Source organism: Lolium perenne, chromosome 1, assembly GCF_019359855.2.
Source record: "Lolium perenne isolate Kyuss_39 chromosome 1, Kyuss_2.0, whole genome shotgun sequence".
Classification (NCBI taxonomy): domain Eukaryota; kingdom Viridiplantae; phylum Streptophyta; class Magnoliopsida; order Poales; family Poaceae; genus Lolium; species Lolium perenne.
Window position 1 is genome coordinate 173,142,477 of NC_067244.2, and position 72,089 is coordinate 173,214,565.

Genomic DNA, 72,089 nt, shown 5'->3' on the forward strand with positions numbered 1-72,089 from the left:
CTCTCCCATAAGACAAACAGCATGTTGGGTGAACAAATTACAGTTGGGCAATTGACAAATAAAGAGAGCATGACCATGCACATACATATCATGATGAGTATAGTGAGATTTAATTGGGTATTACGACAAAGTACATAGACCGCCATCCAACTGCATCTATGCCTAAAAAGTCCACCTTCAGGTTATCATCCGAACCCCCTCCAGTATTAAGTTGCAAAGCAACAGACAATTGCATTAAGTATGGTGCGTAATGTAATCAACAACTACATCCTTAGACATAGCATCAATGTTTTATCCCTAGTGGCAACAGCACAACACAACCTTAGAACTTTCTCACATCGTCCTGTGTCAATGCAGGCATGAACCCACTATCGAGCATAAATACTCCCTCTTGGAGTTACAAGCATCTACTTGGCCAGAGCATCTACTAGTAACGGAGAGCATGCAAGATCATAAACAACACATAGATATAACTTTGATAATCAACATAACAAGTATTCTCTATTCATCGGATCCCAACAAACGCAACATATAGAATTACAGATAGATGATCTTGATCATGTTAGGCAGCTCACAAGATCCGACAATGATAGCACAATGGGGAGAAGACAACCATCTAGCTACTGCTATGGACCCATAGTCCAGGGGTAGACTACTCACTCATCACACCGGAGGCGACCATGGCGGCGTAGAGTCCTCCTGGAGATGATTCCCCTCTCCGGCAGGGTGCCGGAGGCGATCTCCTGGATCCCCCGAGATGGGATCGGCGTTGGCGGCGTCTCTGGAAGGTTTTCCGTATCGTGGCTCTCGGTACTGGGGGTTTCGTCACGGAGGCTTTAAGTAGGCGGAAGGGCAAGTCAGGAGGGCACACGAGGGCCCCAGATGACAGGGCCGCGCGGCCAAACCCTAGGCCGCGCCGCCCTGTAGTCTGGGCGCCTCGTGGCCCCACTTCGTTTCGTCTTCGGACTTCTGGAAGCTTCGTGGAAAAATAGGCCCCTGGGCGTTGATTTCGTCCAATTCCGAGAATATTTCCTTACTAGGATTTCTGAAACCAAAAACAGCAGAAAACAGCAACTGGCACTTCGGCATCTTGTTAATAGGTTAGTTCTAGAAAATGCACGAATATGACATAAAGTGTGCATAAAACATGTAGATAACATCAATAATGTGGCATGAAACATAAGAAATTATCGATACGTCGGAGACGTATCAGAGGCACAAAGGTAGAGCAAGGATCCTATCATGGAGCGGTATACCTTTATGTCCACATCCTTCTCACCGTCACATGAACCAAGTTGCCCCTTTACGGGCATGGGTGTCTTCATTGGACTCGCATTGGTCATGTTGAATTTCTTGAGCATGTCCTTCACATACTTTTCTTGAGAGATGAAGGTGCCTTTTGCAAGTTGCCTCACTTGGAAGCCTAGAAAGAACTTCAACTCTCCCATCATGGACATCTCAAATTTCCTAGTCATCAATAGCTCAAAAGCTTTGTTATGATTGGGGTTAGTTCCACCAAAGATAATATCATCAACATATATTTGACATATAAAGAGGCCACCCCCTTTAACCCGCTTGGTGAAAAGGGTGGAATCGACCGTACCCATGCAAAACCCATCATGTAGTAAGAAATCCCTAAGGAACTCATACCAAGCACGTGGAGCTTGCTTGAGACCGTAGAGTGCCTTATGGAGTAAATACACGTGGTTGGGTCGGCATGGGTCTTCGAAACCCGGGGGTTGAGCCACATATGCGGTTTCTTTTAGGGGACCATTCAAAAATGCAATTTTCACATCCATTTGATATAATTTGAAATTGTGGAAAGATGCAAATGCAAGCAAAAGACGAATAGCTTCAAGACGGGCTACCGGCGCAAAGGTATCCTCAAAATCCATACCTTCTATTTGGGCAAACCCTTGCGCCACTAACCTTGCTTTGTTTCGTATAACAATGCCATTCTCATCTTGCTTGTTCTTGAATACCCATTTGGTCCCAATGACATTGATGCGATGATCCTTGGGTCTCTCAACTAGAGACCATACTTCATTACGAGTGAAACACTCCAATTCTTCTTGCATGGCAATTACCCAATCCGGATCGACCAAGGCTTCATGTACCTTAAGTGGTTCAAAACTAGACACAAAAGCATGATGTTGACAATAGGTGATAAGTAATGCATGGTGTCTACGAGTTACCACTCCTCTTGAGATGCTACCAAGGACTTGATCCACTTTCATGTCACTTGCCCTTGTAGCGGCCTTGATCTTCCGAACGGTTCCTTCATGATCAATGAATTCATCTCTTGCTAGTACTTGATCATGAGGGACCACTTGAGCTTGATCATGAGTTGAGGATGTTTCTTGATCGTCATCATGATCTTGCTCCATGGAATGAGGATCTTCTTCTTGTTCTTCGGATTTAGACTCATCTTGAGTAGAGGATGGTTCTTGAGTTGCACTTGATGGTTCGGCTTGAGTTGAGCTAGGCTCCACTTGTGGCGTGCTTGAAACATCTACTCCATCATCTTGATCATCATTATGAACCTCCATGGGCCGGATGTGTCCAATGCCCATATGCTTGATGGCACTAGATGGATCATCATCATTACCTGCAACACATGGAACAACTTGCTCCACTTGGGAGCCATTATCCTCCAAGAACACCACGTCACAAGATACTTCAATAGTCCCGGAGGACCGGTTGTAGTATCTATAGGCGTGAGAGTTCTCCGCATATCCAACAAATATACCCTCTATGGTTCTAGTTTCAAATTTACCGAGCTTTCCTTTGTTGTTCTTAACAAGGCATTTGCATCCAAAGACACGAATATACAAGACATTAGGCTTGTTACCGGTAAGGAGCTCGTATGGGGTTTTGTTGTGGAGGGGACGGAGGAAGAGCCGGTTGGAGTAGTGGACGGCCGTAGAGATGGCTTCTCCCCAAAAGTTGTGGGGTGAGTTGAATTCACTCAACATGGTTCTTGCCATCTCAATGATAGTCCAGTTCTTCCTTTCAGCAACACCGTTTTGTTGAGGGGTGTATGGCGCCGAAAACTCATGCTTGATGCCCTCATCATCAACAAACTCTTGCATAGTGTAGTTCTTGAACTCGGTGCCATTGTCGGTCCTAATTGCCTTGATCTCGGATTCATACATACGTTGAGCTTTCTTGGCGAAGGTGATGAACTCTCTATGGGTCTCGTCCTTAGACTTAAGGAGAAAGACCCAAGAGTATCTTGAGTAATCATCAACAATGACAAGTCCATACTTGCTCCCACCAAGAGTATCATAATGTGATGGCCCAAAGAGATCCAAATGAAGGAGCTCCAAAGGCCTAGATGTGGTAACAATACTCTTGATGGGATGCTTCTTCTTGAGTTGCCTTCCGGCTACACATGCACTACAAACACGATCTTTCTCAAAAGAAACGCCGGTTAGTCCCACAATATGCTCACCCTTTAGGAGTTGTTTAAGATTCCTCATGTTAACATGACCAAGGTGGCGATGCCACAACCAACCTTCGTCATGCTTGGCCGCCATTAGACATGTGGAGAAGGAGGGGCTCTCTTTCGAGAGGTCAACCACGTAAAGGTTGTTCTCCACATATCCAACAAGGACCAATTTGAGATTGTCACTCCTAAAGACTTGCACATAATATTTAGTGAAATATGAATTGTAACCGGCATCGGCAAGATGATATATAGAAAGTAAGTTATAGCCAAGGTGTTCAACAAGCATAACCGTCTCAAGGCACAAGTCCTTAGAGATTGCTACCTTGCCATACCCAAGTACCTTTCCCTTTGAGTTGTCACCAAAGGTAATGCTTGACTTCTTGTTGATATCTTCAATGAATTGATCAAGCACACCTTTTCCTCCAGTCATATGATTGGTGCATCCACTATCAAACACCCATTTTGGACCACCGGAGGAATACCCCTACAAAATCAAGTAGAGGATTTAGGAACCCATCGATTAATGGGTTCCTTTGCAATGGCAACAATATCTTTTGGTACCCAAATTGAGTACTCTCTATAAGCATAGCCATTAGGAGGGCCAACATAGTTAGCATAGACATCACCATAATAATCAACAAATAATGCATAGTGATCGTTTGGCCCCGTGCGGTCACCACTAGTGGCTTTGCCCTTTGAGGCTTTGCCATTGTTAGTGACCTTCTTGTTCTTATCTTGAGCGGGTTTCTCCTTCTTGTAGTTGTTCTTCTTGTGGGACTTGGGAGCATATCCAAGTCCATACTTTTGATTGTTTGACCTTTGCTTACTCAAGAGGTCATCCAATCCCATGTTGTTCTTGGCGGTGGTGAACTTTGCAAGTTCCTTTGTTAGCCTAACATTTTCCTCAAGAATAGATGCTTGCTCACAAGAAGATTCATTAGGATGATAGTCAAGACCATATTTGGTCACCAAGGACTCAAGATATGCATTGGTCTCAACATGCAAAGAAAGTTCCTCTTGTAAACGAATATGTTCCTCAACAAGTTTAGCATGCTCACTAGTAAAGGAAATGGAGGAACAAGCAAGCTTTTCAACATCAATGGGATCCTTCATTGATCCAAGAGCCTTTTTGTAGGATTCTTGAAGTAGATCATGGTTCTCTCCAAGTTTCTTGAGCTCATCCTTGACAAGCTTGTTAGCTCTTTCAAGGTGGTCAAGATCCCTAGTGAGAGAAGCATGAGCAACTTCAAGCTCCTCCTTTGAGGCATTGAGCTCTTGGGTCAATAATTGAGCCCTATCAATAGTTTCTAGGTCCTTACCTTTATCAAGTTCATAAGTTTCAATTTGTTGCTTAAGGCCTTGAGGTATGCACCTTTCGGTTTTTAGCTCTTGTCTTAGGAGATTGAATCTCCGTTCCTTCTCATTCAATTGATATTCTAATTCCTCAATGGACTCATCCTTTTCTTTGAGTGAGTCCATCAAGAAATCAAACTTGACAAGAGCTTCACCACGAAGGGTGCATCTAACATCATAGAGTTCCTTAAGCACAATTAATTCATCTTGATTTTCGTTCTCATCATCTAGAACACTAGATAGGGAAGGTGGAGGTTCCATTACCTTGGTTTCCCTTGCCATAAGACAAGAGCCAATGGTTGTAGATGAGGTAGAGTCATCGGAGTCATCATCTTGAGTTATCCTTGCCATGAAGGAGGATCCAACATCATTCTCCGTGGAGTAGTCCTTGGAGTAGTCATATGTAAAGAGTGACCTGGGCTTAGAGAAAGCCAAACCGGCCACCCCGGCCTCCTTCTCCTCATCTTTCTCTTCATCATCGGACAAGTACTCGGCCCCAACAAAGGCTCTTCCCTTGTTCTTCTTGTATCGGTCATTGATTGGGTTTGGCTTCAATCTTGGCTTGACCCCTTTGATGAATCTTGGCTTGTCCACCCTTTTCTCATAAGGGCACTCATTTGCAAAGTGGCTATCTTCATCACAATTGTAGCAAATTCTCTTCTTCTTCTTGTCATTGAGGAGCATAGGGAACTTAGCCTTGTACTTCTTGGCAAAGAAAGCAAAGTCGGTAGCCATGTCACTAGTTGAGGTCATCTCTTCCTCTTCTTCAATCTCATAGTCTTCCTCTCCTCCATGATCGGCCCTAGCCTTGAGAGCAAGATTGCGTGGCGCTTCATGGTTGTATGAGGCTTCATCAACACGGTTCATTGCCATGAGCCTCTTTCCCGCTTTGGCCATGTTTTCATTGGCGGCCACATAGGAGACTAGATCATCGGAGTTGAGGTCGGCACTCTTGGTCATGATTTGTAAGTTGAGTGCAAGGTTGGTGTCTTCTTGTTTGACGGCAATCATAGCAATGACCTTGGACTTTATGAATTGTTCATTCATCTCGAAGCCATCATTGTACTTCTCAACACCGAGTCCCTTGATCCTTACTCTAAGAGCACCAAGTCTTGCATAAGCATCGGCCATGGACTCTCCTTCTCGAATCATGAATTGATGAGCCTCTTGCTTTGCGGTCTCATAAAGAGCGGATTGGATCAAATCGGTTCCCTCTTGGAGTACTACGATTCGATCCCACAACTCTTTAGCGGACTCTATGTCATTGACTTGATCAAGGAGCTTGCGGTTGATGCCACTCCTAATCTTGTCACGGGCGGAGGCGTTGAGTTGACGGTTGTAGAATTCGGTGGAGGTCAACCGAATGGGATCTTGTGGCTCCCGGTATCCATGAACAATGATCTCCCACAACTCCACGCTGCAGCTGCGAATATGAGACTCCATAGAAGATTTCCAAAAAGGAAAGTGAGTTCCATCAAAATGGGGAACATTCCCACTATGGTTTATATGAGGCATGGGTGAAGTGTTTTTGGGATATTCATGGTTGACTTCGCGATAGCTCTCTAGTGAGGCCGAAGCTTTACTAGGAGGCCCACTAGTCAATTTCTTAAGCATGGTAGACATTTCTGCCATTTGGCTTTGTAGCTCATCCTCCTTTTTCTTCTTCTCGGCATCATATGCCAAGAATCTAGATTTCATCTCTTTAACCGAAAGGTTAGAGTTTTCATCTAGACCCTCGAATAGTTTTTCCATCTCACTCTTAAGGTGGTGAAGCCCTTAATAAGAGTCCAGGCTCTGATACCAATTGAAAGTATAGAGATGGTAAACCTAGAGGGGGGGGTGAATAGGTTTCTACAAATTTTAATTCTTTCTTTGCAATATTAGGCTTTGCGGAATATAAAGATGAGCCTAATGCAAACTAGGTGAAGCAACCTATATGAAGATACAACTATCTCGAGCACGAAGGCTCTCTCGTGCGATTTAAATCACAAGTAAGGAGTTCGGTTAGAGATAACCGATAGCACGCGGAGACGAGGATGTATTCCCGTGTTCCCTTGCTTTGCAACAAGGTACGTCACGTTTGGAGGGGTGGAGGTCCCACGAAGGATTCCCCACGCCACGAAGGCTCACCCTATTCTCCGGAGCCTATCCCACGAAGGAATAGCTCACTCACTTGTGGTAGACTTTGAGGTAGCCTCCAAACCTTCACAATCTTGCCCGGAGCAAATCCACAGCCCGGATGCTTCCGGACTCCTCTTGCCCACCTAGGGTTTCCAAGGAACCCTAGGAAGCAAGCTTCTCGATGAATACAAGGGGGAATGAGATTTGGCTTGGTAGAACAGTAGATCGGGTCCTCCTCTAGTGATTCCCCGGAGGGATTTGAGTTTGGGTGGAGGAGGAGGGAGATCGGAGGCTTTTGGTGTTTCTAACAATGGAGTAAGAGAGAGAGAGAGCTCAAGAACAGCTTGTAGTATGTTGCCTAATCCTTCCAAGGTAGAAGAAGGGGTATTTATAGTGTTCTTCAAAATTTGGCCGTTGCCACTTGCCACCTCAGCATTTTTCCTCGACAAACCCGGTTGACCGGGCCACAGACCGGACAGCCCGGTCGAGAGGCCGGTCAGACCGGATCATTGACCGGAGCTCCTTTGCATCATCCTGGCGCTTCTCCGGTTGGTGGCCGGTTGCCGCCCGGTTGCCGCCCGGTCGACCGGACGGAGCGCCGGACCCGCCGGTCAGGAGCCCGGTTGACCGGGCGCAAACCGGATCTGCTGGCTCCTCCTTTGGAGCCCGGTTGCCGCCTTGATTGGCCAAGCGCACGCCGGATCGGCAGTTGCTGGCCCGGTTGGACCGGGCTGGTGACCGGATTTCTCCTGTAACCCCTTTTTGATTGTTGTTGAAATGGGGGGTCTCCTTTAGCCTTCTTGTTCCTTTGATACACCATTTACGCCTCATTGCCTAATACCTGAGATTATCCTTATAAACATATTAGGCCAAATACTTTAGCACGGTGTCATCGTTACCAAAATAATGGATAAGGGTGAAATACCCTTACATAAGGGCTACAACACCGGCAACTTACTATTGCGTGTATGCGTCACAGCAAAAGCGGCAATTCTCTTCACCATGAAGAAATAGCAACATCAATGTAGGGCGCGTTTGGTTGCCTGGACCGATTTGCTGCATGACTGCACCAACGAGATGGAAGGCATTGCGTGTTGCGAACGGGCCATGGGCCACTTTTGGCGGGTCGTTTGGTAGCCTGTGCGGCCTTTTGCGCGTCGGAGAAGGAACCCAAGCCCCATCGTTTGGTTGCCCGTTTCCAGCCCATTCTTCCCAGGTCGTGCAGCCCACAACCTGTTTGGTTGCACATAGCTCAGTGGTGTGGTAACCCCTTCACTTTGAGTGGTTAGGTTACGCAGTACTGAATAACAACACACATCAGATTCAGTTCATCAGAAAAGATGCTGATACTACACAACAACTAGTACTTAGTGGGCGATGCATCACGAACGAAGCAACTACTTCGTGATGCATCACAGGTTCATCACGAGGGGTTAGTATATACCACCTCGAACAAGTTCATCATTACAAACCGGGGATCAGGTTGTAGCAAGTCCTAACTAATGGAGGGATACAAGATCACCTCCCAAAATCAGTGGATCATGAGAAGGAAGCAGACGCACTAAGCAGGAAACTGGTTGCGGAGACAGGTCCTAAGCCAGCTCCTCCTCTCCGGTGGCTACAGCTTACGGTAGGCGGCTTACTCGGCTTCATTGTCTGCAATGAAGTCGATAGCCCTGACCAGCAAGTTAGGTTGGAACAGTTGCGCCTTGTAGACGAACCGGGGAGTGAAGATCGTCTTCATCTAAGCATAGTTGGTGATCGGGGTGCCGACGTACTGACGGTTCTTCGGGTACCGCTGCAATCGACAAGGAACACTTGTTAGTGCGGACGACATTGACATGTATATACTTTCAGATCGATGAGGATTCGTACCTGGATGTACTCGTCCGCCGCCCCTTCGTCACCGCCGTAGAAGCAGCAACCATCTTCACTCCAGTCGAGAATGCGATCGGATTTTATCTTCGTGACGACGCTTCACTTCGTCCTCCAGTTTCTGATGTGGTTGTACAACTGAAGAGTGGCGACATGTACGCCGACGAATGCAAGAACATCCGCAGCTACCTTCTTCATCTTCTGCTCCTTGAATCCCATGTTGAAGCAGACGCCGCTATGGACGAGCTGAACCAACCTATTCAGCACAAACTCTGATAGCTCAGGTTTCCAAACCATGGCTGGTTTGCTTGCTATCAAAGATGGCTGAACATTCACACTTGCCGCAGATAGATCAGGGGAGCCCAAAGATATGATAGCCTACATGACAAACACTATCAGATCAATGAACTACCACATGGAAATCCTTAAGCACTATCAGATCAATGAACTACCACATGGAAATCCTTAAGCGCTAGCAGATCTATGAACTACCAGTACCACATGAAAGAACATCGAGGTAGATAAGATCGGCCTTACAGTCAAAGAATCCACACGCAGCACCGATGTAGGGGAAGCTGGGGACCCTGGCGGAGATGCAGCAAGCACCACCGTCCCAGTGGAAGATGCAGGCAGCACCACCGTCCCCGTCGTAGAGTCAGATGGAACCTGGAAAACCTCCACAACCTCCACCGGCGACGAAGGAATGTGCTAGAATGGATTCGTTCAGACCCCGGATGTGTACACATATGATCTAGATCTAAGGCTAGGGTTTGCAGAAGCTTACCACAACCGAAGTCATCGACGCACACGAAGAAGACGACCATCCTCGGCGGCTAGTAGCCGCCGCCACAGCCGCTGTCGCCACCGCAAGCCTCGCCGACCGTGCGGGTGAGGTAGAGTCGGCCATGTCGCTAGATCGGGGATGTTGGATGAGCTCGAAATGGGGGATTTGGATTTGCCGGTGAGAGAGCCGCCCCTATATACGGTGGCGAAAATTCAAGCGCGGTGACCAAATTCATGGCGCCGAGATTTTGCCGTTCCGCGCGAGCTCCCGCCATGTCCCGCGTTGGCTCTGCGAGGACGCCGCGTTCTTCACTTCTACAGAAACAGGGTGGCTCGCTAGAAACGGTCGAACCGGGCGTTCCTCCAGGACCTAACCCGAGAGTGCTTTAAGAACCGGTTCCTGCAACAACGCGGCGTGGACCAGAAAACCAAACGGGCTAAAAAAAAAGTTAGACCAATGCGAGCCAAGGAGCATGCAGCTTACGTAAGTGCTGGTAGCCTGCTACACGGTGAGCGGCATGCAAGAGCAATTTCTACGCACATCTCAATGTGCATGTTGTCTCTCTCACCCATACTTCTTGGCAGCGTACTCTGAACCTGAACGTACGCACTCCTGGCAGCCACTTTCTCGCGTTGCCCTCTCAGGTTCAAGTAACCAGGGACCGCTTGTGATATATAGAAAAAGAAAAGGTGGCCAGGAAGGCTTGGGTAACCAGGATCACTGGAAGCGCGCTGCTACTATTTATCGTTGCTTTTCAGGCAAATAAGTACCCTGCTTTTCACCTCTGCACCTGTGAAATGCTTTGTTTTGCTGCAAAAAACTGTGCATCTAGGCGGCGACGTTGGAGACATGACAATTTCCGCTATGACATCAATCAATTATAATTTTGATTTGAGTCGTTGAGGACATGGTGGTTGGAGTATAATGTGTTTCGACTTATGACATGGACTTGTCTAGAGGGGACAGATCACTACTAATGGCGGGTCCTCCTCTTCACGTGGCAGTGCTGATGCGACAACGATGGAGGGACCTGCTGCTGTTTGTTCACACATGGAGCCATCGGGGCAATCATAAGGAAATGAAGGACACACAATTAATCACGAACAAAGTCGAGTTTTTCAAGCTTGATCTGCTGTGATGTGAGCACGTACGTAGCACGGTGTTCCCAACTTCCCCTGTGTCCATCTATGTTGTGGGATTTACAAAGTTTTTTACTCAAACTGTTACTGAGTATACATCATAGAGAGATCGAACATATTTGCATTACTAGCGACCGGCAAAACAAGATCTCACGAGATGCTTATCCAGGCAACGTGTGTGATGACTGATGCGTGCATATCATAAGTTGCTGTCGGTGCTACATTGCTGTCAATTACAGACTTCGTACGGTGCTTGGCTCAGACACAGTTACTACTAGTGTGGCGCTAGCTCTCGTGATCCACGAGAAGCTTTGCCAGCTAGCTAACTATTCAGCTGTGTACGGACACAAATCGGTATCTACAGGTACCCATACTTGTGGGTAAAATTACCTCCCTTAACGGTTGCTATATATACTTCACTGACATCGACCGTGACAAGCGTGCATAGCTTGAGCACGTCGGTTTCAACTTTGAAGACCCGGCCTGCTGGCCAGTGGGTAAATGGAGTAGTAGAGGCTAATCGATCGACTTTAACAGAGGGGCCAAATTGGGCATAGCAAAAATATAGTACTGCATGCACAAGTGATATGGTAGTTATTTTGATTGAGCAGAGATGCATAAATTGGTACATGCATGTGTTTATTCAGTGAGCAACAACTCGCGAAAAAAAATGAATAACAAGCGTGACAACTAATGACTACAGCAACAACGGCGTGTTATTGTTGCACGAACAAGCTCGACTGTTCTGCTCATCTCATCTCAGCTCAGCTTTTATTTTTAGGGGAACATCTCACGATAGTAGTATAGATAAGAATGATCACTACTTGTTGCAGGGCGGGCATGGCGAGCCGTCGTCGCCGCGCGCGTCCGCGCACCGGAACGTCATCGGAGGGGTCGCCTGCACCACGCGGCAGTTCACGCAGCCTTCGCGGCACTGGGGACCTGCGTCGTCACAGACTACCGCCCCGGAGAAGAACCTGCAGTTGTCGCAGCACTTGGGGAATTGGGCTGCTCGCAGGAAATAAGCGTGGAATCAGATCAGTCAATCGTCACTGGTAACCATAGGGCGATCGTACGTACTTTGTAGCGGAACAGAGATGATTAAGACGGCGATAACCATCGGCTAGCTACGTACCGTTCACGTGGGAGAGGATTCCCATGACCAGGACGGCCTGGAGAACAAGGATCGCCACGAGCTTGGTGTTCTTCATCACTGCTTCTGAACAACTTCTCGAGCAAAGCTTCTCGCTAGTCTCCTATACTGGTAGACCGCTGATGATTTCTTCTGTGGTTATTGCTGGCCAAAGCTACAATCGACTCTATTTATAGATGTCGATTCTGAAAAACCATGGAGATTTGCTGCGTCAGAGGCCAATTGTTATTGTGGTGGGTGTATGCTGGGGATAATCTTGTTTGACTCCTGGCTAACATGGACATGTTTTCCTTGGAGGCGGCTTGGACTTTTACGCTTGCATCTCTATCTTCCATGTCCAGCACATCAGCGCCTCTATTTTCTCCTGATTATGCCGATATGTATGACTGGAAATCTTCCTGCTACTGGCGGTGGAGCGCGAATTGAATCGTCAAAGGTGTGTCAGCACGTTCAAACACTTCAGTTTACCAAGCGGCTAGCTAAAACCTGTTTTTTTTGCAGATAAGGACGAAGATCACACGGTTCACCACGTGCGACGGCCGGAGGCAGGGCAGAGCTGGGACAAATGACGGTGGTCGGTGGATCTGTCACTTGATGTGCTCCGATGCAGGTTTGTTGCTCCTTCAATGTGCGATAAAAAAAATTCGTGCAGAGGCCCAAAAGGAGTAAAACTTTCCTCTTGTATACTCCCTCCGTTTGTAAATATATAAGATTTTAAAAGGTAGCTCCTCCCCGCAATGCGGCACGTGTTTAATTTTTGCCAAAATCCTGAATTTGTTTTGCCCCACATTTGCTTTAGAAGCAAAAAATGGTTAGCCTAGAAATAAAATAGAAAGACCCGTTGTACACAAAGAGATTCGCCGGAGACCTCGTAGCAAAATTTTGCACTAAAATAGCAAAACCGCTAAAGATTTGCAGCCCCTAAGCTCCATGGCTCCCCCAGGCGAACCTCAAGGTAAGGCAGCGACGGAGGAAGAGAAGAGGAATGGGGGCATACGAGCGGCTGCAGGCGCTTCACAGGAGGCGGTCAGGCCGGCCACAAGAGAGGCTCGATGGAGGACATGTGTGCGAGCAGTGACGACATAAAGAGATGAGATATGGGGTTGGTGATGAGCAAGGAGAACTTAAGGTTTGAGTGTTGAATATAATTACCTAACCCTCCTCTATGAGATCGGCCTTTTCGTTGAACTGGCTAGCGCATGCAATTCAACAAGGTATTAGAGCACAAGCCACAAGGTCATGTGTTTAAATCCTAGCCAATGTAGTATTTAAAATTAGACCCATGCGAGATTAAAAATAAATCCAAGAATACACATCTAAGGCTCGTGCGAGACTAAAAAAAGGCCCACCATCTTAGACGTGAGAGCGAGAGTCGGTAAAGTATATGTCAAGAACAGTAACAACCAAATAACACATGCATGTTATCAACCCGTCTACACTGCATGCAAGCAACCAAACAAAATTTACAAGATTTTTTTTGCATGTGGGGACTTGACTAAGCACCTCCAAATTCTAGGCCCATGCAGGCTGGCTACCTGAGATGGTGTGGTCAGAGCATCTCCAGCCGTCTTCCCGACGAGGCTCCCGGTAGCCCTTTTTTCATCCGAACGGCGTTATTCGGTCCAGCCGTGCCTCCGGAATAGGGCATTAATCCATCCGGAGAGCCCAGGCTATCCCCGGCCTCCCGAGGCGTGGTTGAAGACTTCAGACGAAACAAAAACGCGCGAAACGTCAAGCGGGCCAGGGGTGTTGGCCACAGAAAGGGTAGTTCCCTCCATTTATTCCGTTCTCCCTCCAAAATGCGCCGCATATACCCATTTTCCCCGCCGAATTTCGGAGGAGCTACCGTCATTCCCCCACAGTTGCAGCTCCTCCTCTTCGTTTCCACCATCGTGCCGCCGAAGAAGATCGCCGACGACGACGTGCCGAAGGCGAGGAAGCTGCGGGCGCCAAAAGAGAGGCCGCTGGGTTGGACAAACGCAAGGTGGGTGGCGGATGTAGAGCGGCGGGAAACCGAAACTCACGGCAGGGCGCAGAGGGAGAAGAAGCTCGCGGTGAAGAGGCGGTGGACGAACAAGCGAGGCTGGTCTCCATGTCCATGAATATGGGCCAGCCGCGCGTCGGCCAATTCCTCGGTCCATGGCCAACCCAAGGTACGATTGGCTCTCCTTCCACCTTCTCGTCGGCGTCACCAGCCATGTTCCACGATAGCTACGTCACCGACATGTCGAGGTTTACGCCGTCGTCGTCGGAGTACGACGGTGCGATGAACAAGGGCATCTCGCCTACCCTGCGTCGTGGGACACTCTCCTTCTCCAACCCCGGGATGCCGCCGCCGAATGACATCGTGATGCACGAGATGATCACGTCGGGCTCCATGGCCGCCGCGTCGAGCCCAGGTTTCTTCACACAAGAGGAGGCAAGGGTGACGGAAGCCGTCGCGCCGCGGGGTGCCGTCGACGATCAGAATGACGGGTTTGGAGACGGCACCCAAGATGTCGATGAAGAAGAAGAGGAGCAGTGTAACATCCCAAAAATTTCAAAACAAAAACAAATGAATTTCTCTAGTTCCAAATTTTGGAACCAACAAAAACTTTTATTAAATTAAGTTTGATACATAGTGATCTTGCTTAATTCTTGTGCTATTGCCATGATTGCTTGTTTAATTAGTTTTTGAAATAATCTTAAACCCTAAACCTCACCCCCTTTTTACCATCCAAGTTAAAATAAAATAAAAAGAATTTAAATAAGGAAAAGGCATATGTGCCTATGGCTATTCTTATAAAACTTTACCCTAGGCCTTTCCACTTTATTTAGAGGTTTGTAAAACCTTCATAAACCTTATCTAGTACTTCTCAAACCCAATCCAAAGTGAAACAAAAGATTTTTAAGAAGAAAGTAATAATGCCATAGAGGCATATGAGAGCAAATAGCAAATTTGTGAATTTGAGGATCTTGACCCTAGGACTTGATTTGAATGGTTGGATCACTCCTCTATACCATTTCCAACACTCAACAACATCAAATGGGCCAAGAACAATCAAATTAAAAATCAAATGCAACATATGCATAGAGGCATATGTGACACATAGCCATTTCACCAATTCTTGTCCTATACACTTTTACCTTGACCAAATGGTGTGAAACCATATATAAACCTAATCTAACACTAAATTGACCCTCAACCTTGCCCAAGTAAAGCAAGGGGAGCAAATTACAAGATTAAGAAAAATTGACACATCACCTCTTATGTGTTATGGCCATTTTTGCAAATCTTTGAGCTAGACCTTTTGGAATGGTTTCAATGGTTGGGAAATGTTCCTAAACTAGTAAGAATCACTTTGGAGTCAAGAAAAATCAAATCAAAAAGAGAGAAAACAAATAGGGAGAAAATCCCATTTTCACTCACATACACATTTAGCCATTTTTGCAAATCTTCAACCAAGGCTGATTTTGTTTGCTCCTTTGGTTGTAAAACACTTATATATCAATTACAAATCCAAATGCATCAAAGAAACCAGAATCAAATCAAAGAAATTTGCAAATGCAACTTACATATGATAATGGTCATGTGACCCTTTTATATTATCTTCACCACTTTGCACCCCTGATTTTGACTTTTCCTAAACTAAACTTGGTCAACACTTGCCATGTCATCCAAGAAAATGTCAAGGTGAACCACTTTGTTGTTGACCACCAGAGCTAACTTTGACCAGGTTGACCAGAATAGATGAGGCAAGTAGAGACTTTGAAACAAAGAGAAGATTCACCCACATTTTGAAACTTTGCAAATCAACACCAAATTGACCACCACCACCACCATTCTACTTCAAATATTATAAGATTACAATCCCCCAAAAATCTTTCCAAAATTTGAAAACATTTTTCATGCGGCCATTTTTACAAGCACCTTGCAGGCAGGATAGAATCTCATGCCCATGCTGGATTTTTGGGTTGGACCAAGTCCACCTCTGGCCTCCACTGCCTCCCTCTGCACCCCTGCTAGCCTCTCCATGCCTCTTCCTCACTGTTGCTTGGTCACCACGACCATGACCAGGCATGCCGTGGCATGACAAGTCCCCACCATGCCATCACTCCCTCCTCTCACATCCATCTCCCCTCACCATGTCAGCTGCCTCCCTCTCACTCCCATGCATCTGATCGTGCAAGCCATTGACCGAGAAAACGCTGGCACTGGCTAGGAACCAACGCGCCCAGAGACGCCCACGCGCGACAGGACGCGCATGGTGACGCCCCGGAGCGCGCCAGAGCATCGCCTGCCCCCATCGCCTCACGCCTCCCCTCGCTCTCCCCATGCACCCGTCGACTCGCCACGGTCCCCTCTACCTCCCAGACAACGCCATTTGGCCACGGACTAGCTGTAGACGATGCCATCATCAGCGTTTGTCCGCCACCGTACTGCCATGACGCGAGGAAGATGACGACGCGACCGTTCCTCCCCCTGCCTCGCCACGACGCCCGTCAGCCTCGCCTGGATGTCGCCAATACGCCACGCCCATTCCTTGCCCCTTCACCGCCCTGGACCGCCATCACCGTCGTCGACCCTCCACGGCACCCCGCAGCACCCCCTTCATCCTATAAATACGGCTCCCCCTTGATGATTTCTTCACACCAACCAGCTCGCCTCACCTCTCTGATTCTCCTCGTCCACTCCCCTCACTCAATTAGCCACTGGAGCTGTTCAATTTGTCGCCGGAGCCCGCGGAGGAGCTGAGATCACCGCCGCCGATTGCGACCACCATTGGAGACGCCGTCTGCACCATCTTCTTCCCCTTCCTCGACAACATCGCCTAACACCAGCGCCGCCCCTCGCCGGAGCTCCAGCACGCCGCCGACCCCCTACCTCCGCCGCTCCAGCACACTCTTCTCCCTGACGGTGATGACGACGAACCACCGTCAGATCTTCATCTGATCACACGGTCGAGGTTAGCCCATACCGCTTCGGCAGTTATAAGTCACTGAGCACTGGGCCCCACGCTGTCAGCAGCCCGAAACGTTACTGGGCTGGTTTCCTCTGTTTCAAACCATTTCGGCCCAAGAGTTTTCCCGCGCTGGCCCATCTGTTTAAATGTGAATTAAATCAATTCCATCAAATGCAATACTGGTGCCAACTTCAAATTTAATTTTCTCCAAATCTACTTGGCCAAATTTTACAAATTTTATATATTTGGAAAGCTTAGATTTTTCTCTACACAATGCCACTAGATTGAACCCTAGATCTGTTATAGAATTAAAGTAGAAAAATAAACAAGACAGGGACTTTTGTGACTTAGAATAATTATTAAAAATCAACCAAAAATGCTTTTGAGTTGATTCCAACTCCTATAAATCACATTTTACTTGCACTAATTGTTTCTGCAAAAATATGTCATGCTTACTTTGAATGATCATGGCTTAGTTTAATTAAAGGACTATATGGCTATTTCTAGTCAAAGATATTGTCCAAAACTATTTAAAAATCACATGGGAGTTTCTCTCTCATTTAAATCTTGTCATGAACATTTCAAAATGAGATAGAGACCCTAGTCTATAGGTTCTCATATGAATTGTTGATAATATTAAATCTTTACCATGTTAGGATTAAATTGTATGAGGTGCTCACCTCATTTAAATCATTTTTCTTAAATGATAAGTGTGAAGAGGTTGACTTTGGTCAACCTAGGTCACATATTATTCATGAGAGAAATTAAATCTTAACAAGATAATGAGAGGAAATTATTTCTCTAAGTAATTAAAAATAACACCTAAGTTAGTATGAGAGGAAATTATTTTTCTTAAATAAGAAAACACATCCACCAACTTAATAGTAATATGTGATGCTAGTTTAAGTTGTGTGAATCATGTGTGTGCTTAGTTTAGTAAATAAGTTTGGTATGATGATTGTGTACCCCGTATTCGTATTTTAGACGCTAGTACCGAGGAGTATCAAGAGGAGGAGGAGGCCTACTTCCAAGGAGAAGAAGACCACTTTGACCAATTCCCCAACCAAGGCAAGCTAATATTCTTGCTAAGTGCAAAGCTCTACAAGAGCAAGGCATCACCACATTTTACTTTATGCTTAATGGTCCTATCCCAAGTTTTTACTTTACAAGTTTTATTGAATTTGAATTATCAAAGTTACTTTTTGATTCATGATTCACTTGGTCTAGATATAGAGTAGAACAAGAGCACCAAACTTAGCCTAGAAAGCTATAAGCTAGTTAGCACCCCTCATGACTAGTTGCTAGTGCTAACAAATAAAAGTGACTACTCTAGATGGGAACTGGTGAAATGAAATGACTTTGAAAACCTTGGAATGATGAGTCATTCTATTGAAAGATTTTGAAGGTGAATATGACTTGTGAATGACATGGTGAACTTTACAAAAACTAATGGTTGGGTTCGGATGCGATACCATTCCAATTTTACAAGTACCCCCACAATACCTGATATGGGTAGGGCTTAACTAGAAGTTTATGCATCTTAGTATGGGTTCCCTCTAAACAAGCATCATCGGGTTTATGCCAAGGGCTGCCTCCAAAGAAATATGAAATGATGTGAAATGATGTGAAATGAGGTGAATGTTCGGCCCAAGCCCTGTGCAGTTCCCAGGCTGACTGTCTGTCTTCACTGGGAGGCCAAGCTCATGGGGAGAGGTGCCTATACTAGGGTATGTAAGTGAAAGGTTATGGTTGGTAGTCCGCACACAGAGTGTGATAAATCAGGGCCAGTTAACCCTGACGGATTATTGCAAATGTTGTGGCACAAGTGTACGACCTCTGCAGAGTGTAGAACTATTCGAATAGCCACGTCCACGGTTATGGACGGTTGGAAAGGCCATACTGTTCCGTCATCAGACCACTTTCAAAAATGTGACATGTGAAGGGTGACTTGTGATTTGAACTTGAAATGGTGAATTTGAATTGAATCATAACAGAGTTGTGGGAATGACACTAATGTTCCCACTTGAGTTAGTTAGCAAATGAAGAGGCTTTTACTAAATGTTTGTGAACTAAAATTGGCTTTATGCAAATAAACTTAGAGCTTAGCACCCCCTTACTATAGTTGATAGTACTTACATTAGTATTAGTTTGCGAGTACTTTAAAGTAATCATGGCTTTGTCCCTGGCTATTCAAATGGCCAGACTATGTAGAGGAACAGCAGTACGAGGAAGATGGACAGCAGGACGTCTACGACAACTAGGATCGCTCCTGACGTCAACAGTTGCCTGTGGAACAGATGGACCACAACCGCTACTACTTCGCTTCCGCTATATGTGTTTTGTATTTGGATCTCTAGATCCCCTATGTTGTATTAAGACTGGATCATGTGATCCTTTGTTGTAAGACGATTATGTGTTGTAATGAATGATGTGTTGTGATATCAATCTATTATGTCTCGCAAAAACAATATTCCTGGGATTGCGAGGAATGGCATAATAGGCATCTGGACTTAAAAATCCGGGTGTTGACAAGCAGGCCGACCTCGACGAGGAGGAGGACGCGCCTGAGCCCATGGCTACGTCGAAGGGGAGGAAGAAAAGGAAGAAGAACTCGCCGCTGACCGAGCTGCGGATAAAAGTAACCGGCAGAGAAGAGGAGTGCCTCGCTGAAGCTTGGAAGACCGTTTCCATGAACGGCATTACCGATGCCAATCAAAACTATGAGACGTATTGGCAGCGGGTCAAGTTGGCGTTCGACGAGCGCAAAATCGTCGATCCCTACTTCAACAAGATGGTGATGATACGCGGTAACAAGGCCATGGACACCCAATGGGGGATCATGCAGGCGGCGTGCAGCAAGTGGCACGGCATACATGAGGAGATCGAAGCTCGCCCGGTGAGCGGCGCCGACTTTGAGGCCAAGGTATGCTCACTCGCCGTGTCGTCCGTCGACCCTGGATCACCGAGGTTTCATTTTGATTCGTCGGCCTGTCTTTTGCAGATGCGGTGGGCATTCGACATGTACAGCGATGACACCGACAGCCAGACGTTCAAGTACCTCAACGTGTTCGCCCACATCGAGAATTGCGAGAAGTGGGCAGACGTACGCTGGAACCTCGCGAAGAAAAAGGACGAGTAGCATAACCACGACGCTCCAGCCCCTACCGTTTTGGCGGGCCGTCCCGAGCTCGACCAGAAGAAGTTGAAAGAACTGAAGAAGGTGGGCCATCCAGCCGAAAGGCTGCAGGCGTCCTTCGACAAGTGTTGCGCCGATGCGAGGGCGCACGCTGCTGGGAGGGACGACAAGTACGACATGCGGTGAAAGGAGATGCTCGCCAACCACGGCGTCTAGATCACCTTGTTGAAGGAAACCTCCGCGGCGAAGAAGAGGAACACCGACCTGGCGTTCCTGATCGGCGGCAACGACGGCAAGATGGACAAGGAGACGAGGGCTTGGTACGACGCCCATCGCCAAGACATCATCCAGCCTCCGTCGACTGCTTCGTCCTCCCCTTCGACGTCTACTCCCTCCGCTGCGACAGCGGAGGCTGACGATCCATCGGCGCCCGATTCCGCGCCAGACAAGGCGCAGGAAGGGACCGCCGATGTGCGTGTTATCGTCTAGTTTCTGTTTCAATCGACGAAATGTGGTTGATCCGATCGATGAACTATTGGGCTATGCTTTTGTGTAGCGGGAAGACAATTTTTTAAAACTATCCCCGCTGATGGGCGAATGACGGGGTGCGGCTGGGAAAATATTGCCCCCACACCCTTTTTTCATCTAATCCGGCGTTTGTTAAGTCCGGATTTCCGCCCGGGGGCCTCAAACGGCTGGAGATGCTCTCACCTTTTGCAATAGTATTTGGCACGTAAACTAGTTTTCATATTATTAAGTAGATACGCACATACCACATAACATGTGTTTATTAACGGAACACAAGCATACTTATAGGTAAGCTTCAACATAATTTCTCGAGAGGAGAGTGTTGTGCCCACTGGTGATGACAATGATAACTTATTGGGAGAAGAACTAGAAGATCAGGGTAAGAAAGATGATGAGGGGAGTAACCAAGGTGGACAAGACAATGGAGGGACTTCTGGACCTCCTACAAGATCACAATCTTTCTTGGTAACAGCAATCAAGCTTCTGCAAATGAACAGTATAATCAGAAGGACCAAGACATGGAGGCTCCTCCTGGGGATGGTTGTTCTCCTGAGGGTGCAAAAGCATCTGGTGTCTACAAGCTCCTCCTACAAAATGGTTTGGTGGACAAAAATGGTGCTTTTGTTTGGGATAAGACCCCAGTTTTTGTGGCTATGAATGATGAGGTGAAGAAATTCTGGTATAGCGAGAAAATGCTCAAGAACAACTTAAACCAAATGATTGAAGAGGCTGGTGAACAAGAGGTGGAGCTGCCAGATGATATCATACTAGACTTTGAAATTCCCTCCAGGATTCCTATGCAAGAGACAAATGTACCTGAAAGAAGAAATCTAAGTACGTGGAGCCCTGTGCAGCCTGTCAGACAAAGTAGCAGAATTGATAGATCCAAGAATATCATGGAGAAAACTCAGGAGATGAAGAAAATCAACAATCTAGAGATACCAAGGATGAAAGGTATAATGTCTAGTAATCCCTTTAATGTGTTACGGTATGATGATTTAGATAATGTTGCCAAGATAGTTGGTGTAAATATAGATGATGATACTGATAGTATGCACTCTGCTTGCTCTTCCCCTAGAGTTGTTTCCTTGTCGGATAAGGGTCAACATGATGAGCTAGCTGAGGGATGGATAGATGTGATTAGGAAATCTCACAGCAAGCACCCCAAGAAATTTTATCCATGATTTGTAGTTTCTGGAACAGCAGGAGTATTTCCGCTCCCGGTAGGAAACTTTTCGTAGATGATAATCTAGTGCCTTTGAATCTAGATTACATTAGCTTCCAAGAAACTAAAAAGGAAGAATTTACGAATTCTTTCTTTAAGAATCTTTTAGGGAATAGGAATTTGTTTGGAATCAGTTGCTAGCCATAGGTATTGCTGGTGGTATTCTGGTAGGAACCAATGCTGATCCCCTGAAGGTTTTATCCTGGGAGATCAAAGCTTTTTCTGTTAGTGCTATTGTTAAGAATAGGAGGAATGATTTAATTTGTAGAATTACTACTGTCTATGGTTCTTCCTATGAGGAGAAAAAACAGGAGTTCATTTCTGAACTTCATGAGCTTTTCCTTAACTGGGAGGGCCCTGCTCTTATTGGTGGTGACTTTAATTTAGTTAGATTCATTGAAGATAAAAATAATGGTAATGTAGATTTTAAATGGGCAGATAAATTCAATTCCTGGATAGAATTATGGTCTCTTATAAAACTAGGGGTCTGATACGTCTCAAACGTATCTATAATTTCTGATGTTCCATGCTAGTTATATGACAATACTCACATGTTTTATATACACTTTATATCATTTTTATGCATTTTCCGGCACTAACCTATTAACAAGATGCCGAAGCGACAGTTCCTGTTTTCTGCTGTTTTTGGTTTCAGAAATCCTACACAAGAAATATTTTTGGAATTGGACGAAACAAAAGCCCACGGTCTTATTTTGCATGGAGCCTTCCAGAAGTCCGAAGAGGAGACGAAGAGGGACGACGAGGCGGCCACACCCTAGGGTGGCGCGGCCCCACCCTTGGGCGCGCCGCCCTATGGGGTGGGCCCCTCGGGCGCCTCCCGACTCTGCCCCTTCGCCTATATAATCTCTCTGTCGCGAAAACCCTATCACCGAGAGCCACGATACGAGAAAAGTTCTAGAGACGCCGCTGCCGCCAATCCCATCTCGGGGGATTCAGGAGATTGCCTCCGGCACCCTGCCAGAGAGGGGAATCATCACCGGAGGGCTCTACATCACCATGCCCGCCTCCGGATTGATGCGTGAGTAGTTCATCCTTGGATTATGGGTCCATACCAGTAGCTAGATGATTGTCTTCTCCTCTTGTGCTATCATGTTTAGATCTTGTGAGCTGCCTATGATGATCAAGATCGTCTATTTGTAATGTTACATGTTGCGTTTGTTGGGATCCGATGAATATTGAATACTATGTCAAGTTGATTATCAATCTATCATATATGTGTTGTTTATGTTCTTGCATGCTCTCCGTTGCTAGTAGAGGCTCTGGCCAAGTTGATACTTGTAACTCCAAGAGGGAGTATTTATGCTCGATAGTGGGTTCATGCCTCCATTGAATGCAGGACAGGTGTGAGAAAGTTCTAAGGTTGTGGATGTGCTGTTGCCACTAGGGATAAAACATCGATGCTTTGTCTAAGGATATTTGTGTTGATTACAGTACGCACAATACTTAATGCAATTGTCTGTTGTTTGCAACTTAATACTGGAAGGGGTGCGGATGCTAACCCGAAGGTGGACTTTTTAGGCATAGATGCATGCTGGATAGCGGTCTATGTTATTTGTCGTAATGCCCTAATTAAATCTCATAGTAGTCATCATGATATATGTATGTGCATCTCTATTTGTCAATTGCCCAACTGTAATTTGTTCACCCAACATGCTATTTATCTTATTGGAGAGACACCACTAGTGAACTGTGGACCCCGGTCCATTCTTTTACATCTGAAATACAATCTACTGCAAACTCTGTTCTTTGTTGTTCATCACAAACAAACATCATTCTCCATACCATACTTTTAATCCTTTGTTTTCAGCAAGCCGGTGAGATTGACAACCTCACTGTTAAGTTGGGGCAAAGTATTGTGATTGTGTTGTGCAGGTTCCACATTGGCGCCGGAATCCCTGGTGTTGCGCCGCACTACACTCTTCACCAACAACCTTCACGTGGCCTTCATCTCCTACTGGTTCGATAACCTTGGTTTCTTACTGAGGGAAACTTGCTGCTGTACGCATCACACCTTCCTCTTGGGGTTCCCAACGGACGTGTGCTTCACGCGCCATCAAGCATTTTTCTGGCGCCGTTGCCGGGGAGATCAAGACATGCTGCAAGGGGAGTCTCTCACATCCAATCTCTTTACTTTGTTTATTGTCTTACTTTATTTAGTTTGCTTTACTTGTCTTTATTACTGTTAAAATGAATACTCCTGAGAACACTAAGTTGTGTGACTTCACTAGCACCAATAATAATGATTTTATATGCACTCCTATTGCTCCACCTGCTACTACAGCAGAATTTTATGAAATTAAACCTGCTTTACTAAATCTTGTTATGAAAGAGCAATTTTCTGGTGTTAGTACTAATGATGCTGCTGCCCATCTTAATAATTTTGTTGAACTTTGTGAAATGCAAAAGTATAAGGATGTAGATGGGGATATTATAAAACTGAAATTGTTTCCTTTCTCCTTAAGAGGAAGAGCTAAAGATTGGTTGCTATCTTTGCCTAAGAATAGTATTGATTCATGGACTAAATGTAAAGATGCTTTCATTGGTAGATATTATCCTCCTGCTAAAATTATATCTTTGAGAAGTAGCATTATGAATTTTAAGCAATTGGATAATGAACATGTTGCCCAAGCATGGGAAAGAATGAAATCTTTGGTAAAGAATTGCCCAACCCATGGACTAACTACTTGGATGATCATCCAAACCTTCTATGCAGGATTAATTTTTCTTCGAGGAACCTATTGGATTCAGATGCTGGAGGTACTTTTATGTCCATCACTTTGGGTGCCGCAACAAAACTTCTTGATGATATGATGATCAACTACTCTGAATGGCACACCGAAAGGACTCCGCAAGGTAAGAAGGTAAATTCTGTTGAAGAAACCTCCTCTTTGAGTGATAAGATTGATGTTATTATGTCTATGCTTGTTAATGGTAGAACTAATGTTGATCCTAATAATGTTCCTTTAGCTTCATTGGTTGCTCAAGAAGAGCATGTTGATGTGAACTTCATTAAAATAATAATTTCAACAACAATGCTTATAGGAATAATTTTGGTAACAACTATAGGCCATATCCTTCTAATAATGGTAATGGTTATGGTAATTCTTACAACAATAGTAGGAGTGCACCCTCTGGTCTTGAAGCCATGCTTAAAGAATTTATTAGTACACAAACTGCTTTTAATAAATCTGTTGAAGAAAAGCTTGGTAAAATTGATGTTCTTGCTTCTAAGGTTGCTAGTCTTGCTGCTGATGTTGATCTTTTAAAACTGAAAGTTATGTCTAATGAAGATAAAGATATTAAGTCATTTTCTACAGCAAACTCCATACAAGTTCGAATTAATGACAATATTAGATTGATGGCTGAATTGCATGCTAGGTGGGAAAGAGAAGAAAAAGAAGAAAAACTTGCTAAAGAAAATAATGTAGCTAAAGTTTGGACTATTACCACCACTAGTAATCTTAATGCTTCACATGTTGCTAAACCTCCTACTATCAATGGTAAAATAATTGGTGTTGGCAATGTTTCTACTCCTAGTACAAAGCGTGCAAAATTGCCTGAAACTGCTGAAACTGTTTGTGATAAAAGTGCTGAAATTTTTCAGAATGTTGTAGATTATAATGTTTTAGATTTTGATAGTTGTCATATCTCTGAAGTTATTAAGTTCTTGCAAAAAATTGCTAGAAGTCCTAATGCTAGTGCTATAAATTTGGCATTTACAAAACATATTACAAATGCTCTCATTAAAGCTAGAGAAGAGAAATTAAAACTTGAAGCTTCTATTCCTAGGAAGTTGGAAGATAGTTGGGAGCCCATCATTAAGATGAAAGTCAATGATTTTGATTGTAATGCTTTATGTGATCTTGGTGCAAGTATTTCTGTCATGCCTAAGAAACTCTATGATATGCTTGACTTGCCACCATTGAAAAATTGTTATTTGGATGTTAATCTTGCTGATCATTCTATAAAGAAACCTTTGGGGAGGATTGATAATGTTCACATTACGGTTAACAATAACCTTGTCCCCGTTGATTTTGTTGTCTTGGATATCGAATGCAATGCATCTTGTCCTATTATTTTGGGAAGACCCTTTCTTCGAACTGTTGGTGCTATTATTGATATGAAGGAAGGAAATATTAAGTATCAATTCCCTCTCAAAAAAGGTATGGAACACTTTCCTAGAAAGAGAATGAAGTTGCCTTTTGATTCTATTATTAGAACAAATTATGATGTTGATGCTTCTTCTTTTGATAATACTTGATTTGCACTTTCTGCGCCTAGCTGAATGGCGTTAAAGAAAAGAACTTCTTGGGAGGTAACCCATGTATGTTTTTACTACTGTTGTTGTGTCTTGGAAGTTGTTACTACTGTAGCAACCTCTCCTTATCATATTGTTGTGCCAAGTAAAGTCTCTGATAGTAAAGTTGATACTAGATTTGGATTCCTGCGCAGAAATAGATTTTTATCTGTCACGAATTTGAGTAGATCTCTCTGTAGAAAAATCAAAAAAATCTGCGAAAATTCATGCGTGATCCTCAGATATGTACGCAACTTTCATTAGTTTTGAGCTTTTTCATCTGAGCCTGTTAAGTGCCTATAAAAAATTCATCTTTACGGACTGTTCTGTTTTGACAGATTCTGCCTTTTATTTCACATTGCCTCTTTTACTGTGTTGAGTGGATTTCTTTGTTCCATTAACTTTCAGTAGCTTTGGGTAATGTCCAGAAGTGTTAAGAATGATTGTGTCCCCTCTGAACATGTGAATTTTTGATTATGCACTGACCCTCTAATGAGTTTGTTTTGAGTTTGGTGTGGAGGAAGTTTTCAAGGGTCAAGAGAGGAGGATGATATACTATGATCAAGAAGAGTGAAAAGTCTAAGCTTGGGGATGCCCCCGTGGTTCATCCCTGCATATTTCAAGAAGACTCAAGCATCTAAGCTTGGGGATGCCCAAGGCATCCCCTTCTTCATCGACAACTTATCAGGTCACCACTAGTGAAACTATATTTTTATTCTGTCACATCTTATGTGCTTTACTTGGAGCGTCTGTTTGTTTTTGTTTTTGTTTTTGTTTGAATAAAATCGGATCCTAGCATTCCTTGTATTGGAGAAAGACACGCTCCGCTTTTTCATATGAACACTGGTGTTCTTAGCTCTATCTTTAATGTTCATGGCGGAGTTGAAAACCGCTTCGTTGATTGCTATTTGGTTGGAAACAGAAAATGCTTCATGTGGTAGATGGTATATGGTCTTGAATAATTTGATACTTGGCAATTGTTTTGAGCTCTCATAGATCATGTTTAAGCTCTTGCATCATGTAGTTTAAACCTATTAGTGGAGAACTACTGTAGAGCTTGTTGAATTTGGATTGCATGATTGATCTCTCTATGGTCTAGATATTTTCTGGTAAAAGTGTTTGAGCAACAAGGAGACAGTGTAGAGTCTTATAATGCTTGCAATATGTTCTTATGTAAGTTTTGCTGTACCGGTTCATACTTGTGTTTGCTTCAAACAACCTTGCTAGCCAAAGCCTTGTACTGAGAGGAAATGCTTCTCGTGCATCCAAAAACCTTGAGCCAAAACTCATGCCATTTGTGTCCACCATAACTACCTACTATGTGGTATTTCTCTGCTATTCCAAAGTAAATTGCCTGTGTGCTACCTTTAAAATTTCATTCCTTGTCTTTGCAATACATAGCTCATGGGAAAATAGCTTAAAAACTATTGTGGTATTGAATATGTTGCTTATGTATCTCATTTCTTATAAGTTGCTTGTTGAGCGGTAACCATGTTTCTGGGGACGCCATCAACTTTTTACACCTTTGTTGAATATCATGTGAGTTGCTATGCATATTCGTCTTGTCTGAAGTAAGGGTGATTTATCATGATTAAATGGTTTGAGTATGCATATTGTTAGAGAAGAACATTGGGCCGCCAACCAAAACCATGTATCATGGTGGAAGTTTCAGTTGGACATTAATCCTCAATCTCTTATGAGAATATTATCTGTTGTTGAATGCTTAAGCATTAAAAAGAGGAGTCCATTATCTGTTTTCTATGTTGTCCCGGTATGGATGTCCTGAAGTTGAGATCTATCAAAACTGAGAAATCAAATGTGATCTATCTCCTTGGACCTTTGTACAGGCGGCATAGAGGTACCCCTTTGTGACACTTGGTAGAAACATATGTAATGCAATGATAATCCATGGAAATCCGAGCTAATTAGGACAAGGTGCTGGCACTATTGGTATTCGATGCATGAGGCTTGCAACTTATAAGAGGTTTTATGCATAACACATATGAATTATTACTACCGTTGACAAAATTGTTTCCATGTTTTCAAAATAAAAAGCTCTAGCACATGAGTAATCCATGCTTCCCTCTGCGAAGGGCCTTTCTTTTACTTTATGTTGAGTCAGTTTACCTACTTCTTTCTATCTTAGAAGCAAACACTTGTGTCAACTGTGTACATTGATTCTTACATGTTTACCTATTGCACTTGTTATATTGCTTTATGTTGACAACTATCCATGAGATATACATGTTACAAGTTGAAAGCAACTGCTGAAACTTAATCATCCTTTGTGTTGCTTCAAAACCTTCTATTAAGAATCTATTGCTTTATGAGTTAACTCTTATGCAAGACTTTTTGATGCTTGTCTTGAAAGTACTATTTATGAAAAGTCTTTGCTATATGATTCAGTTGTTTAGTCATTATCTTTACTATTGCTTCGAATCACTTCATTCACTTCATATGCTTTACAATAGTATTGATCAAGATTATGATAGTAGCATGTCACTTCAGAAATTATCCTTGTTATCGTTTACCTACTCGAGGGCGAGTAGGAACTAAGCTTGGGGATGCTTGATACGTCTCAAACGTATCTATAATTTCTTATGTTCCATGCTAGTTATATGACAATACTCACATGTTTTATATACACTTTATATCATTTTTATGCATTTTCCGGCACTAACCTATTAACAAGATGCCGAAGCGCCAGTTCCTGTTTTCTGCTGTTTTTGGTTTCAGAAATCCTACACAGGAAATATTTTCGGAATTGGACGAAACAAAAGCCCACGGTCTTATTTTGCACGGAGCCTTCCAGAAGTCCGAAGAGGAGACGAAGAGGGGCGACAAGGCGGCCACACCCTAGGGGGCGCAGCCCCACCCTTGGGCACGCCGCCCTATGGGGTGGGCCCCACGAGCGCCTCCTGACTCTGCCCCTTCGCCTATATAATCTCTCCGTCGCGAAAACCCTGTCACCGAGAAAAGTTCCAGAGACGCCGCTGCCGCCAATCCCATCTCGGGGGATTCAGGAGATCGCCTCCGGCACCCTGCCAGAGAGGGGAATCATCACCGGAGGGCTCTACATCACCATGCCCGCCTCCGGATTGATGCGTGAGTAGTTCATCCTTGGACTATGGGTCCATAGCAGTAGTTAGATGGTTGTCTTCTCCTCTTGTGCTATCATGTTTAGATCTTGTGAGCTGCCTATCATGATCAAGATCGTCTATTTGTAATGCTACATGTTGCGTTTGTTGGGATCCGATGAATATTGAATACTATGTCAAGTTGATTATCAATCTATCATATATGTGTTGTTTATGTTCTTGCATGCTCTCCGTTGCTAGTAGAGGCTCTGGCCAAGTTGATAGTTGTAACTCCAAGAGGGAGTATTTATGCTCGATAGTGGGTTCATGCCTCCATTGAATGCAGGACGATGGACGAGAAAGTTCTAAGGTTGTGGATGTGCTGTTGCCACTAGGGATAAAACATCGATGCTTTGTCTAAGGATATTTGTGTTGATTACATTACGCACAGTACTTAATGCAATTGTCTGTTGTTTGCAACTTAATACTGGAAGGGGTGCGGATGCTAACCCGAAGGTGGAATTTTTAGGCATAGATGCATGCTGGATAGCGGTCTATGTTATTTGTCGTAATGCCCTAATTAAATCTCATAGTAGTCATCATGATATATGTATGTGCATCTCTATTTGTCAATTGCCCAACTGTAATTTGTTCACCCAACATGCTATTTATCTTATTGGAGAGACACCACTAGTGAACTGTGGACCCCGGTCCATTCTTTTACATCTGAAATACAATCTACTGCAAACTCTGTTCTTTGTTGTTCATCACAAACAAACATCATTCTCCATACCATACTTTTAATCCTTTGTTTTCAGCAAGCCGGTGAGATTGACAACCTCACTGTTAAGTTGGGGCAAAGTATTGTGATTGTGTTGTGCAGGTTCCACGTTGGCGCCGGAATCCCTGGTGTTGCGCCGCACTACACTCCTTCACCAACAACCTTCACGTGGCCTTCATCTCCTACTGGTTCGATAACCTTGGTTTCTTACTGAGGGAAACTTGCTGCTGTACGCATCACACCTTCCTCTTGGGGTTCCCAATGGACGTGTGCTTCACGCGCCATCAGGGTCTCTAGTAGAAATTACACCTCGGGTAATAACCAAGAGAACCCTGTCATGTGTAAATTAGATAGAATTTTCTGCATTACATCCTTTGACAGTAATTTCCCTTTAGCTAATGCTAGGGCTCTCTCAAGGCCAGGTAGTGATCATACCTCCCTGGTATGGGATTCTGGTGAGACTAGAATCCCTAAAAAGAAGGTTTTAAATTTGAAAAATGGTGGTTAGCTATTCCTGAGTTTACAAAGCTGGTCGTTAAAGCCTGAGCTCTAGAGGTTAATAGCAATAATGTAGTTGATGTCTGGCAGACAAAACTTAGGATTTCTAGTAGATTTGCAAAAGGTTGGAGCATTAACTTTGAGGTTGCTGCTAGAAAACAGAAAAAGAGTTGATGCTAGAATATGATGCTCTTGACATTAAATCTAAAACTTGTGTCCTCTCCACTTTATATATAGAGAGAGATGGGATTTTATTCTTAGAGAACTAAATACTTCTTGGATTCTTGAGAAAACTAAGGCCAGGCAAAGATCTAGGGATAGGAATATTCTAGAAGGTGACAGAAATACTGCTTACTTTCATGTTGTTGCTAATCAGAGAAGAAGGAAAAAAGTTAATACATGTGTTACATGGACCTGATGGTCCTGTTACTGATAGCAAAGATATGCTTAAGGTAGCTACTGATTATCATAAAGATCTTTTTAAGTATGAGACAAGACCTGATATTAGATTACAAGATACATTTTTCTCAGAGAATGAGAAAGTATCTTTAGAGGAGAATATTATGTTAGGGAGTGCTTTCACTGAGGAAGAAGTTAAGGTAGCTGTTTTTGGATCATATGTTGATGGAGCACCTGGTCCAGATGGTTTGACCTTTATGTTTTACCAGAAATTCTGGGGTATAATTAAAAAAGACTTGATAGATATGTTCAATGCTTGGTTTAGGATGACTTAGATCTGTATAGATTAAACTTTGCCATGATAACCCTCATTCCAAAAGAAAATGAGGCTAGATCTATGAAAAGTTTAGGCCTATTAGTTTATTAAATTGTTCCTTTAAGACTTTTACTAGTCTTAAATAATAGATTAGCTAAAATAATTTATGTACTTATTTCTTACCACCAATCTGCCTTTATTAGAGGGAGATTTATATTAGAAAGTGTGGTCACTACTCATGAGGTGATTCATGAAGTGCATAAAAATAAGGATAAAGGGCTAGTATTGAAGCTTGATTATGAAAAAGCCTATGACAAGGTTAATCTTGAATTCCTCTATGAAGTCCTAGAGCTTAGGGGATGTAACCCCATTTTCATTCGTTTTATTAAACAGATTACCCAAGGGGATCTGTAGGAGTAAAAGTAAATGACATAGAAGGTGATTTCTTCCTAACAGGGAAATGTTTGAGACAGGGGGACCCCATTGCCCCTCTCTTATTCAATTGCATTGTTGATGTTTTCTCTAAGATGCTAGTAAAAGGAACTGAAGGGGGATTAATTAGTGGTCTTTGTCCTAATTTTCTCCCTGGAGGTGTTGTCAGCCTCCAATATGCTGATGATACTTTACTGTTTCTTAAAAATGATCCCAGAGTTGCTCTAAACTTAAGGTGGATTCCCACCTGTTTTGAGCAAATATCTAGCATGAGAGTAAACTTTCATAAAAGTGAACTTATCCCCATTAATATGGATGTTGTAGAGACACAACCTTTCCTTCACATTTTCTAGTGTGTCATGGGGAAATTCCCTGTTAAATACTTAGGTATTCATTTGCATTATGATAGACTTAGTGATATGGGGTGGCCCGATCTTCTCAGTAAGCAACAACGGTGATGATGATCACGGGGTGATGGCAGCGGAGAAACACGATGATGAAGTGGATGATAACTTGTATGACGCAACGAGATCTCTCGATTGGTCCCTGTCGCCAATGCAACAGCTCTCAACCCTGCAAGATATATGCAACTCCACACACTTGCGCACGTAGCCGCCGACCACGAAGTGGTAAGTTGCAATCGTCTAATTCCCAATGGAACAGCAGATCACACAAGACTTTTTCAGGATCTACACAATATCAAGCAATATGGTGTAGGGATTCAATAGTTTTGCTAGAGCAAACAGCTAAGAACTAGGGTTTATCTTAAACGTGGTCTAAAGCAGCTAGGGGGACGTCCTGGGCACTTATATAGGTGTCCGGGACGAGTTCTGGTCGAAAAGATACAAAAATAACCGACCCAGAATAGATCTGGTCGAGACAGACTCGGACGAATCCGGTCTGGAATCCGGTCAACCGGGCCAGGGACCGGGTCGGCCGGTCTAGCGTCCGGTCAACCGGGCGGCAACCGGAAACCTCGCAACTTTCCGGTTTTTGCCCGGTACGATGCGCCCCTTCCGGTTGGCGACCGGTTGGCGCCCGGTCAACCGGGCTGAGGACCGGACCAGCGATCACGAGGCCGGTCCGACCGGGTCTTTGGACCGGCCTGGACGTCGTCTTCTCCTCTCGCGCATGCCTCCCGCTCCTCCCTCGCGCGACCATGAGATATCTTCATGTCCAGCTCCATGTCCAGCTTCACGTCCATCTTGACGTCCGTCTTCATGTCCAGCTGCTCCTCTACTCCTCGTGCGACGCTCGTCTCCTCTTGATACCTGATGATACATAAGTAATAGGACTTAAGCAGTATAAAGTTCTCATCAATCAAAGTACCATTTAGAAACAAGTTCACCTGTTGTTTAAGTAGCTTCGCACGAGCCCTTGTAATTGGTCCAATCCGAACTTCATTGGACTTGAGCTTCACAGCAGGTTCAACTTCATTAATCAATGACGGAGGTAATGGTGTAGTAGGGATGTCCTCATCATCTCCCCCCCCCTTCAAAAGGCATCGACCTCGACGCTCCAAGGTCTTCTCCGTCATATGGTGTCAAATCAGCAACATTGAAAGAATTACTGACACCAAACTCAGCAACTGGAAGATCTATCGAGTATGCATTATCATTGATCTTGGCAAGCACTTTGTAAGGACCAGCACCACGAGGCTTCAACTTAGACTTCCGCAGCTTCGGGAACCTATCCTTGCGAAAATGTACCCAGACCATATCACCAGGCTTGAACAACATCTCTTTGCGCTTCTTATTCATCCTTGCAGCATTGCTCTTGCCTTTCGTCTCGATCAACTCTTTAGTCTTCACATGGATCTTGCGCATAAAATCTGCCCTCTTGGATGCCTCCATATTAACTCTCTCATGTATGGGTAAAGGCAACAAGTCAAGTGGAGTAATGGGTTTGAAACCATACACCACCTCAAAAGGACACAACTCCGTGGTAGAATGTACCGCCCTGTTGTAAGCAAACTCCACATGCGGCAAACACTCTTCCCACTCCTTCAGGTTCTTCTTGATCATGGATCTCAACAGTTGTGACAAGGTTCGATTCACCACCTCAGTTTGACCATCAGTTTGAGGATGACAAGTAGTACTGAACAGTAGCTTTGTCCCTAGCTTTCCCCAAAGTGTCTTCCAGAAGTAGCTCATGAACTTCACATCACGATCAGAAACAATAGTCTTCGGGACTCCATGTAGTCGAACAATCTCCCTGAAAAACAGGTTAGCAATATGCGACGCATCATCACTTTTGTGGCAGGCAATAAAGTGAGACATTTTAGAAAATCTATCCACTACCACAAATATAGAATCATGGCCTCTTTTAGTACGCGGCAAACCCAACACGAAATCCATACTAATATCTTCCCAAGGTGTAGTAGGTGCCGGTAACGGAGTATACAAACCGTGAGGCTTCAGCTTGGACTTGGACTTGTTGCAAGTAATGCACCTCTTCACATACCTGTCCACATCCCGCCTCATCTTTGGCCAATAAAAGTGATCAGCGAGCATGAGTAGCGTCTTCTCACGCCCAAAATGACCCATCAAACCTCCAGCATGTGATTCCTGCAATAAGAGCAAACGCACAGACGATTCTGGAACACATAGTTTGTTAGCTCGAAACAAGAATCCATCATGTATGTGATATTTATCCCATGCTTTACCAAGAGCACATAAGTGATATGGTTCAGCAAAATCATGATCCGTAGCATACAAATCACATAGCACCTCTAATCCAGGAATTTTAACATCAAGTTGAGTTAATAGCATATTCTTCCTAGATAGAGCATCAGCAACAATATTATCTTTTCCTTTCTTATGCTTAATAATGTATGGAAAAGACTCAATGAACTCAACCCACTTAGCAAGACGCCTATGCAAAGTAGATTGGGCTTTCAGATATTTCAAAGCTTCATGATCAGAATGTATGATAAATTCTTTTGGCCACAAATAATGTTGCCAAACCTCAAGAACTCTAATTAAAGCATACAATTCTTTATCATATATTGGATAGTTCAACTTAGCACCAGAAAGTTTCTCAGAAAAATATGCAATTGGGCGACCCTCTTGCATCAACACACCACCAATTCCAATACCACTAGCATCACATTCAATCTCAAATTGCTTATTGAAATCAGGAAGTGCAAGCAACGGTGCAGAAGTTAACAATCGTTTCAGTTCATCAAAAGCATGATCTTGGGCAACGCCCCACTCAAATGCAACACCCTTTTTAGTCAATTCATTCAAAGGTGCAGCAATAGTAGAAAAATTGGGCACAAAACAGCGATAAAACCCAGCTAGACCATGAAAACTTCTTACTTGACTCACAGTCATGAGAGTAGGCCAATTTTGAATAGCTTCAATTTTAGACACATCTACTTCTACTCCATGCTTAGAGACAACATAACCCAGAAATATGACCTTATCTTTGCAAAATGTGCACTTCTCAAGATTACCATAGAGTTTACTATCACGCAACACTTGCAAAACATGTCGAATATGTATAATATGATCAGATTCATTGCGGCTGTAGATTAATATGTCATCAAAATACACAACCACAAACTTGCCAATAAAATCACGCAAAACATGGTTCATCAGTCTCATGAAAGTGCTGGGTGCATTAGTTAAACCAAAAGGCATTACTAACCACTCATATAAACCAAATTTTGTTTTAAAGGCGGTTTTCCACTCATCCCCTTCTTTCATCCTAATTTGATGATAACCACTACGCAAATCAATTTTAGTGAAAATAGCAACACCACTCAATTCATCTAGCATATCCTCTAAACGGGGAATAGGATGATGATACCGAATAGTAATGTTATTTATCGCTCTACAATCTACGCACATACGCCATGTACCATCTTTCTTAGGAACAAGAATAACAGGAACAGCACAAGGACTAAGGCTTATGCGGATATAACCTTTGTCGAGTAGCGCTTGTACTTGCTTCTGTATCTCCTTCGTCTCTTCGGGGTTCATTCTATATGGTGCCCGATTGGGTAGCGAAGCTCCGGGAATCAAGTCGATTTGATGCTCAATACCTCGCAATGGTGGAAGTCCTGCGGGTACCTCATCCGGAAACACGTCGCCAAATTCCTGCAAAACATTAGAAACACCAAGAGGAAGAGGGGTCATGTCGTTAGAAACCAAAACCGTACCCCTGTACAAGAGCACAAGAGGCATGGCTGTAGGATACTCACTAAATTCTCTCATGTCTTCTTTGGTGGCTAATGAGACTAAGGAATTCACTCTCTCACTTTTCGTTATATCACTCACAACATTACAATTCTCTCTCCTATCTAAAGAAGCATCCTCCAAGTTGACTTCAACTTTCTGACGAGACTCATTGACAATTTGCTGTGGTGTCATAGGCTGTAAATTGATTTTCTTGCCCTTGAACTCCAAGTGATATGTATTAGCACGGCCATTGTGTTGCACAGAACGGTCATAGAGCCAAGGCCGTCCCAATAGTAGGTGACACACCGTCATAGGAACGACATCAAAATCAATGCAATCCTTATACGGTCCAATAGCAAACTCAACACGCACCATGTGGTTTACCTTCATCTCACCATTGTCGCTCAACCACTGAATATAGTATGGATGCGGGTGCGGTAGATACTTCAACTTCAGCTTGGTACATAACTCCTTGCTTGCTAAATTGCGGCAACTCCCGCCATCAATAATGACCTTGCAAGCCTTGTTAGGACCAACTAAAGCCTTTGTTTGGAACAAATTGCAGCGCTGAGTAGATGCACTAGGCAACACATTAAGAGCACGCTGCGACACAACAATGGTGCGAGCATCAGACGGATATGCATCTTCACCATCAGTGTCATAGTCATCATCTTCTGGAGCATTAGGATCAACATCATCTCCAGTCTCATATTCATTGTCCTCATTGATAATCATGACTTTGCGGTTAGGACAATCTCTCTTGAGGTGACCCTTGCCACCACATGTATGACAAATCATATCACGGTTACGCGCAGTAGACACATTAGAGCCACTCGTACTTGCAGCAGATTCGGACTTCTTTGTGTTAGACACATTGGAGACCGGCTTACTAGGCGGAGTAGAGTAAGGTGCGGAGCGCGTCGAAGGCGTCGGCGCCGAAGATGGTGCCGCGCGGGGTGTGAAACGCCCAGCTCCTGTAGTTCGACCTTTGATCTTTGCTTCGTCAGCCAACTGTGATTCAGCTTCTCTTGCATGATGTAACAATTGATTCATATTGGTGTAGCTGTAGTGACGAACAATGCCTTTGATATCATACTTCAAACCGTTGAGAAAACGCTGCATTGTCATCTCGAGAGACTCACAGACACGGCCACGCTGCATAAGCATCTCCATCTCCATGTAGTATTCATCCACAGTCTTCACACCTTGTCTCAATAGAGTCAGCTTATCATATATATTCCGCAAGTAATTTGTAGGCACAAAGTGAGAAGTCATCGCCTCCTTCATGGCACGCCATGTGCGTATAGGTTGCTCACCATCCTCGTCTCGGTTACGAACAAAAGCATCCCACCAACGCAAAGCGTAGCCATCAAATTCAGAAGAAGCAAGCTTAATATTCCGATCTTCAGTATAATGTGGATGTAAGCTCCACAAATTCTCAATCTTCAGCTCCCAAGTGAGGTATTATTCAACATCAGCTCCTCCTTCAAACTTGGGTATAGAAAACTTGGGCTTACCCAAACCATCTTCCTCATCTTGTCCACGACCATTGCGGCCAAGTGGAGCCCAACCGCGAGGACGATTACCACGTGGCGCACCACGAGCATTGTGTGCGTCATCTTGAAGCTCAGGATCTTCGTCATATTCTTGTTGTTGTTGCGCGGTCAAATTCTCAATAGCCAAACGCAAATCAGCAAGACTGTGTTGAACATCCGTCATTTGATCTTGCATTGTAGTGACGGTCACATGAGTAGCATCCAACTTTTGGGAGATCTCTTCAACCTTCCCATTAAGCACATCATCCTGAGCGCGGAATTCACGTCGCATCTCATTACGAAGAGCCTCATACTCCCTCCATGTGATGATATCAGTAGCACTCTTGTTTTCCTGGTTAACAAGTTTATGATCACTAGCAGACATCGTTAGTAGATTAGTGCACTAAATCAACAATATATGGTGGTACTCTCACAACTCACTCAAAACTGATAAGAAAAGGAAATCTTACCGTTCCAAAGTAAATTAGTGTTGCTTATCACTTGTAGTAACAACTAGTGCACGGATGTAGCGAAGCGAATATCAAGGGTATAAGAACAAATCACACGACAAAGCAGGGTATATGTGGGGCTGTAGGTAGGCTACCTATTTGCACCAATAACAAGCTCTAGCGCTGACCGTAGACAACCAATGATACTCACACAAGGCGATATAATGGGGCAATGCAACTATATGTAGGAAACGTTGCAATGCACAAGAGAGATGCTAGCAAAGCTCAACGAGACAGGCACAAGATTGCTCAACTACGGGTGCAGTAAAGTAAACTTAGGCCTTCACTTGATTCAACTAGCACTTCACTTTTCTTTTTGGATTTTTCTTTTGTATAACACACGCAGCTATGTAGCTCTTTTTGCTTCTTTTCAATTTTCTTTTTTTTTTTGATTTTTTGACTCAACTCCTTGATAACACGGCCAACAGAAATATGCAAAGCACCGATAACCAAACGAGCAGCCTGTCGAGCGGTAAAACTAGTCTCTTCTGGGGAAGTTCCTAGTCACTTTATATCGATAGGCTGTGTCTATGGTTGGGAACAAGCACACTGTACGCTATGTGGACTCGGAGTAACAAAAACTGACACACTATGATAAACTAGATGATAGAGAAAACACAAACCCTACCAATTCTACTAGATGAAAGATAAAGATACGCAAAAACAACTACGAAAAGCAACTAAAACTCGAAATTAGTGCAATCTAAGGCTATGGAAAACCCTAGCCCTAACTTTTTATGGCTTTTTCTGGATAGGAAACACTCACAAATCAACTATGGGGTGGATTGTGGATGGCTTACCGAGGAAAACTGGAAATCTGATACCAAGATGATATGGGGTGGCCCGATCTTCTCAGTAAGCAACAGTGGTGATGATGATCACGGGGTGATGGCAGCGGAGAAACACGATGATGAAGTGGATGATAACTTGTATGACGCAACGAGATCTCTCGATTGGTCACTGTCGCCAATGCAACAGCTCTCAACCCTGCAAGATATTCGCAACTCCACACACTTGCGCACGTAGCCGCCGACCACGAAGCGGTAAGTTGCAATCGTCTAATTCCCAATGGAACAGCAGATCACACAAGACTTTTTCAGGATCTACACAATATCAAGCAATATGGTGTAGGGATTCAATAGTTTTGCTAGAGCAAACAACTAAGAACTAGGGTTTATCTTAAACGTGGTCTAAAGCAGCTAGGGGAACGTCCTGGGCACTTATATAGGTGTCCGGGACGAGTTCTGGTCGAAAAGATACAAAAATAACCAACCCAGAATAGATCTGGTCGAGACAGACTCGGACGAATCCGGTCTGGAATCCGGTCAACCGGGCCAGGGACCGGGTCGGCCGGACTGGCATCCGGTCAACCGGGCGGCAACCGGAAACCTCGCAACTTTCTGGTTTTTGCCCGGTACGATGCGTCCCTTCCGGTTGGCGACCGGTTGGCGCCAGTCAGCCGGGCGAGGACCGGATCGGCCGGTCTGGAGGCCGGTCTGTCCGGGTGCTGGACCGGCCTGGACGTCGTCTTCTCCTCTCGCGCATGCCTCCCGCTCCTCCCTCGCGCGACCATGAGATATCTTCATGTCCAGCTCCATGTCCAGCTTCACGTCCATCTTGACGTCCGTCTTCATGTCCAGCTGCTCCTCTACTCCTCGTGCGACGCTCGTCTCCTCTTGATACCTGATGATACATAAGTAATAGGACTTAGGCAGTATAAAGTTCTCATCAATCAAAGTACCGTTTAGAAACAAGTTCACATGTTGTTTAAGTAGCTTCGCACGAGCCCTTGTAATTGGTCCAATCCGAACTTCATTGGACTTGAGCTTCATAGAAAATATTTTTAAAAGAATCACTAGGTGGAGAGGGAAACTTCTATCCTCTGGTGCCAAAAGATTCTTATTCAAGCATGCCTAGCTAGTATTCCCATTTACTTGCTTTCCTTCTTTAAATTTCCAAAGTGGGCCTTACATTTAATAGAGACACAGATGGCTAACTTCATGTGGAATGATGAAGTAGGCAATCGCAAGATTCACTTAGCTAATTGGCCTTCCATTCTGTATGAAAAAGATTTTGGAGGTTTGGGAATCCCAAACTTGCAAGATTTAAATATTTGTTTGATTGGTTCATGGATTAAAAGATACATCCAGAGTAAGGAGGCTTTGTGGAGGAAAGTTCTAGATGCTAAATATAATACAAAGAATCCGAATATACTATCATGCCATGATCTCCAACCTTCCACATTTTGGAAAGGGGTTATGTGGGCATCGAAGGCAGTAAAATTTGGATATAGATGGCAAGTTGGTAATCGTAGATCAATAAAATTTTGGGAAGATATCTGGTTTGACAATTCTCCTTTGCTACTTAATTTTGGTATTTGTATTTTGTTTCTAATCAACAAAATAAAACAATTTTTGAGATCTGAGATGGCCATGAGATTAGGGGTAATTTTAGAAGAACTTTTACTGATGATATGATGAGTCAATGGTATGAATTACTGGAGTTCTAGATCCATTTCTATCTCCTAGGAAGAAGATAAACTTATTTGGCAATACAACTCTTCTGGGGTTTATTCATCTAGTTCTCTATATACTATAATCAATTTTAGAGGGATTATCCCTGTATATCTACCTGTTGTGTGGAAACTTAAAATCCCCCAGGATTCAAGTTTTTCTCTGGCTCTTCTCTCAGAATAAAATCATGACTAGAGATAATATGAGAGCTAGAGGTATGCCAAAACCTATGAAATATGAGATGTGTGCTAAATTTGATACAGTATATCATCTTATACTTTAATGTATTGTTGCTAGAGCCCTTTGGGATCTGTTTGAAGAGGTTTTTGACGTGCATGTATCCAATTTTGAATCCATTGCAAGTAAATGACTTTGTAATAAGAAATTAATGCATTATTTCAATGTAGTTTCCTCTGATGTTCTCTGGGGTTTATGGCTGAATAGGAATAATCTTGTGTTTAACAAGACTACATGGTTTAATGTGAATAGGTGTGGCGGATGGTTTTTTTCTCCTTCAAGAATGGAAGAAACCTTTCAAGGATCTAAAAAATGGAAAAAACACTCAATTCATGGACCTGCTGTTGGCCAATTTGAAAGCTCCACTATGCCTCCTCGTGGGGTAAGGTGCCCCTCCTTCGACTGGATCTCCACCTGGAACTCGAGCTTTGAAGGGCGGGCGACACTGACATACCTCCTGGACAATCCTGGTGAATCTCACAAGATTCATGTGGTGACGTGATCGAAAACCAGTGGAATGTATTCGAGGTGTCGTCAAGTGTAGGAGCAAGCTCAAAAGTTGGCGCAGGGTCCTTTCTCTGTTTTGTAACCTAATTAGTTTGAACTATCCTTTGTGCTCGTTTGTTGTATGATGTGGTATCCTTTTATTTTGCTGGCTGGGATGACAGTTACTTCCCCAGCAAAATTAAAATGCCACACATCAAAACTGTTTTAGTGTTGTTTTTTCCTTTTCCTGTTTTAGTGGTGGAAAACTATTCTTTCCCTGTAAAAACTTGGCTTCTTTTCAATGAAATGGAGCTGGGGAGATATCCCTGGTGATTAAAAAAAAATCTCGAGAGAGAAAACATGATAACACCGCTGAGGACGGTGTGATACTGATATCGTCGGCACGCACACAGAGCCGCACAGGCGCGCACGATGACTAGATCTGCTCATCTTATCGGATCATTATTTTTGGCGGAACATATGGTACGCCATGTTCCGAGCCTCTTTAATCCGTCAATCGATCAGTACTTCTTGTAGGGTCCTCCGCAGGTGCCATCAATGGAGCTGTTCATGTTGGCGCAGCGGTACGTCGTTTTCGGCTGCAAATAGGTACGCCCGTGGTATTTAGGCACATCAAGGTTCCTAAATATTGTACGCCGGTGGCAAATAGCATCGGTTTTTTGGCACGCCGACGGTAATCGTTGGCTTGTTTTCCTAGTAGTGAATGGTAATCAAATCACTTGCTGCCAACCCCTCACCTACCACCCATGCCAGTAACCAAATTAAATGCGAGGGCATTCCTATGTCGGTAACAACCAAACAACATAGTACTACAACCCATCTACAATCCATGCGAGCAACCAAACCAAAATTGAAAGTCGTTTTTTTTTTTTTGCATATGGGGAATTCACTCAGGACCTCCTAAAACCTAAGCCCATGCAGTTGACAACCTGAAATCGTGTGGTCACCTTTTGCGGTAGTATTTGGCAAGTGAACTGGTTTTCATCTTATTAAGTAGATACGCACATACGGTAGCAGTATAGCACACAACACAACAAGTGTTTATTAACGGAGGATACAACACGCTTACACACAACTTAATTATAGTCGAGCATCGACATTATTTCTCGAGAGAGAAAGCACACAATAACAACGCTGCCACGACGTCGGTGTGATATCGTCGGCACGCACACACAGCCATACACGCACGATGACTAGATCTGCTCATCTCGTGGGAGCATTATTTTTGGCGGAATATATGTTACGCCATATTCCGAGCCTCTTTAACCTGTCGATCAGTGCTTGCAGGGTCCGCCACAGGTGCCGTCGACGGTGCTCTTCATGTCGGCGCAGCGGTACGTCGTCTTAGGCTTGGTCGTCACCACGCGGCATTGCGAGCAGCCCTTGGGGCACTTGGGATGGGCGTCATCGCAGACGTCGACCCCGGAGAAGGACCTGCAGTTGTTGCAGCACTTGGGGAAGAAGTCGGCTGCAGCCATGGGGATAGCATCACATCAGCTAATCAGTAGTAGCTCAAACGAGGAGAAGGCGATCGAAGAACTTGGGACAGAACGAATGAATAAGCAGCAGCGATCTACGACGGCGGCGTACCGTTCACGTGCGAGAGGATGCCCATGACGAGGATGGCCTGGAGAACGAGGATCGCCACGAGCTTGGTGTTCTTCATCGTTGCTACCTTCTTCTGAGCTTTTGGATCGTGGAATGATTTGTGTCGTAGGCTGGTCAGGTGATGGGCAAAGCGGCAAATCAGCTCTATATATAGCGGTGGATCGGTTAAGCGGCATGATTGGCCGCCAGGCTGCGATCGGGTAGGTAGGGAGATAAGATGTTTGACTCCTTGCTTGGAAAAATTGGACTTGTTTTCCTTTTCTCATAGGCGGCTTGGATTGTTTGGTGTGCTTCCCTCACATCTATTTGGATCAGTGGGTTGGATCGGCCGCGCGAAGAAGACGTCTGTCGAACTCGGCGCTACAGGATTTACAATACTGAACCCTAGTATGGAGTATTTACAGTACTTATGCCATCTCCAACGAGGCGACCCATCTCGCGCCCGCGAGTCCGGATGGATCGCGCCGGACAAACACTTGGTCCAACGCAGCGATAAATTCTAAAAGCGGATGGCCGCGGTGTTTGAGACGATCCAAAATCGGTCCAAATCTGGGCCAGATTTGTGTGGCCGTGGATGGCATGCGGAGAGTCCTCCCACGTCCGCCTGCTCGCATCACGCATGCCCGGAGGAGAAGGAGCGGCACCTCCACCTCAAGCACGAGGCGGAGCTGCAGGCTACTGCGGCGGAGCAGCGGGAGAAGGAAGCGGCGTGGCTGGCATGCTTGCGCAGGCCAGCCAGCCCTCCAGGCCCATGGTTGGCCTAGGAACGGGCCCAGAGGTCACCGTGGCCGGAATCCCCGACGCTCCGGCGTCTCGGGCCGCAATAGTGCCTTGCCGTCCGAGGGCGTCGTCATCATCGACTCCGCCGCCGCCGACGAGTTCTACTGGGGCTATGCGGCACGTCGGCGACCACCGCGTCCCAAAACCTAGCTAGGGTTTTATATTTTTTTAGTTATTTAAAAGCCCATATAGGGCTTTGTTTTGTATAAATTTGCCCAAAATAGGGCATATGTTTAATGAAATGTGTTTTACTTATTATTGATTTCCTCTTTTTTGTCTCTTTTTATTTTGCGCTGCGTCGGCACGTTGGACGCACCTGGCGACCCAAATAAACTGTCGACCATGTCTGCGTGTCCGCACGACCATCCAAACGGCTGCATTCGAACAACCCGACATGTCTTGTCTAGGTCTTTCCGTTGGAGATGCATGGCCTTAAACCTAGGATAGGCACAACCAACAACATGTAACATAAGAGAACCAACTTGAGATTAGGTGGTTAGGAGGGTGGTTGTACCCCCAACCCACCAGAGTTTAAACTCTAGGTTTGATATCTGTGTGGCTTATAAAGGCGGAATATTCATTCAGTGGGAGACGATGTTCTCGTCGACAGCGAGGCGCCTATGGTGACTTCGTCAATTTCAAGATTCAACCTGCCGACTCAGTCTTTCGAAGGTGCTCATAGAGATAGTGTATGTGTTCATAGAGATGAGTGTATGCGTGTGTATGTGGACACCTACGTTTGTACTGTGTTCCTATAAAAATGTAACATAAGGGCATCTCCAGCGGGCCGACGCATTTCGAACGTCCGAAATGTCCGTTTGCGTCGGCCCGCGGATGCATTGTGGCCCAGGGCGACTGTTTGCGTCTTGGGTACCTCCAGCGGTGCGGACGCATATTTTATCCGAGGACACCGTCAAGCTCGCTAATGGCGTTTTACGTCCCGTCGAGAACTGCCGCCGGCGATTAACTGTTCCCGCGCGACGACGATCGTTCCCACGCGTGCCCAATACATTGGCAAGTTTCGCCGGCGTTTCGCGCGCGGGGGAAACGCCCTGCACGCCAACACCGTTTCCCGCCCCGCCGTGGCTATATATGGTGGACACCGGCGGGGGCGACGGGCACACCTCAAGCTAACCCTACCATCCATCCATGGCCGACCACATGAGTTGGGAGCACGTTGTTCACATGTGCCACTAGCTCCACCCGGAGGAGGAGGAGGTAGCCGCCGCCGGCGTTGAGGCCCAGTAGCTGGACCTGGAGGCGGCGGCGGCGGAGGCGGAGGTCACGGAGGCGGAGGCGGCAGAGCGCGCGGAAGGGTGCCTCGCGGCGACCAGGGCGGAGATCGCCAACGCCATGGCCGAGCTCGCCGACGCCAGGGCCGAGCTCGCGGAGGCGCGGGCGGCCATCGCGGCCTCCGGCCGACGCCGTCATCCACGACATCGCGGACGACGACCCCCCCGTGCCCCGGGCGCTTCGGCGCGCCGGCGACCAGCGGGTTCCGCTCGCGTCCTTCGAGTCCCCGGGCCGGGACGCCAGCGCCGCCGAGCTTGGGTGGCGGAGGAGGAAGCCGCCGGCTATGCGATGGCCATGGCTCGGGGGTTAATGTGCTCCGACTGGACTCGCTCCGAGCGTAGGGGCCCTTCTCCCGTGCGGGTCGAGCAGAGAACCGGGAGCTGGAGGTTGCCATCGCCGCCGAGGGACGAAGCGGTGGCGGCGCGGCTAGGGACGGGCCGCTTCATCGCCGACGTGGCGGCGATCCAGGCGGCGGTCCAGCGAACGAGGACGCGGCGGCGGTCCGGGCGGCGGCGGAGGAGGAGGCCCGGCGGCGGCGGAGGCGGCGGCTACCAAGGTGGCCATTGCCGGGCGACGACCCCGTGGGACAGGCTGTGGCCGAGGCCCTCGAACGCCGCAGGCGGCAGGACGAGATGTCCGCTCGCCGGCGTGCGCGGCGCGCGGAGTGCAAGAAGCGCTCCCGCTTCGACGACGGCGCCGGCCCTTCCGGCGGCCAGTAGTAGGGCACGCGACTGCGAGTAGCCGAGACCGGTGTAGGCCGCGCGACGGCGAGTAGGTACGGCCGTTGTAGTTTTAGGTTAACTCGACTAACCATCTCTGTAAAGATGGTCCTTTGGGCCAATCAATAGTAATGAAAAAATCTTTTGCTTACGTACTCACTCCCGACCGGGCCCGGATGTACCCAAGGCAGACAGATTCAGCGACCGCCGAGCGTCCGCGGAGACGCAAACCTGACGCATATTTGGGTCAGGTTTGCGTCTCCGTGGACGGCCCGATCACTTTGCATCGCCCGCTGGAGCAGAGCCTAGACGTATTTCTGGTCACGGCAGACGAAAATGGTCGCTCAGCGTCCATTTTGCGTCGGGCGCCGCTACCCTAAAGCTGGGGAAATCTGCTTGGTGAAGAGCTCCTGAAACACCGTCTCCGATTATATTTTGCACGCAGCTCCTAGAAATGTCAGTATTTCAGAGTGCGGGCACTTGAAAGCATTGCGGCTGAGTCGGTGGATCTGACCGGTCGTCAGAGCCCGCGTGTGCTAGACCACAGACAGAACCCATGTGATGTATGTTGTGGTGTACTGTTCTGTCGGTGTTTCGCTATTTCCTGTTCTTGAACGGGTCCGAGGCACCACGTACTGCGCGTCTACAGGCCGGCTGCTATTTCACCTGCCTACGGTACCGCCATCACTCTCGTCACCGCTTCCTGGTCTCCACGTCGCAAAGCCGACACTGTGTAGTTAGGCTTATGTGCCAGAAAAATCATATAGCCATATGTCTGGCGTTCGTATTTATACGTTTTCAAGCATCATGCGTTATTGATCAGTGTGCTCAAAATTCTCACAAAAATTCTAGCCAATGGATCAAAAGGTTATTCTCGGGATGGATGGATGATGCTAATCAATACTTATTCCGTAAAGGGAGGTCAATCCAAAACTTTTGTTATGGTGCGCCTTTTGCATACTTATTTCAGTGGCACAAGTCAAAAAGATATTCTAGTACTTATGGTCTTTTGTTGCTTACTTTGTTTCGCTAGAAAATTCTGCCAATTCTATCGGCTGGTCTGTAATATCTCTTTAATGCTACTATTAGGCGGCGCCCCCCCCCCCCCCCCCCCTCCCCCTCCTTCCTGTGATGCAAAACTACTGATGTTTTCGTTATCTCTTGGAAATAAAAATCGATCTGCTGAGGGTGGAATCACTTGGAAAAAAAAGTCAAAAAGATATTCTAGTACTCAAGCACTCAAGCAAGATAGGCTTGGATAAAACATTTGATAAGACTGAAGATTCTCAATTTTGGAAATTCTTGGAGCAAGAACCCCAAATAGATTAAATGAATGGAGATGATATTCTATTTCAGCACATCTTTTTTGTGTTTCTAAATAAAGCATCGTGTAAAACTGCAGAAGTGGGGAGTGACGGCCCCAAGGACGGTGCATGTATGACCTTGTTGACGGGCGACAACAAGAGTGACAAACACTGCTGAAATCTCAATGCTCGGGGCTCGCCCGGGGCTCCTCCATTAGACCCATGTTGTACTCATCATTTGCCAAACGACGAATTCGAGAAAAGAGATCCCCTTCAAAAAAAATCCCATCCATTGTTGAGCTGCAACTCTCAAAAGCTCCAATGTGCAGGCCAAACGGCATGAAGTTTCAGTATTCCGCCTTTCCAGCGGAGCAAAACGTATCGCGAGATGCCGTCTTGCCCTCGTCTCACTTGTCATCATAGTTGTCGTCACCTAGATCTACGTACAGGCGGCTGCCGCCCTGCACCCGCAACAACAGCCACAACCAAGTCACTACCAAGGTGTTTTGTGGCTAACATCCCGGTTTCCATGTTCCACCGAGCGCGACACCGCCTAAGGCACGCCACGCTATACCATAGGTAGTTTTAATGCATATCGGAGCATTCATTTGATCCAGCTTTATCTAATTTTATTGCTAATTTTCTTGTGGGATACTCACTAAATTTCCATAAGTCTTCCATTTCTATTATTCATCAATTGGCAAAGTTACATGAATGTTTAGCCCATCGGGTGGGACAGAAATCAACTATCTCCTTTATGCTTAATAACTTATGAATCTTTTCTCTATTCATGAAGCATGTCAATTGAACCACTATGCTATATTTCACTTACCCCCTTTTTGAGAAGTAAAAATTGTATCTTACATTATATGCCTGAAGATATCTTAATACTCGTACAATAATTGCTTTTGTACTTCATGGAGAGATAATTGCCTTCAGAACCATTAAGTATTTCAGAGTCACTATGCATACAATACTGATTATAGTGAAGTGGCGGCCAGATGCAAGGGCGGCGAGCGCTCCGCCCTCCTCAAACATGGTTGACGGCACCGACTATGCATGTTTGCCTCTCCAGCACTTTTCAAGAGGCTGTCCCAGCCGGATCTGGTAGACAGGGAGACCATACCAAAACAATGTGGTCTCGGTGGCCTCGTGGTTGATTGGCTCGGTGGCCTCATGATTATGGCCATTATTGCTCTCTTAGTTGGTCGCTCCCAGTTTTTTGCTAGCCTTCGCATGTACTGAGTTTGAGCTTGATACGTCTCAAACGTATCTATAATTTCTTATGTTCCATGCTACTTTTATGATGATACTCACATGTTTTATACACACTTTATGTCATTATTATGCATTTTCCGGCACTAACCTATTGACGAGATGCCGAAGAGCCAGTTGTTGTTTTCTGCTGTTTTTGGTTTCAGAAATCCTACAAAGGAAATATTCTCGGAATTGGACGAAATCAACGCCCAGGGTCTTATTTTTCCACGAAGCTTCCAGAAGACCGAACGGGATACGAAGTGGGGCCACGAGGTGGCCAGACCACAAGGCGGCGCGGCCTGGGTGGGGCTCGCGCCGGCCTATGGTGTGGGGCCCCCGCGCCGCCTCCAACCCTACCCTTCCGCCTACTTATAGCCTTCGTCGCGAAAACCCCTGTACCGAGAGCCACGATACGGAAAACCTTCCAGAGACGCCGCCGCCAATCCCATCTCGGGGGATTCAGGAGATCGCCTCCGGCACCCTGCCGAAGAGGGGAATCATCTCCCGGAGGACTCTTCATCACAATGATCGCCTCCGGATTGATGTGTGAGTAGTTCACCCCTGGACTATGGGTCCATAGCAGTAGCTAGATGGTTGTCTTCTCCTCATTGTGCTATCATGTTAGATCTTGTGAGCTGCCTATCATGATCAAGATCAACTATTTGTAATGCTACATGTTGTGTTTGTTGGGATCCGATGAATATGAAATACTATGTCAAGTTGATTATCAATCATATATGTGTTGTTTATGTTCTTGCATGCTCTCCGTTGCTAGTAGAGGCTCTGGCCAAGTTGATACTTGTAACTCCAAGAGGGAGTATTTATGCTCGATAGTGGGTTCATGCCTCCATTGAATCTGGGACAATGATAGAAAGTTCTAAGGTTGTGGATGTGCTGTTGCCACTAGGGATAAAATATCAATGATTTGTCTAAGGATATTTGTGTTGATTACATTACGCACCATACTTAATGCAATTGTCTGTTGTTTGCAACTTAATACTGGAAGGGGTGCATGATACGTCCCCGACGTATCCATAATTTCTGTCGTTCCATGCTTGTTTTATGACAATACTTACATGTTTTGCTTGCACTTTATGATGATTTCATGCATTTTCCGGAACTAACCTATTAACGAGATGCCACAGTGCCAGTTCCTGTTTTCTGCTGTTTTTGGTTCCAGAAAGGCTGTTCGGGCAATATTCTCGGAATTGGACGAAATCAACGCCAAACCTCCTATTTTCCCGGAAGGCTCCAGAACACCGAAGAAGAGTCGGAGGAGAGCCAGGGGGGCCCACACCATAGGGCCGCGCGGGCCAGACCCTGGCCGCGCCGGCCTATGGTGAGGCCACCTTGTCGACCCTCCTGCGCCGCCTCTTCGCCTATAAAACCCCTTTCGACCTAAAAACACCGTACCAATTGACGAAACTCCAGAAAGACTCCAGGGGCGCCGCCACCGTCGCGAAACTCCAATTCGGGGGACAGAACTCTGTCCCGGCACCCTGCTGGGACGGGGAAGTGCCCCCGGAAGCCATCTCCATCGACGCCACCGCCTCCATCATGCTCCGTGAGTAGTTCCCCCATGGACTACGGGTTCTAGCAGTAGCTATGTCGGTATTCTCTCCCCCATGTACTTTAATACAATGGTCTCATGAGCTGCCTTACATGATTGAGATTCATCTGATGTAATCGGTGTTGTGTTTGTTGGGATCCGATGGATGATACATTATGATTAGTCTATCTATAAAGTTTGTGAAGTTATTGTTGCTGCAATCTTGTTATGCTTAATGCTTGTCACTAGGTGTGGTGACCCTGCATACCACTGCATGTTGTAGTATGCCAGTCGTTGATATAACATTCACGAAGTACCATTCCGCAAATGTTACATCCCTCAGAGTAGTACAACAGAACATAGCAGGTCCATAACTCATTCACATATTATTACAATTAACATACACATGTCGTCTCGGAGCTCCTCTTGGGTCCTAAGAGGATTACTCCTGGGTTCGAGGCGAACCCAACTTAACTTACAATACCAGAGTCTCATTAAACTAAACATTTATTTCATCGAGCAGCTAAATATTAAGAGTTCGTGCTGCTCGGCTATTTCTACTCTCGGATATCTCTAGGCTTGATCTCCTCCGGAAGCCTCCCCGGATCCGTAGACTATGAGATAGTCTACGCCTTCAACTCCTCCTGAGAGGTCTGGTTCCTCGTAGCCGATGATCTCGGCTCCTTCATTGCTGTCGTAGTCCTCCTCCAGACGATTCAGACAATCTAAGCATGGGATTTAAGAGTGGTATGAGTACGAGCGTACTCAACAAGTTCATTATAGATAAGAGGTGTTGAATGCACTAGCTACGATATTAGACCAGAAAGTCTAATACCAATGCAAATTTTGATCAACATTTTTTCAAGAGATTGCTTTTATTTCAAAGAGCTATGTCCGTCAGCCTTCACCGGTTTACTAGAACTTCATGGAGCTCCTTTCCGGCCGCGTTCGCACTTCCTCATCCCGGAACAGGGAGTGACAGGTCACAGTTCTTTACACTCTGCAGAGGTGTGTTGCTTTACCCATAAGAGATCTTAACCTTGGTGCCAACCGGGCAGCTTTCCCGTCCACACTTCCTTTGGTGTGAGGCCCGGTATAAGGTCTAGCCAATCATGTTCCTCCGCTACCTCGAACACCCACCCTTTGTTGCATGCCCCGACCCTGGGTCCTCGCCGGTCCCATTATTCCCACTCACGGGTGGACCCCGACCACGACGACAGTTTGGGATCGAACCAAACTCCTTCACCGGTAGCTGCAACCCATCATAGACCGCAATACCGTGGGGACTTAAGGCTTCCCCAGCCAACCGCTTGCACTTCGAGCGACAAGTGTCTACGGACTATGCCGTGGGGACTTAAGGCTTCCCCAGCCAACCGCTTGCCCTGACAGATACAAGTGTCTACGGTAAAGCGCATCCGTTGATGAACGAGAGGTGGAAACACTTTTGACTACTCCGTCCCACTCCGGATCTTATGGTTAACACGGGTATTACGGCACAAGAATCACTGGCGACATTTGTTGTTTAATCCTAGATGGATATAAACCCGTGCAATGGAACCTCCACCATATCAACACAATCCATGGTTCCATTGCCCACCACTTAGTCATATTCATAGTTATGAAAGTAGTGGTTTTGATTTTTGTGCAATAGTGATAACCATAATACTTTGCAAGTAATTTGATAAAAATACTCAAATGACATGAGCAAGTGATGAACTTGCCTGAACACTGCAAAGTTTTGCAGTTGGAAGGTGTGGACTGACCCTTGTCCTCTGTCTCTGAAAAATAGCATCATTGTCCGATAAGGGCAATGGTTAAAGAAGCAATTATGCATGATTCCATTTTTAGGGTTTGTTTCCCCCTTCCGATGTCGTTCTTATTTCATGTAAGAGGTTAATACTAAGAATAATTTGAGGATACTTGATTTAAAGTAAAATACAACCTTGAAATGTTGTCAAGGTGTTTTTAAAGTCCAATTGCATTGATGGACTTATTTTCATTAATGAAAATAATATGTGTGATTTAAATCATTATTTAAATCCTTAACATAGGACTTATTCTTAATTGTCTTCAAAAATTCTCTTTGATATTTTATTTAAATAGAGAATTTTATACTGATCCTTTTTCATATTTTTAATTTATTTTTAAAAGCTTTAAATAATTTTCTATTGAATTTCAAAGTTTCATGTTTTTATTGAATTGTGAAAAGTCCTTTTTGCCCCTGGGCCCACCTGTCAGTGGAGCCCAGTGGGTTGGGCTAGACCAGCTCGGGTCCAACCGACCCGAGCGGTCGGTCGCTCACTCCCGCACCTCGCGCCGCTCGTCCTAACCCTAATCCCCTCCGCTCTCACTGGCGACCTGCGTCGCCCGCACCGTCGCCGGCCGATTCCGGCGGTCTCCGGCCGCCATGGCCTACGCCATGGGGCGCAATCGAACCGCCAGACGACGGCGATTCGTTCTCTCCGCGTCGATTTGGAGCTGACGCCGTCCCTCGCTCGCCATCGACCCTCGCCGCCATGCCTAGGGTTCGGGATCCGCTTGATCTCGTGGTTCCCCAAGCTCCGGGCGAGATGGTGCTGTGGCCGCCACGATGGGGTGGTGCTGTGGCGCCGCCATGGCCTGGCTTGGCCTGGCGCCGCCGCGCCCTGGCGTGTGCCGCCGTGGCCACCATGGTGGTTGGCCTGCTCGACCCTGGTACGTCCTCCACCTCTTCTTCTCCCACGTGTGCCTGTTCTTCTTCCTCTCTCAGTAGCTCTAGCTAATGCTTTCCTCCCAATGGAGGGCCTGCCGTCTTTATTCTTTGCTGCTCTGTTGCACCTAGCTTCTTTGTGTGGCGTGTCTTCTTCTTGCTAGAGCTACTGCCATGAATCCTAGCTACGGTGCTGCCCTATTCTGTCTATTAGCTGGGATTAATTCTTGCTATCTTGATTGTGCACAGTTCTGTGCCTGTTCCAGAGCCACATGCTTGTTGAATCTTGCATATCTGGCTTGGAACCTTCCCTGTGCCTTTGTTCTATTTACTATTCTTGCCAGACATTCATGTGTATTCAATTTGGCTGCCCTGGCTTGATTATCATGTGTAATCCTTGCAATTTGCAAGTTCCAGGGCACTAATATGTTGTCCCTTGTGCTCAATTTCATGTGTAAGCTTGGTTGAGCATTACTGCTGGTTAACTGCATAATTCAGTGATGAGCACCAAGTGCTTTACTTATTTATCTTGATCTAGGGGTTCATCCTGCCTTGGGTGTGCTTCTGGATACAATCATTTAATTATCTATTTGGTTGTCTGTGAAACACTTGTTGATTATCTGTGGCCAATTAAATACTTGGTCCATGCTCTGTTGCTTAGTGATGCTCTAGCATGCTCTAGCATGCTATGGCAAGCTCTGATGATCATGTGATCATCAACAGCTGATAATTGGTTTGCTTACCTGTGCCTGTGCATTGCTGTTACCTTTTTATGTGTATGTGTGTGGCACAGATCAGTGCTGGTGCTTGCTCAAGCATCAGCTGATGCTTGCAGTGATCCTCTGGATCATTAGCAATTATTTATTCCAAGGTTTGCTTGTTAACATCAATTATCTGTGTTGCCTTAATTGATGGAGTGGATAATTGATGTGAACTGTGATACAGTGATGATCATCACACTTGTTTGGCTTAGGCTAGATGGATGCCCACAGTGGTTGGGAACCCTAGCCCTTCTTTGAACCCAACCAGGGTGATGATATTTGTATCTGGCTTGTTAGTTTGGCTGTTCTAGGGTTTGAGGTGACCCTGGCAGTATTCATATGCTGCCCTAGGGTAGCTCCCCTATTTGGTGGCTTTCTGTGATGGATAGATGCCCACTGGCTAGTCACTTAGTGAACTTCCAGTAGCCTTGATGTTGATAAATAGGATAGGCACATGTTGCTTGTCAAACTGATGGTTTAGCTAGGCTAATAGGTGCCTTGCAATTTGGATGGTTACAAGGGTAATCCATGCTGGATTTCTCTGGTTTTGACACTGTGTTGTCACAACCAGTGTTCCCTGGTTTAGTTTCCTTCTAACCCTGATTATACTTGCTGGCACCAATTGGTTTAGTAACCAAATGATGATACATCCAGGGTTTTCCTACCCTTCAGTGCTCATGTGATGCAAGCATGCTTAAGTATGAGCAAGGTATGATCTTGCTCAGGCTCTTGTGTGGTATACCTCACTCCAGCTCCTAGATTAAAGTGTTGTTGTAGAGGATTTGCTTCTGTGTTGATCTTTTGCTTGCCCTGCTCCTCCTGGTGATCTTGTGGGGCTTGATTCAGTGATGTGGTGAGTTAGCAGATTGAACAGCAGTGGTTGTTCTTGTGTTCTTGTGTTCTTGTGATCTTATGTTCTTACCAGTGAAGCCTGTCGATGGATATGGCTTAGGGTTTGCTTCTGAAAAGCTTATATGTGGTGCTCCCTTGCTCTCCCTGGTCGACAGCTCTTGCTTGTTACTTTGGTGACTCACTGTGTGTGTGTGCTGCATGCACACAGCCCTGTGAGCAGGCTGTGTGTGTGTGTGTGTATGCATGTGCTGTGCACCTGGACCTGGAACATGACTATGGCATGGATCAGCTCGGCCACTTTGGTCCTATCTGCTCATTTCCTATTTTCATTTGATTACTAACCTGCCACTTGGCATAACTTCTTTTTGTTGTGATTTTGTGCAGGGATCAACAATTGATCAAAATGGACATGGAGGTCATCAAATCCAAGATCAAGTGAAGATGATCTTGTAGTATTTAGACTAGGATACATCCTTGTACTTTTCTTTTTATTTTCTTTTATTTTTCAATTTCACCAATTCTTGTAATGTGTTGTAATATTCATTTATTTCCATTATGAATATTGTAAAGACAATGTATCTTGTGTGTTAATCAATAAAGCTCAAAGTTTTCCCTAATGAGCTTTACTTTATTATAATTTTTCATTTTGTTTATTATTGATTATTTACTTAATGAATTTCCTCACAATTGAATTATTTAGGGTAATTATTTAATGTTTGAATTTGAACTTCAAATTCATCATTGGTTTGAATTCAACCATGTCACTTCATTTAGAATTCAATCATGCAAACTCTCCCCTCTCTTCTTAAAACCCTAACTAGTGAAGTGAGATGCAAGTTTGTCGCACTCTCGAAACCCTAACCCTGTAAGGTGTCGAGAGAGAAACTTGTCCCCCTTTGATGCAGTTTTTGTTTAAAAGCGCGAAATTTCCCCAGAATTTACTATGCAATGCACATCCCTTTCTAAAATCTACCCCTCGATCGTCTCTAAACCTGGGACATTACAGCCTTTCCCCCTTAAAGAAAACTTCGTCCCGAAGTTGTGGTTGTAATACTGAACATTTCGGGGTATGTTTTCCTCAGGTCTTCTTCTTTTTCCCAGGTGGCTTCCCTCTCGGGGTGATGCTTCCATTGTATCTTGCAGTACTTGATAGCTTTATTTCGGAGTTGTTTCCAGCTCTCCTCGAGAATCTTGGCTGGCTTCTCGATGTAAGTCAAGTCTGGTTGTAACTCGAGCTCATCATGTGATATTGGTTCATCTGGGGTCTTCAAACATTTCCGGAGTTGTGACACATGGAAAACATTGTGAACTTGAGCTAACCTTCCCGGTAGATCCAATTCAAAGGCTAAACCTCGGTTCTGACTCAGTATCTTGAAAGGTCCTATGTATCTAGGGCTGAGTTTTCCTTTTACTCCAAACCTCTGGAGTCCTTTCATCGGGCTTACCTTAAGATAGACCATGTCTCCAACTCGTGGCTCCCATGTCCTTCTCTTCTGATCGTCATAACTCTTTTGCCGACTTTGGGCTATCTTGAGCCTGTCTCTGATAATGTCAATGATTTGTTGTTTTTCTTTGACATAATCAGGGTTGAACTCTTTGCTTGCTCCGGCTTCGTACCAACATATCGGTGATCTACACTTCCTTCCATACAGAGCTTCAAATGGTGCCATCTTGATGCTGCTTTGGTAACTATTGTTATATGAAAACTCTGCTAGTGGTAAGTGCTCTTCCCATGATCCTCCGAAGTCTAGGGCACAAGCCCTAAGCATATCCTCTAGGATCTGGTTAGTTCTCTCGGTTTGTCCACCTGTCTGGGGATGATAAGCGGTACTATAGTCCAACTTGGATCCTAAAGCTTCGTGAAGTTGCTTCCAGAATGCTGATGTGAACACGGATCCTCGATCCGATACTATCTTCTTAGGCACTCCATGCTTACTCACGATCTCTTTGATGTAAAGATCGATAAGTTTCTCTCCTTTATCCTGCTGGTTTACCGCTAAAAAGTGTGCACTTTTCGTCAACCGGTCCACGATTACCCATATCATGTCCTTCTTTTTATTAGTCATGGGTAGTCCGGTGATGAAATCCATCCCTATTTCTTCCCATTTCCACTCTGGAATAGGTAAAGGTTGTAACTTCCCTGCCGGACTCTGGTGTTCAGCCTTCACTCTCTGGCAGGTATGACATTCCGCCACATATTGTGCTATCTCCCTCTTCATGTTATTCCACCAGAATAGTTCCTTTAAGTCCATGTACATCTTTGTACTTCCCGGATGTATGGAATATGGTGTTTGATGAGCTTCCCGGAGTATTACTTCCTTAATTTCAGCAATATCCGGAACGCAAATCCTTTTCTGGAACCATAATGATCCAGATTCTCCGCGGTGAAATTCTGATGGTCTTCCCTCATCTATTCTTCTCATCTCCTCCACGATGAATGGATCGTCCAGCTGACCCATCATTATCTCATTCTTCAGGTTGACATTCAACTCATCGGCTACTTGCAACACCGATAATCCTTCATGGGCTTCCTTCTCCCAAAGTTGTATTTGGGCTTGACTTATTTCCTTCCTCAACTCCGGTGATATTTCTTGTTCCACTCCTCCGGTATTCTTCCTACTCAGGGCGTCTGCTACAACATTAGCCTTCCCTGGAGTGTAATTGATTGTCAGATCATAATCCTTGATCAATTCTAGCCATCTTTTCTGCCTCATGTTCAGTTCCTTCTGAGTGAAGAAATATTTGAGACTTTTATGGTCTGTATAGAGCTCACACTTAGCTCCATAAAGAAAATGTCTCCAAGTTTTGAGTGCAAATACGACCGCTGCTAATTCCAAGTCATGTGTTGGATAGTTTACTTCATGAGGTCTGAGTTGCCTCGATCCATAAGATATCACTTTCCGATCTTGCATGAGTACGCAACCCAATCCATGTTTGGATGCGTCACAGTACACGGTGTAATCCTTACCAACTTCCGGAACTGCTAACACCGGTGCCGTGGTGAGTTTCTCCTTCAGAGTTTGAAAACTCTTCTCACACTCCTCTGACCACACGAATGGTGTGTTCTTCCTTAACAGCTTTGTCATAGGTCCTGCTATCTTAGAGAATCCTTCAATGAATCTCCGATAATATCCTGCCATTCCTAGGAATCCTCGGATTTCCTTGACAGTCTTGGGTGCTTCCCATTCTAGAACTGCTGCTACCTTACTCGGGTTAACAGCGATTCCATCTTTGCTAATGACATGACCAAGAAATTCCACTTGATCTAGCCAAAATTCACACTTGCTGAATTTGGCATAAAGTTGGTGTTCCCTTAGTGTTTGCAACACCAACCTCAAATGTTCAGAATGTTCGGACTTGTTCTTGGAATATATCAAGATATCATCGATAAATACGATGACAAACTTGTCCAGATATGGCATGAATATCTTATTCATGAGATTCATGAATATTGCTGGGGCATTGGTCAATCCAAAAGGTACTACAAGGTATTCATGGTGTCCATACCTTGAGACAAAGGCAGTTTTCGGAACGTCTTCCTTCTTGATCTTTATCTGGTGATAACCGGATCTTAGATCAATCTTGGAAAAGACTCCCGCGCCTCTAACTTGATCAAATAGATCTTGTATTCTTGGAAGTGGATACTTGTTCTTGATTGTGACGTTGTTCAAATTCCTGTAGTCTCCGCACATCCTTCTTCCTCCATCTCTTTTATCCACGAAGATCACAGGTGATCCCCATGGTGAAACACTCTCTTGAATGAATCCCTTTTGTTCTAAGTCATCCAGTTGCTCCTTAAGCTCTTTCAACTCCTTGGGCCCCATCTTGTATGGTGCCTTAGCAATCGGAGCTGTTCCTGGAATTAGGTCGATAGTGAATTCTATCTCCCTATCTGGTGGCATACCAGGTAATTCCGCAGGAAACACATCCTGGAATTCATTTACTACAGGTATATCTTCTAACTTCACCTCCTTCATGCTATTCAGCTGTAGCTCAACTTCAATCTATGTATGTTTGTCGCCTTGGTAGATCATTCTACTTCCATCGGGGCTTTTCAATGACACCGTCTTGTTTACACAGTCGATCAACGCTCCATTAGCTTCTAACCAGTTCATACCAAGAATGGCATCAATGTCCTTCATTGGTAAAATGAATAGGTCCGCGTCAAACGCGCACTTATTGATCATAATGAATTGTTTTTGTTTGGCATGGGTTACTACTATCGTTCCCCCCGCAGAAAGTATGGTTATGGGTATATCTAACTTAGTGCAACTAATCCCATGTTTGGTGATGAATTGTTGAGAAATGAATGATGTAGTTGCACCAGTATCAAAAAGTACTTTGCCAGGATGAGTGAGTATCTGGAGCGTACCTATCACCGCTTCGGTCGAGTTGACCACCTCCTCTAGACTGGTACAGTTCAGCTTGCCGAAGGGCTTTTTATTCTTCCAGTTGCCTCCGGTGTTTCCTCCTCGACCTCCTCCTCCTCCTGACTGACCTCCTCCACTATTTTTCTTGGGGCAGTCCTTCAGCATGTGCCCCTCCTGACGACAACCAAAGCATATTACCCTTGGCTTTCTACAGTCCTTGGCAAAATGCCCTGGAAGTCCACAGATTCGACAGACCATTGGATTGGCGGTCTGGAAAGCTTGATTCCTCCTACTACCGTAGTAGTTACTGTTGTTGTTGTTGTTGTTGTTGTTGTTGTTGTTGTTGTTGTTGTTGTTGTATCTGGGCTTGAAACTCAAGCTGGTATTAGGCTTGTTACTAACAAACCTCTTAGGCTCAAACTTGGCCTTTTTCCTCTTCTCCTCCTGTAATTGCTTGAAATCATCTTCTAGAGTGATGGCTGCATCCACCAACTCTTGAAACTCCGTCGCTCTCATCATACGGAGCTGTACTTTGAACTGGGGACTTAACCCCCTCAGAAACCTCTTCTTCTTCTTGTCCTCGGTGTTGACTTCTTCAACAGCGTACCGGGACAGTTTAGAGAACTCCCTGACATAGGTCAGGATTGCCTTGTCCTTCTGCTCGAGACTTTCAAATTCTCGACGCTTCAGTTCCACAATACTTTCAGGGACATTGGATTCCCTGAACTTCCTTGCAAATTCCTCCCAGGTAAATACCTTTCCAGCCGGATAAACGGCTACAATATTGTCCCACCATGATGCGGCAGGTCCACATAGCAGATGGGTAGCATAACGAACCTTCTCTTGGTCGCTACATCCCACGGTGTTGAGCTTTCACTCAGTATCCATCAGCCAATCTTCCGCGTCCATTGGCTCGGGCGCGTATGCGAAAGATATAGGCTTAGTGTTTTGGAAGTCTGCTAATGTGACTCCCGGGTTCTCAGGTCTCTCCACCTGTTACTGCTGACAAATCTTGGAAGAATTTGTTCTGCTGCTCCCGATGTTACATTGTCTCTCCTCTACCAGCTGCATGTACTGGATAAAATTTTGCTGCGTCATGGGTGGTGGTGGTGGTGGAAACTGATCTCTGGCTGCACCCTCAGCCTCTTCCTTTTGTTTTGCTTCGCGCTCCATGCGCTGCGCTTCAGTCTCATCTCCTAGCGTTCCCGACATAACCCCCTAGTTCTGCAACACAAGATGATACTCATAATTACTCCATGCGCAAGTTTTCTGAGCTCAACTTTGTGCACAGAACTAGTCACGCAATGGAAATCAAGAAGCAAATCCAAATCATACAAAACATATACCCTGTATATACATACTTAAGTGGTCTTATTACAATACTCAAGTCGATGTGAGTATGCAAACTCACTTATTAAAGTATATGTACAAATTTATACAAATATTACAAACTATAATACACGTGGTACTTGTGTATTATAGCCTCGCCTCCTTTGGTGGACTCTAGTCGGTCTTCACTCCCGGTACATCCCAGGCTTCCATCCGGTCGAACGTGTCGTCCTCCTGATAGACCCCGGAACATAAGGTCTCCCCGTTGGCTTGTAATCCGAATCAGATGATGATCCTAAAGAGAAATCAGTGTTCACAAACTGATCGTTGAGTGCATCATAGTCCACCCATCGGGTGTACTCCCCTGTAGCCCCACCATAAGGGTTACCAAAACTCATACCCGACTCAACCTGTGTCGGATACCCTCCATCAACTCCTTCATTACTGGGATAGCTCTGGTTCTGGGTTGTTGCGTCATCATTCATCTCCCCATCATAATACACAGAAGTACTATGAGTTCCAGTATCCGATCCCCAACGCCAACCCCTGGAATTCTCGATAGGAGTCTCGGAACGATGGTTGTTTCCGGATTCCTCTCCGCCCTCGTATCCCCCATAGGAACTACCCAGATAGTTCCCAGGTGTAACCGGTGTAGGTTCACGCTCAAGTGGATCAAAACTGATGTAGTCACCAGCTGAATAAACTGGTGTGTGCACCACATTCTCCATAGGTTCTTTTCCCCTACTCTCCTCCTTGGGTTCAGTGAATTCCTCAAGCATCGTATCAATTGCTCCTATCAGATGATGGTTCAACTGAAAGAGTAATGATATGAAGTTACGGCTATTATCCATATATTTTGCCGCTGCTATGGGTTTGCGTTTAGCATATTTGTAGTGGTTGAGCATGGGATCTTCTTCCTCCTGATTATGAGGAATATGGGAGAACTCGGAATCCATAAGCTCCTTCGTCTTATGTTCCCGTATGTCGGTTATGGCTCTCATAACAGCTATATGGTAAGCTGTATTGGTTGTCCTAGCTTCCCCAGCTGGCATGACTACGCTCATTCCCAAAGATTCGGGAAGTCGCAGTCCTACCCTGCACTTGGCCAATACAGGACCATCATAGAACATGTACTTCTTTACTGGAATTTGGGGATCGCACCCAAATTCAAGTAACATGGCTCGTAAGATGTCTGCAAGTCCTCCTTGGTATTCGTTCAGTGTGGAATCCATAACTTTCACGTTTCTTCCCGGTCGTGAACTTGCCATGTTGGCTGTAGAAATAGAAAGATTATAAGATTAGTAATAATGCATCATAATAGAGATAATAAAGAATTATCGCACTAAAAGATATGATTGTTGTATTCTCAATTGAATATACACCATATTTTTAGAGAATTCTTTACTAATCCTATTTGACTCCTAACGTTTGGTCCCATTTACTAGGTTCCAACCTAAGGTCAAAGCTTTTGCTACGATACCAAGCTGTGGTGACCCTGCATACCACTGCATGTTGTAGTATGCCAGTCGTTGATATAACATTCACGAAGTACCATTCCGCAAATGTTACATCCCTCAGAGTAGTACAACAGAACATAGCAGGTCCATAACTCATTCACATATTATTACAATTAACATACACATGTCGTCTCGGAGCTCCTCTTGGGTCCTAAGAGGATTACTCCTGGGTTCGAGGCGAACCCAACTTAACTTACAATACCAGAGTCTCATTAAACTAAACATTTATTTCATCGAGCAGCTAAATATTAAGAGTTCGTGCTGCTCGGCTATTTCTACTCTCGGATATCTCTAGGCTTGATCTCCTCCGGAAGCCTCCCCGGATCCGTAGACTATGAGATAGTCTACGCCTTCAACTCCTCTGAGAGGTACGGTTCCTCGTAGCCGATGATCTCGGCTCCTTCATTGCTGTCGTAGTCCTCCTCCAGACGATTCAGACAATCTAAGCATGGGATTTAAGAGTGGTATGAGTACGAGCGTACTCAACAAGTTCATTATAGATAAGAGGTGTTGAATGCACTAGCTACGATATTAGACCAGAAAGTCTAATACCAATGCAAATTTTGATCAACATTTCTTCAAGAGATTGCTTTTATTTCAAAGAGCTATGTCCGTCAGCCTTCACCGGTTTACTAGAACTTCATGGAGCTCCTTTCCGGCCGCGTTCGCACTTCCTCATCCCAGAACAGGGAGTGACAGGTCACAGTTCTTTACACTCTGCAGAGGTGTGTTGCTTTACCCATAAGAGATCTTAACCTTGGTGCCAACCGGGCAGCTTTCCCGTCCACACTTCCTTTGGTGTGAGGCCCGGTATAAGGTCTAGCCAATCATGTTCCTCCGCTACCTCGAACACCCACCCTTTGTTGCATGCCCCGACCACGGGTCCTCGCCGGTCCCATTATTCCCACTCACGGGTGGACCCCGACCACGACGACGGTTGGGATCGAACCAAACTCCTTCGCCGGTAGCTGCAACCCATCATAGACCGCAATACCGTGGGGACTTAAGGCTTCCCCACCAACCGCTTGCACTTCGAGCGACAAGTGTCTACGGACTATGCCGTGGGGACTTAAGGCTTCTGACCAACCGCTTGCCCCGACGAGATACAAGTGTCTACGGTAAAGCGCATCCGTTGATGAACGAGAGGTGGAAACACTTTTGACTACTCCGTCCCACTCCGGATCTTATGGTTAACACGGGTATTACGGCACAAGAATCACTGGCGACATTTGTTGTTTAATCCTAGATGGATATAAACCCGTGCAATGGAACCTCCACCATATCAACACAATCCATGGTTCCATTGCCCACCACTTAGTCATATTCATAGTTATGAAAGTAGTGGTTTTGATTTTTGTGCAATAGTGATAACCATAATACTTTGCAAGTAATTTGATAAAAATACTCAAATGACATGAGCAAGTGATGAACTTGCTGAACACCTAAAGTTTTGCAGTTGGAAGGTGTGGACTGACCCTTGTCCTCTGTCTCTGAAAAATAGCATCATTGTCCGATAAGGGCAATGGTTAAAGAAGCAATTATGCATGATTCCATTTTTAGGGTTTGTTTCCCCCTTCCGATGTCGTTCTTATTTCATGTAAGAGGTTAATACTAAGAATAATTTGAGGATACTTGATTTAAAGTAAAATACAACCTTGAAATGTTGTCAAGGTGTTTTTAAAGTCCAATTGCATTGATGGACTTATTTTCATTAATGAAAATAATATGTGTGATTTAAATCATTATTTAAATCCTTAACATAGGACTTATTCTTAATTGTCTTCAAAAATTCTCTTTGATATTTTATTTAAATAGAGAATTTTATACTGATCCTTTTTCATATTTTTAATTTATTTTTAAGAGCTTTAAATAATTTTCTATTGAATTTCAAAGTTTCATGTTTTTATTGAATTGTGAAAAGTCCTTTTTGCCCCTGGGCCCACCTGTCAGTGGAGCCCAGTGGGTTGGGCTAGACCAGCTCGGGTCCAACCGACCCGAGCGGTCGGTCGCTCACTCCCGCACCTCGCGCCGCTCGTCCTAACCCTAATCCCCTCCGCTCTCACTGGCGACCTGCGTCGCCCGCACCGTCGCCGGCCGATTCCGGCGGTCTCCGGCCGCCATGGCCTACGCCATGGGGCGCAATCGAACCGCCAGACGACGGCGATTCGTTCTCTCCGCGTCGATTTGGAGCTGACGCCGTCCCTCGCTCGCCATCGACCCTCGCCGCCATGCCTAGGGTTCGGGATCCGCTTGATCCCGTGGTTCCCCAAGCTCCGGGCGAGATGGTGCTGTGGCCGCCACGATGGGGTGGTGCTGTGGCGCCGCCATGGCCTGGCTTGGCCTGGCGCCACCGCGCCCTGGCGTGTGCCGCCGTGGCCGCCATGGTGGTTGGCCTGCTCGACCCTGGTACGTCCTCCACCTCTTCTTCTCCCACGTGTGCCTGTTCTTCTTCCTCTCTCAGTAGCTCTAGCTAATGCTTTCCTCCCAATGGAGGGCCTGCCGTGCTGTTGCTGCTGCTCTGTTGCGCCTAGCTTGCTGTGTGGCGTGTGCTGCTGCTGCTAGAGCTACTGCCATGAATCCTAGCTACGGTGCTGCCCTATTCTGTCTATTAGCTGGGCTTAATTCTTGCTATCTTGATTGTGCACAGTTCTGTGCCTGTTCCAGAGCCACATGCTTGTTGAATCTTGCATATCTGGCTTGGAACCTTCCCTGTGCCTCTGTTCTATTTACTATTCTTGCCAGACATTCATGTGTATTCAATTTGGCTGCCCTGGCTTGATTATCATGTGTAATCCTTGCAATTTGCAAGTTCCAGGGCACTAATATGCTGTCCCTTGTGCTCAATTTCATGTGTAAGCTTGGTTGAGCATTACTGCTGGTTAACTGCATAATTCAGTGATGAGCACCAAGTGCTTTACTTATTTATCTTGATCTAGGGGTTCATCCTGCCTTGGGTGTGCTTCTGGATACAATCATTTAATTATCTATTTGGTTGTCTGTGAAACACTTGTTGATTATCTGTGGCCAATTAAATACTTGGTCCATGCTCTGTTGCTTAGTGATGCTCTAGCATGCTCTAGCATGCTATGGCAAGCTCTGATGATCATGTGATCATCAACAGCTGATAATTGGTTTGCTTACCCGTACTGTGCATTGCTGTTACCTTTTTATGTGTATGTGTGTGGCACAGATCAGTGCTGGTGCTTGCTCAAGCATCAGCTGATGCTTGCAGTGATCCTCTGGATCATTAGCAATTATTTATTCCAAGGTTTGCTTGTTAACATCAATTATCTGTGTTGCCTTAATTGATGGAGTGGATAATTGATGTGAACTGTGATACAGTGATGATCATCACACTTGTTTGGCTTAGGCTAGATGGATGCCCACAGTGGTTGGGAACCCTAGCCCTTCTTTGAACCCAACCAGGGTGATGATATTTGTATCTGGCTTGTTAGTTTGGCTGTTCTAGGGTTTGAGGTGACCCTGGCAGTATTCATATGCTGCCCTAGGGTAGCTCCCCTATTTGGTGGCTTTCTGTGATGGATAGATGCCCACTGGCTAGTCACTTAGTGAACTTCCAGTAGCCTTGATGTTGATAAACAGGATAGGCACATGTTGCTTGTCAAACTGATGGTTTAGCTAGGCTAATAGGTGCCTTGCAATTTGGATGGTTACAAGGGTAATCCATGCTGGATTTCTCTGGTTTTGACCTTTGTGTTGTCACAACCGGTGTTCCACAGGTTTAGTTTCCTTCTAACCCTGATTATACTTGCTGGCACCAATTGGTTTAGTAACCAAATGATGATACATCCAGGGTTTTCCTACCCTTCAGTGCTCATGTGATGCAAGCATGCTTAAGTATGAGCAAGGTATGATCTTGCTCAGGCTCTTGTGTGGTATACCTCACTCCAGCTCCTAGATTAAAGTGTTGTTGTAGAGGATTTGCTTTTGTGTTGATCTTTTGCTTGCCCTGCTCCTCCTGGTGATCTTGTGGGGCTTGATTCAGTGATGTGGTGAGTTAGCAGATTGAACAGCAGTGGCTGTTCTTGTGTTCTTGTGTTCTTGTGATCTTATGTTCTTACCAGTGAAGCCTGTCGATGGATATGGCTTAGGGTTTGCTTCTGAAAAGCTTATATGTGGTGCTCCCTTGATCTCCCTGGTCGACAGCTCTTGCTTGTTACTTTGGTGACTCACCGTGTGTGTGTGTCTTGCATGCACACAGCCACTGTGAGCAGGCTGTGTGTGTGTGTGTGTATGCATGTGCTGTGCACCTGGACCTGGAACATGACTATGGCATGGATCAGCTCGGCCACTTTGGTCCTATCTGCTCATTTCCTATTTTCATTTGATTACTAACCTGCCAAGTGGCTATGCCACTTGGCATAACTTCTTTTTGTTGTGATTTTGTGCAGGGATCAATAATTGATCAAAATGGACATGGAGGTCATCAAATCCAAGATCAAGTGAAGATGATCTTGTAGTATTTAGACTAGGATACATCCTTGTACTTTTCTTTTTATTTTCTTTTATTTTTCAATTTCACCAATTCTTGTAATGTGTTGTAATATTCATTTATTTCCATTATGAATATTGTAAAGACAATGTATCTTGTGTGTTAATCAATAAAGCTCAAAGTTTTCCCTAATGAGCTTTACTTTATTATAATTTTTCATTTTGTTTATTATTGATTATTTACTTAATGAATTTCCTCACAATTGAATTATTTAGGGTAATTATTTAATGTTTGAATTTGAACTTCAAATTCATCATTGGTTTGAATTCAACCATGTCACTTCATTTAGAATTCAATCATGCAAACTCTCCCCTCTCTTCTTAAAACCCTAACTAGTGAAGTGAGATGCAAGTTTGTCGCACTCTCGAAACCCTAACCCTGTAAGGTGTCGAGAGAGAAACTTGTCCCCCTTCGATGCAGTTTTTGTTTAAAAGCGCGAAATTTCCCCAGAATTTACTATGCAATGCACATCCCTTTCTAAAATCTACCCCTCGATCGTCTCTAAACCTGGGACATTACACTAGGGCCCGAGTGGCATGATCTTAGATTTAAGCTCTATATTGTTGCTTAGATTGTATCTACAAGTTGTATGCACATGTCACTGTCCGGAACCAAAGGCCCCGAAGTGACAGAAATCGGGACAACCGGAGGGGATGGTAGTGATGTGAGGATCACATGTTTTCACGGTGTGTTAATGCTTTGCTCCGGTACTCTATTAAAAGGAGTACCTTAATATCCAGTAGTTTCCCTTGAGGCCCGGCTGCCACCGGCTGGTAGGACAAAAGATGTTGTGCAAGTTTCTCATTGCGAGCACGTACGACTATATACGGAAAACATGCCTACATAATTAATAAGCCTGATGTTCTTTCTTAATGCTTTGATTCCTATCAATTGCCCAACTGTAATTTGTTCACCCAACACTTGTCACTTATTGGAGAGTTACCACTAGTGTAGATCGCTGGGAACCCCGGTCCATCTCTCATCATTATATACTCGTTCTATATGTCATTAGAAGTAGTATCAACTATCTTCTGGTGCCATCGCTCTCATATTGCTATTATCACTGCTGTGTATTCTGTTACTATTGCTCTCATATTACTGCTACTTTCACATCACCCCTGTTGCTAGTGCTTTTCCAGGTGCAGCTGAATTGACAACTCAGTTGTTAAGGCTTATAAGTATTCTTTACCTCCCCTTGTGTCGAATCAATAAATTTGGGTTATACTACCCTCGAAGACTATCGCGATCCCCTATACTTGTGGGTCATCAGTGCAGATGCTAACCCGAAGGTGGACTTTTTAGGCATAGATGCATGCTGGATAGCGGTCTATGTACTTTGTCGTAATGCCCTGATTAAATCTCATAGTAGTCATCGTGATATGTATGTGCATTGTTATGCCCTCTCTATTTGTCAATTGCCCAACTGTAATTTGTTCACCCAACATGCTATTTATCTTATGGGAGAGACACCACTAGTGAACTGTGGACCCCGGTCCATTCTTTTACATCTGAAATATAATCTACTGCAAACTCTGTTCTTTACTGTTCTTCGCAAACAAACATCATTTTCCACACCATACGTTTAATCCTTTGTTTACAGCAAGCCGGTGAGATTGACAACCTCACTGTTACGTTGGGGCAAAGTATTGTGATTGTGTTGTGCAGGTTCCACGTTGGCGCCGGAATCTCTGGTGTTGCACCGCACTACACTCCGTCACCAACAACCTTTACGTGTTCCTTGACTCCTACTGGTTCGATAACCTTGGTTTCACACTGAGGGAAAACTCGCTGCCGGGGAGATCAAGACACGCTGCAAGGGGAGTCTCCCACTTCCAATCTCTTTACTTTGTTTTTGTCTTGCTTTACTTTATTTTATTTATTGCTTTGTTTGTTCTCTATATCAAAAACACAAAAAAAATTAGTTGCTTTACTTTATTTACTATCTTGTTTGCGTTCTCTATATTAAAAACACAAAAAAATTAGTTACTTGCATTTACTTTATTTAGTTTGCTTTATTTACTACTGCTAAAATGGGTACTCCTGAGAATACTAAGTTGTGTGACTTCACTAGCACAAATAATAATGATTTCCTATGCACACCTATTGCTCCACCTGCTACTACAGCAGAATTTTTTGAAATTAAACCTGCTTTACTAAATCTTGTTATGAGAGAGCAATTTTCTGGTGTTAGTTCTGATGATGCTGCTGCCCATCTTAATAATTTTGTTGAACTTTGTGAAATGCAAAAGTATAAGGATGTAGATGGTGACATTATAAAATTGAAATTGTTTCCTTTCTCCTTAAGAGGAAGAGCTAAAGATTGGTTGCTATCTTTGCCTAAGAATAGTATTGATTCATAGACTAAATGTAAAGATGCTTTCATTGGTAGATATTATCCTCCTGCTAAAATTATATCTTTGAGAAGTAGCATAATGAATTTTAAGCAATTGGATAATGAATATGTTGCTCAAGCATGGGAAAGAATGAAATCTTTGGTAAAGAAATGCCCTACCCATGGACTAACTACTTGGATGATCATCCAAACCTTCTATGCAGGATTAAATTTTTCTTCGCGGAACCTATTGGATTCAGCTGCTGGAGGTACCTTTATGTCCATCACCTTGGGGGCGGTAACAAATCTTCTTGATAATATGATGATCAACTACTCTGAATGGCACACTGAGAGAGCTCCACAAGGTAAGAAGGTAAATTATGTTGAAGATACCTCCTCCTTAAGTGATAAGATTGATGCTATTATGTCTATGCTTGTGAATGGTAGATCTAATGTTGATCCAAATAATGTTCCTTTAGCTTCATTGGTTGCTCAAGAAGAGCATGTTGATGTGAACTTCATTAAAAGTAATAATTTCAACAACAACGCTTATAGGAATAATTCTGGTAACAACTATAGGCCATATCCTTCTAATAATGGTAATGGTTATGGTAATTCTCATGGTAATTCTTACAACAATAATAGGAGTGTACCCTCTGGTCTTGAAGCCATGCTTAAAGAATTTATTAGTACACAAACTGCTTTTAACAAATCTGTTGAGGAAAAGCTTGGTAAAATTGATATTCTTGCTTCTAAGGTTGATAGTCTTGCTGCTGATGTTGATCTTTTAAAATTGAAAGTTATGCCTAATGAAGATAAAGATATTAAGTCATTTGCTACAGCAAACGCTATCCAAGTTCGAATTAATGAAAATATTAGATTGATGGCTGAATTGCATGCTAGGTGGGAAAGAGAAGAAAAAGAAAAACTTGATAAAGAGAATAATGTAGATAAAGTTTGGACTATTACCACCACTAGTAATGTTGATGCTTCACATGCTGCTAAACCTCCTACTATCAATGGTAAAATAATTGGTGTTGGCAATGTTTCTACTCCTAGTGCAAAGCGTGCAAAACTGCCTGAAACTGCTAAAACTGCTAAAATTTTTCAAAATATTTGGGACAATGATCCCATTGCTGTAGGTCATAATGGTTTAGATTTTGATGATTGTCACATCTCTGAAGTTATAAAGTTCTTACAAAAACTTGCCAGAAGTCCCAATGCTAGTGCTATAAATTTGGCCTTTACAAAACATATTACAAATGCTCTCATAAAAGCTAGAGAAGATAAACTAAAACTTGAAACTTCTATTCCTAGGAAGTTAGAAGATGGTTGGGAGCCCATCATTAAGATGAAGGTCAATGATTTTGATTGTAATGCTTTATGTGATCTTGGTGCAAGTATTTCTGTTATGCCTAAGAAAATCTATGATATGCTTGACTTGTCACCATTGAAAAATTGTTATTTGGATGTTAATCTTGCTGATAATGCTATAAAGAAACCTTTGGGGAGGATTGATAATGTTCACATTACGGTTAACAATAACCTTGTCCCCGTTGATTTTGTTGTCTTGGATATTGAATGCAATGCATCTTGTCCCATTATATTGGGAAGACCTTTTCTTCGAACTGTTGGTGCTACTATTGATATGAAGGAAGGTAATATTAAGTATCAATTTCCTCTCAAGAAAAGTATGGAACACTTCCCTAGAAAGAGAATGAAGTTACCTTATGATTCTATTATTAGAACAAATTATGATGTTGATGCTTCATCTCTTGATAATACTTGATTCACACTTTCTGCGCCTAGCTGAAAGGCTTAAAGAAAAGAGCTTATGGGAGACAACCCATTATTTTACTTCTGCACTTTTGTTTTATATTTGAGTCTTGGAAGTTATTACTACTGTAGCAACCTCTCCTTATCTTTATTTTATTGCATTGTTGTGTCAAGTAAAGTCTTTGATAGTAGGGTTGATACTAGATTTGGATTCTTTGCACGAAACGTATTTCTTCATCACGAAATTGAGCAGCCCAGTCTGTAGGTAACTCAGAAAATTCTGCCAATTTACGTGCGTGATCCTCAGATACGTGCGCAACTTTCATTCAATTTTAGATTTTTCATATGAGCAAGTTAAGTGCCCCAGAAAAATTTGTCTTTACGGACTGTTCTGTTTTGACAGATTCTGCCTTTTTTTCGCATTGCCTGTTTTGCTATGCTTGATGGATTTCTTTATTCCATTAACTTTCAGTAGCTTTGTGCAATGTCCAGAAGTGTTAAGAATGATTATGTCACCTCTGAATATATGAATTTTCAATTATGCACTAACCCTCTAATGAGTTTGTTTTGAGTTTGGTGTGGAGGAAGTTTTCAAGGATCAAGAGAGGAGGATGATACAATATGATCAAGAAGAGTGAAAAGTCTAAGCTTGGGGATGCCCCCGTGGTTCATCCCTGCATATTTCAAGAAGACTCAAGCATCTAAGCTTGGGGATGCCCAAGGCATCCCCTTCTTCATCGACAACTTATCAGGTCACCTCTAGTGAAACTATATTTTTATTCAGTTACATCTTATGTGCTTTACTTGGAGCGTCTGTTTGTTTTTGTTTTTTGTTTTTGTTTCAATAAAATCGGATCCTAGCATTCTTTGTATGGGAGAGAGACACGCTCCGCTGTTGCATATGAACACATGTGTTCTTAGTGTTACTTTTAATGTTCATGGCGAAGGTTGAAACTGCTTCGTTCATTGTTATATGGTTGGAAACAGAAAGTGCTTCACGTGGTAATTGGTATAATGTCTTGAATAATTTGATACTTGGCAATTGTTGTGCTCATATAGATCATGTTTAAGCTCTTGCATCATGTACTTTGCACCTATTAATGAAGAACTACATAGAGCATGTTAAAATTTGGTTTGCATGATTGGTCTCTCTGAGTCTAGATATTTTCTGGTTAAGGTATTTGAACAACAAGGAAGATAGTGTAGAGTCTTATAATGCTTGCAATATGTTCTTATGTAAGTTTTGCTGTACCGGTTTATACTTGAGTTTGCTTCAAACAACCTTGCTAGCCTAAGCCTTGTATTGAGAGGGATTTCTTCTCGTGCATCCAAATCCTTGAGCCAAAAACTATGCCATTTGTGTACACCATACCTACCTACTACATGGTATTTCTCTGCCATTCCAAAGTACATTACTTGAGTGCTACCTTTAAAATTTCATTCCATGTCTTTGCAATATATAGCTCATGGGAAAATAGCCTTAAAAACTATTGTGGTATTGAATATGTAGCTTATGTATCTTATTTCTTATAAGTTGCTTGTTGAGCGGTAACCATGTTTCTGGGGACGCCATCAACTTTTACACCTTTGTTGAATATCATGTGAGTTGCTATGCATGTTCGTCTTGTCTGAAGTAAGGGCGATTTTCATGATCAAATGGTTTGAGTATGCATATTGTTAGAGAAGAACATTGGGCCGCTAACTAAAGCCATGGATCATGGTGGAAGTTTCAGTTTGGACACTAATCCTCAATCTCTTATGAGAATATTATCTGTTGTTGAATGCTTAAGCATTAAAAGAGGAGTCCATTATATGTTTTCTATGTTGTCCCGGTTTGGATGTCTAAGTTGAGAATAATCAAAAGCGACAAATCCAATGCGAACTTTCTCCTTAGACCTTTGTACAGGCGGCATAGAGGTACCCCTTTGTGACACTTGGTTGAAACATATGTTATGCAATGATAATCCGTGTTAATCCAAGCTAATTAGGACAAGGTGCGAGCACTATTGGTATTCTATGCATGAGGCTTGCAACTTATAGGATGTCTTATACATAACACATATGATTTATTACTACCGTTGACAAAATTGTTTCTATGTTTTCAAAATGAAAAACTCTAGCACAAAAATAGTAATCCATGCTTCCCTCTGCGAAGGGCCATTCTTCTACTTTATGTTGAGTCAGTTTACCTACTTCTTTCTATCTTAGAAGCAAACACTTGTGTCAACTGTGTGCATTGATTTTTACATGTTTACCTATTGCACTTGTTATATTGCTTTATGTTGACAATTATCCATGAGATATACATGTTGAAGTTGAAAGCAACCGCTGAAACTTATATCTTCCTTTGTGTTGCTTCAAAGCTTTCTACTAAGAATTTATTGCTTTATGAGTTAACTCTTATGCAAGTCTTATTGATGCTTGTC

The 72,089-nt window shown here is 44.4% G+C and overlaps 2 protein-coding genes and 1 long non-coding RNA gene across 3 annotated transcripts; all 3 read right to left on the reverse strand.

The window, feature by feature from the left end:
- Positions 1–8,366: 8,366 nt before the first annotated feature.
- Positions 8,367–9,207, reverse strand: LOC127312924 (uncharacterized). The gene is made up of 2 exons (XR_011748769.1): positions 8,801–9,207; positions 8,367–8,723 (listed from the first exon to the last, which is right to left on the reverse strand). It is a non-coding gene; the product is annotated as an uncharacterized lncRNA (long non-coding RNA).
- Positions 9,208–11,298: 2,091 nt separating this feature from the next.
- Positions 11,299–12,029, reverse strand: LOC127312930 (Bowman-Birk type wound-induced proteinase inhibitor WIP1). The gene is made up of 2 exons (XM_051343467.2): positions 11,859–12,029; positions 11,299–11,731 (listed from the first exon to the last, which is right to left on the reverse strand). The coding sequence occupies exons 1-2, from the start codon at positions 11,932–11,934 to the stop codon at positions 11,544–11,546; spliced, it is 264 nt and encodes an 87-aa protein (XP_051199427.1). The 5' UTR covers positions 11,935–12,029; the 3' UTR covers positions 11,299–11,543.
- A 30,004-nt stretch (positions 12,030–42,033) lies between these two features.
- LOC127312938 (Bowman-Birk type wound-induced proteinase inhibitor WIP1) lies at positions 42,034–42,767 on the reverse strand. Its single transcript, XM_051343477.2, has 2 exons — positions 42,605–42,767; positions 42,034–42,482 (listed from the first exon to the last, which is right to left on the reverse strand). The coding sequence occupies exons 1-2, from the start codon at positions 42,678–42,680 to the stop codon at positions 42,289–42,291; spliced, it is 270 nt and encodes an 89-aa protein (XP_051199437.1). The 5' UTR covers positions 42,681–42,767; the 3' UTR covers positions 42,034–42,288.
- Positions 42,768–72,089: the final 29,322 nt, after the last annotated feature.

Bases quoted from the DNA above. Each gene is read 5' to 3' on its own strand.
- LOC127312930 (XM_051343467.2), bottom strand. From the start codon at position 11,934: ATGAAGAACACCAAGCTCGTGGCGATCCTTGTTCTCCAGGCCGTCCTG. The intron at 11,732-11,858 runs GTACGTAGCTAG...TCCTGCGAGCAG, and splicing joins AATCCTCTCCCACGTGAACG to CCCAATTCCCCAAGTGCTGC.
- LOC127312938 (XM_051343477.2), bottom strand. From the start codon at position 42,680: ATGAAGAACACCAAGCTCGTGGCGATCCTCGTTCTCCAGGCCATCCTC. The intron at 42,483-42,604 runs GTACGCCGCCGT...CCATGGCTGCAG, and splicing joins CATCCTCTCGCACGTGAACG to CCGACTTCTTCCCCAAGTGC.